Below are 72089 nucleotides of genomic sequence, written 5' to 3' on the forward strand. Positions count from 1 at the left end.
AATATGAGCAATCATTAGGGTATTGTAAAATGAGTCATTCCAACCTTGTCATTTTTTTTGTTTTGTTCAGTAAATTACCATACAGTGTGGATTTTACCCTCTCATAATAAAAGTGCCAATTTTAATCAGAGGTTGATACCAAAGAAAGAGGAGAACAATGTTTCTTGATTAGGTGTCATGACCATTCATTAAAAAAATATTTTTTGTGTGTTTCTTAGTTTTTTAGTTGTGATACTTAGGTCTCATATCGAATACATGTAGCCTTTTTTGTCAATAGTGTCATTAAAGACTCTCTAATTAATGATTCTGCCTGTCCATTCATCCATCCATCCAGCCAGACAGCTTGTGTCCAACCCAATAGGCAACAGAAAGACAAATGACTGCGTCCCAAGGGGATTTGAACCATCCACGCTGATATCCTAGTTTCCCAAGCAGGCCTCAAACTGCTTCCTGGTGCTAGAATGATGCCTCTGCCCAGACAGAGTTGACCCCAGACAGCCATTAAACCCCTGGCCGTCCCATTGACCTGGTGGGTGGTCAAAATGCTATGTGGATAGCTGTTAGCATTAACAGACAGCTCCTTCCTATATAGAACTCATAGAAAACAATGATCTATGATGACTGAGCGAGTACGTGAGTTGTTGACTACAGTACGTAAGTAAATACATGAGTAAGTACCTGAGGGAAGGACACAACGAGAGGTAGCAGTAGCAGTTAGGTGACTTCCTCTGAAGCTAATCTTCCCTCCTCTGGCTGGACTAAAGACACACAGTGTTAGTGAGGAGTTGTAGTGTGGCGAGTGTCTGACTGGCTGAGCTTTCTTCCTCTTTTCCAACCCAACTCCCCCCTCTCCCTTGTCTCCCTGGAACCCGATGGCCTTCAAATGATTAGGTGACGGTAAAAATAAAAGTGAATTTTGTTTTAACTCATTTCCCTCCTAAATGGGTTTTCCGGCAGCTGGTGGGCACGGCGGTGGAGGTAGTGGTGGTGGTAGCAGGCGGGCTGGTCATGATAACGGTTATCAGCTGGTCTGTGATTGCGCTCCGGCCTCGCTCTCTCTCTCTCCCCCATCTCCAGCAGGACACTTAATGGGCGGCGAAATGGAAGTGCAGCCTCCCTCACCGACTGTGTCTGAGGGTCATCTGTGACACATTCACTTTATTAGCCTCTTTTCTCTCCCCTCCTCCACCTCTTCTTAAATTAGCTTGTGTGTGTGTGTGTGTGTGGACGTGTTTAACTATTCTTGTGTGGACCAGAAGTCCCCACCAGAAGTCCCCACAAGAATAGTAAACAAACAAACATTTGACCTACTGGGGACATTTTGTTAGTCCCCACAAGGTCAAATGCTATTTCTAGGTGGTTTAGGGTTAAGGTTAGAATTAGTGTTAGAACTAGGTTTAGGGTTAGGAGCTAGTGTTAGTTTTAGGTTTAGGAGCTAGGGTTAGTTTTAGGGATATGGTTAAGGGTCACTTTTTTGGGTTAAGGTTAAGGTTAGGGTTAGGTTTAGGGGTTATGGAAAAGAGGATTTTGAATGGGACTGAATTGTGGGTCCTCACAAGGTTACTTGTACAAGACTGTGTGTGTGTGTGTGTGTGTGTGTGTGTGTGTGTGTGTGTGTGTGTGTGTGTGTGTGTGTGTGTGTGTGTGTGTGTGTGTGTGTGTGTGTGTGTGTAAAGAACAGAGGGAGTACAAACAATTCAATAAAAGAAAGAAGAGACCGATATGGAAATGTGGAGAAAAGACTCAAGGTTGTTGATCGGTAATGAACCTATACCTGCGTCTTCGTGGCCATTGTTGGCTGTAATTGCAGCATTGTTAATCTGTGGGTGAGAAACGCCAGAGACACACGCTCAGACAAAACACCTGCCTCGCTGTTATTTTACCACAATATTTCCTTCCTGACAGCCCCGCCGCTCACTCTCACCCGTTTCCTTGTGAACGAACGCAGTAGAACGATAGACCCTTATACACTCAAGAGAGAGAGAGAGAGAGAGAGAGAAGAGAGAGAGAGAGAGAGAGAGAGAGCGAGAGAGATAGAGAGAGAGAGAGCGAGAGAGAGAGAGAGAGAGAGAGAGAGAGAGAGGAGAGAGAGGAGAGAGAGCACTCTTGGGAGACAAGGGGAGAAACGGTGACGTTACAGTGAGAAGATGATGATCAGTAACATGGAAGAAAGGGTCTATTCAGTTGTGATTCAGTAACCAATAATACTGGCCCTGTCACACCGCTGACAACAGGCCGAACCTTTTGTCTGTGTGACATGTTCATGTCGCTTTTCTTTTACATCTCTATCGTGTGTTTTCCCCTACAGTCCTTTCTGTTAATGCTATTTACCTCGTAGATATACACAATAATGTTTTTTCTACGATTTCAGGTAATCTCCCATATATTCAATATAAGGACTAGTGCTGTCTACTATGTACCATCCGTAGGTGTTAATGTAACTATGTGTGTATACTACCTCGTTATTATGACCGTACATGATGGTCCTCATAAAGCCTGTGTTGCAGTTGATTTGACGTCTCTATTGCAGCGTGCTCAGAGGATCCCTTCACTTGCTGTGGGAACAACAGTGACAGACTAGAGTGACACTAATGCAGAGTCTAAAGATCATTCTCTTACTGCAGAGCCTTGCCTGATCAGCCTCACGGACACTACACTGTAGAAGACCATGCAATGCGGACATAAAGGTTTTGAATTCAGACATCACTTTGAAGTCAGCACACCGTAGCTGTAAGAGTACTGTGAGTGGAGAGAGACTCCATGAGAGGTTTCTGGGCTGCTGGGCACCACTTGTTGTTTTTCCATTAGTACTCTGTGTGATTCTGGACCAAAGCAAGCAGACGTGGTGTAGTCAAGTTAAGTGCTCTGGCTAGCAGGACACAAGACGCTGCTGGGGGTACTGAGATGATGGAGCCACGGACCGTGAGCGGTGGCCAGGTCGTACTAGCAGTGGTGCATTCTGGGAGAGCGGCAGGGGGAGCTGGTCGGTCATGCTCTCTCTCTCCCTCCCTCCCTGTGCTTCTCTCTGGGTCTCATCACTTCATATAAAAGGTAGAGCTAGAACAGAGACACACGCTAAACGTTGTTATTCCATGTCAGAATAAAACAATGACCTTTCTTTACCCTTACTATTGTGACCTTAGTTTGGCCCTGAGCCAGAGTAGAAAGGCTTATAGGTAAAGACAATACCTAATGTTTATTTGTCTGGTGTGGTGCCCCCGGAGTTGTTTGTCAGCAATAGTGTACTACTACTACTACGTCTGAGTTCACTGGCGGCTCTCTGCCTCTCTGCTCTCCCTCTCTCCCTCTCTCTCTCTCTCTCTCCCTCTCTCTCTCTCTCTCCCTCCTCTCTCTCTCTCTCTCCCTCTCTCTCTCTCTCTCTCTCTCCCTCTCTCCCTCCTCTCTCTCTCTCTCCCTCTCTCCCTCTCTCTCTCTCTCTCTCCCTCTCTCTCATCCCAGGCAGTCTTGGGAGAAAGCAATGGTCGGTACCATAGTCAGTCTGTTTCTTCTCCACATGCACCTGCTTGTAATTACCACGGAGAAAGAGAAGTGTGTATAAAGTGTAACCCAGCACTAAAGGCCCTTCTCTCTCCCTTCTCCTCTCTCTTTCCTCCTCCTCTCTCTCCTTCCTCACACCCCGAGGCTGCCCAATTAAAGCTCAGAAAGCAGAGGATCTGTCAGAGTGAATCAGGAGCGGCAAGGAAACACAACGTGGGGAGGCATTTGTTTGCGATGCAAACACTGGCTGGGCACTTAGCTGGTGCTGCAGCGGAGCGAGTTTGAGTCTCATTTATTAATGTATGTGTGCAGGTCAGACCACTGTGCTTAATTGCAGCGATTCTGTTTAGCGTTTGGAACTAATACAAAAGCTGTGAGGGAATAATTTAGGTAAACCACCTTGTTTGTTCTTTGGCTTAAATTAGCTTATTTATTCTCTCAACAACATTGTATGGGAATAATGCAGCTTTGTGTATTTTAACTAAAGTGGTTGCGCCTCTAATAAACAGGACAATGAAGCAGCTAAAAGTGAAGGTCAAGAAAAGTTGTCACTCCAAGTTCTACCATCTTTCTTCCTCTTCTATCTATCCATCCCCAGGACTGGCTTCAGAGGATGAGGCGTCCCCCACTCCCCAGGCGTACGCCCTGCCAGCACCAAGCCGCTTCCAGAATCACTTTGTCACTCTCCTCCTTCTAGAGTCGCTAGACTTGTAAAGCGATGTGGCGAGATGCAAAGCACTCTGGGAAGGTGTCCCGGCCCCAGACAGTGATTAATACGCTAGGCTAGTCAGTAATCTCCTTGAACAGTACTAGTGACATCATTCCAGGATGCAACGACAGAGAAATACTTTGGGTTTGGAGGGAGGGGGGGGAGAGTTTGGCAAAAATGTAGAACAGCACAATCCTTATTTGGCTTGCTGTTGTATATGTAATAGGGATAGTTGTAATTCAAATGATTATCAAAAACACGTTATTCATAACCTTGAATTGGATGGGCGAAACATGGTACTTATCCCTTTTGAGAGTGAGTGTGGGACTATGTCATAGTTTATAGAGAAAGGCTACCATCTATTTTCTATGTCTCCATGCAGACAGAAGCTCCCATATCTGTTTTGTAATGTCATGTCTCCAAGGTTGAGTGACTGGGTGGATGGAGGGAGGGAGAAAATGATTCATGATAAGAATAGCTTTTGCACACTTGCTTAATTTCCAGCTAAAAATATCAGAGTCCTAAAAAGAACAAAAAAAGGAAACAAATGAGTTGGGAAGGGATTTAGGAAGGAGGATTTAAATGTTTCAAAGGTTTTAGGAGCCTTGGCTGGAAGTAGAAGAGTCTGTCTGTGCATTCATTTCATCCAGGGCAGTGTCTGAAATGGCACTCTATACCCTATACCCTATGGGCTACTGTCTAAAGTAGTGCACTATAGAGTGAATAGGGGGCCATTTCAGACGCGTCCCAGGTTCACCTTCCAGTGGCTGTGAAGTCCTGGTTAGTCTTTAACAGAAAGCCTGGTCACCTTGAGCAGGGCCAGAGATCATGTGTTTTCAATGGTTGGTTAGTATGAGGGAGCGCGCTGAGTCGTCCTGCCTAATAACAGGCTAATTAACACTAATAGGAGGGAATAATATACCTGCTCTGGGCACCCTGCAAGTAACACCTTCTGTCTATTGTTGGGGTTGTGTGTGTGGGGTAGTGGTGAGGGGGAGGGGTGTGTGTGTGTGTGTGTGTGTGTGTGTGTGTGTGTGTGTGTGTGTGTGTGTGTGTGTGTGTGTGTGTGTGTGTGTGTGTGTGTGTGTGTGTGTGTGTGTGTGTGCGCGTGTGTGGGGTTGTAGTGTTGGGAAGAGGGGTGTGTGCGGTGAGGAAGTGGGGCCTCCATGGTGTAAACAGTAGCAGAAATCAGAGGTGCTTCTCTGTTATATTGCTCTCCCTCCCTCCCTCTCTCCCTCCCTCCCTCTCTCCCTCCCTCCCTCCCTCGCTCCCTCTGGCTTTATTGGTATGGGAAAGACATGTTTACGTTGCCAAAGCAAGTGACATAGATAAACAAAAGGGGAATATCTCTCTCTCAATAAACACAACACTCACACACCAGTTCATTTAGACTGAGGATGCATTCGTTAAAATGACAGAAATCAAGCCTGTTAAGATCTGCATAACAGTCCCATGAAAATCCCAGCAACGTACGCTACTGCCTTACACATATCATTATCAACCTCAACCCAGCCATCAAAACCCCCGCTACCAACAATCAATCAAACCATGTAGAAATAAAATGCAAAGCATTGAATGGACAAGCGGGCGTGACAGGACGATTATTGATTTGATGTCAGTGGCTGGCTTGGGCATCCTGTATGTCTCAGTGGTGTACCGTTAATGTCCTCAGTAGGGTTCTAACATTACACACCTTCCTCTACCGCTGTGTGCAGTTAACGACCATGTTATAGGAGGGAGAGAAGAGAGGCTGGGGAAGAGATCCGCTGAGTCAGAGGAGAGGCCTAACACTAATGATGGCATGATGTCTGGAGAACAGAGAAGAGAGGAGAGAAGAGGCGACAGGAAGGAGGGAGGAGAGAGGAGAGGGGAGGTGACAGGAAGGAGGGAGGAGAGAGGACAGAGGAAAGGGGAGAGGACAGGGAGGAGGGAGAAGAGAGGAGAGAAGAGAACATTCTGAAGGGTCAAGAAGACAAACAAGGAAGATGTTGATTTTAGGTTACACTCTACATTTCCTTTGATCAAGAGCATTTACTGTACTGTCATAAACTCAGTGTACTGTCAGGTTTCCTATCTAAACGGTATGAATGGTGCACGGTGTAGGCCAGCCTACTGCTGCAGAGTACAGAGCTGCTGTTTCATTACAGATCCCCTAGTGGGACCCGGGAGATGGGAAAGATGAGGGGAGAGGGGGAGAGAGGAGGGGTGGCCAGGTGCCAGGTGTGTGCACTGCCTGTGATGGGACTCCCCATTGCCATGGTGACAGGGGTCAGGGGGCGTGGGGAGGTCAAAGGGAGGGCACACGTCCTGAGCAGCAGGGTGGCCCATCTTTAAGGCATGAATTGCCCGCCTGCAGAGTCCTAGAGTCCCCCATCGTGCTGGGACATTAAAGGAGAGGTCACTACCCAGTGGCCCTCACACACACAGACTCTCAGTTCTATAGAAAACACTGCAGCTCGTGTGGCTCCTAGCTCCTTCTCTTCAACACATCCATTCTGCAGAACGCTTTCAAGGATGGACTTGGAAAGAGAGGGGAAATTAGATCATCTTTGGTGGTCGAACAGAGTTGAGGTATACCACAAACGATACACAATGAGTTTGAAAACATTGATGAAACCATGAGACCGTTAGAACAGGAGCTGTGTACTACTGCTGTAGTCAAGAGTTATCCAGCATTAGTAGAGGAGAGGAAGAGGGAGAGGGAGAGGAAGAGGGAGAGGAAGAGGAAGAGGGAGAGGAAGAGGGAGAGGGCTGTGGTGTCACTAACAGCCAGCCTGAAGTCACATCCCTGCCAGAGCCTGTGGTTGTGTTTGGTGGGATCATCATTTGAGAACCTGACTCAGCAGCATCCTACCTGTGTGTGTTAATCAGAGCAGCATCCTACCTGTGTGTGTTAATCAGAGCAGCATCCTACCTGTGTGTGTTAATCAGAGCAGCATCCTACCTGTGTGTGTTAATCAGACCAGCATCCTACCTGTGTGTGTTAATCAGAGCAGTCCTACCTGTGTGTGTTAAATCAGAGCAGCATCCTACCTGTGTGTGTTAATCAGACCAGCATCCTACCTGTGTGTGTTAAATCAGAGCAGCATCCTACCTGTGTGTGTGAATCAGAGCAGCATCCTACCTGTGTGTGTTAATCAGAGCAGCATCCTACCTGTGTGTGTTAATCAGAGCAGCATCCTACCTGTGTGTGTTAATCAGAGCAGCATCCTACCTGTGTGTGTTAATCAGAGCAGCATCCTACCTGTGTGTTTTAATCAGTGCAGCATCCTACCTGTGTGTGTGAATCAGAGCAGCATCCTACCTGTGTGTGTTAATCAGAGCAGCATCCTACCTGTGTGTGTGTTAAATCAGAGCAGCATCCTACCTGTGTGTGTTAATCAGAGCAGCATACTACCTGTGTGTGTTAATCAGAGCAGTCCTACCTGTGTGTGTTAAATCAGAGCAGCATCCTACCTGTGTGTGTTAATCAGAGCAGCATCCTACCTGTGTGTGTTAATCAGAGCAGTCCTACCTGTGTGTGTTAATCAGAGCAGCATACTACCTGTGTGTGTTAATCAGAGCAGTCCTACCTGTGTGTGTTAAATCAGAGCAGCATACTACCTGTGTGTGTTAATCAGAGCAGCATCTTACCTGTGTGTGTTAAATCAGAGCAGCATCCTACCTGTGTGTGTTAATCAGAGCAGTCCTACCTGTGTGTGTTAATCAGAGCAGTGTCCTACCTGTGTGTGTTAATCAGAGCAGCATCCTACCTGTGTGTGTTAATCAGACCAGCATCCTACCTGTGTGTGTTAATCAGAGCAGCATGCTACCTGTGTGTGTGTTAATCAGAGCAGCATCCTACCTGTGTGTGTTAATCAGACCAGCATCCTACCTGTGTGTGTGTTAATCAGAGCAGCATTCTACCTGTGTGTGTTGATGAGGGGCTGACAATAGGAACATTTGGGGGCTTTAATCACGGTGAGAATAAATCATGATGTGTGATTACACACCAGACCATCATCAACATCCCGCCACCTCCTAATCACACTAAGTAAACACGGATTTAATACCCTCACTACTCGTCTGGATGAATAGATGACATGACTCAAACACACGTATGTACAGGTATACATGCATGCATCTCTCTCAATTTCAATTCAAGGGCTTTATTGGCATGGGAAACATGTGTTAACATTGCCAAAGCAAGTCAAGTAGATAAAAAACAAAAGTGAAATAAACAATACAAATTAACAGTAAACATTACACTCTCTCTCACACACTCTCTGTCTCTACTCGGTATGCCAATATAGCTTTGTGCTTAAAACGTAGCTACCTGGCTTTATGACCTTGCGTTCCATCATATCGATTAAGTTTTGTTGAGAGTTTAAAAGTCTGCTCTCTTTGTCTTCCTGTAATTGTGATCACCTTGATTGGTGTTTGTGTTCAACAGTAAAGTTAGAAGGAAGCTCTCGTCTGCGTTGAAGGAGACGTTAAAGTCCAACGAGGACCACACTCTGCCACTCTATATCAATTATAATATATCAAATATATAACATCCGCTCATTACGCCAAGACTCATTTTGTCTTTTGAAATCCCAGCCCACTCTAGGAATCCATTAAGTTGAGGTTGTAGCTGAAACCGCCAGTAAGAAAGACATCCATCACAGTAGAAGACAGATAAACAATGACATGCCCCTTTCCCTTGCCGGTAATAATCTAAACTTTTTTAATCTACTTTCATGTTGGTCCTTTCTATCTTATTTACTTGGACTTCTTTCATTCCGTCTTCCATCTCTTCGGGGCGAGTCTTTCTTTCTGTCCTCCTTCTCTTTGTAGGGCTCATTACCGTAGGGCCGGAGACTCGCGGTGTTTTCCACACAGGGAAATTAGAACATGACCGGCGACAGCGCTCGTTAGCGCGCTTGTCAATCATGGGCGGGCGTGGGGAGAAGCAATCGAGACGACGGCGCGGAGGGGTCACCGATGAAGATGTTCATTTTCCATTCATCCATCACATCTCCCCGGAAATCAATTTACAGCACATCAACTGTATATCGCCTTGACAACACTGACTGGTGGTGGGAAGGCTTCAGTAGCTAGGAAAGGAGGGGGAAACAGAGGAGAGAGAGGTACAGTCATTTTCATCAAATCTCATTTGTTTCTCCTTATTCAAAAAACATACTTCCAGTCCCTTGAAACTTTGAGCGTTAATGATGTTTTGATGACTAATAAATATACTTGTGATAAATTGTTGGTAAGTGCAATTAAGAATTAGAGAAGATGAATAAAGACTATGTAAATAGCTGAAGCACACACACACTACCGTCCCGCATGCCTGCCTGTAGTGGTTGGGTATTTTCTTTGAGATGCTGTGTGTGACTGACAGTGGGAAGGCTGAGATGGGATGTTGCTTCTTGAATTCATTTAGTTGTTGGTTTCCTGCAGATGTCAGCGCACTGCTTCATTAATGGTGTTTGTTTTAAGAAAACCTGAAAAGAGGAGGATAAAAGAGGAGAGTTCAGCTCAAAATAGAGGGAACGAGACGCTGTGAGAATAATTGGCGACGTAAATGAAAAAAGAAAAATTCTGTCCGAAGACACATGCCACAAAATAACTACTTTGAACATCCCATGAAGAATTACACGTGGACATCCTCGCTTCAGACACCAGTAGAGAAGAACAGGATCGGAGACAGAGATACCATAGAGAGACAGAGAGAGAGGGAGAGCGATAGCGACAGTGTGTGTGAGAGAGAGGAAGAGTGTGTGGGAGAGAGAGAGGAGGAGTGAAGGGGAGAGAGAGAGCTTTCATTCCAGAAGATGTCATGCTGTTCCGGCAAACGGTTCTCTGTTAGGCCATCCACAGCCTGCTGTTGGTGCCGCCACCCCCGCTGTACCCACCGTGCCTTGTGCCAGAGCCCGCGCCGCCACCGTTGCCAAGAGCAGCCAGTCCGTCCCTCTCCCTCTCTCCGGAGCAGATGTCACTCAATCGGCCCCTAACAGACAGACAGCCGCCGTCGTGCCAACACACACCCGACGTGTGAAGAGAGGGTGACGGGGTACAGGGATAGAGGGCACAAGAACACAGAGTGGCCAAATATAGACTGTTCTCACCCCCCACCCCGCACCCCCCTCCCTGCTAAACAGACACTTTCCTCTCTCAAGAAGACACCCCCTGCAGTCCCATGGAATATTCTAATTCTGTATCCTGACTCCTATTATCTGCTGAGTGTGTGACATCTGAATTGTAATTAGTAGCTCAGGGGTGAACAGAGAGCGAGACCCCCGAAAACAACCAATTCTGCCAGACACAGACACACACAAACCTTTCCTTAGTTCCTTTGTTTCAACCCCACTCCAGAACCAAACCAGGAAGGATTGGCCATGCAGGCCGGAAGTGATCCCAGCCCCCCCATTGGTCCATTAGAAGTCTGTGGTGGATCTCTTTCTTCTCTAGTTCCCCAGTCCAGGATCCCCTATCGATAACCCTAAAGCCCCCCCCCTCCCACAAAGGCCTGGGTGACGGAGGCTGGCTTCAGGGACAGGAGATAATGGGATTGAGGTGGTACTTAAATCTCAGTGAACCACAGCAGCTCAAGTCATTAGTGAATAGGATCCATACTGAGGGTGCTAATCATGGCTAATAAAACCCTGGGCTCTGCTGGAGCAGCCGACGGGGATGGGAATCTCTAGCTCTGACTCTCTCTCCATCTCTCCTTTCCATCTCTCTTCTCTCAGGCCTTCTCTCAAACTCTCTCTTTTTTCTAACTCCTAAAGAGGAAGAGAAACGCCTGAGAGGAGACTCGTTTCTCTCTCTGAACTCAGTCAGCTAGCCCTAAGAAACAGAAAACTTATGACCGGAGAAAACGAGGGGGGAGAAAAGCGAAGGGGGGGTGAAAAAAAAGAGAGGATGGAATTCTAATTTAGCGTTGGTGTCAGAGGACACAAACGAGGCCCTGTCCTTCCATTGAGGGATCATTAGAAGAACAATGGTGTCTCTGCCATCTAATTAGGAAAGGTTAATAAGCAGGAGAGGGCCAACCCGTTACCCAGGATGCACTCTGTTTGGGCCAGGAGGTGACTAAAGGTCTAGCTACCCACGGATGCTCATCTTACCGGGAAGTAAGAAATTACATGGGCAAATGTTTGTAGAACCTTTAGATGCCAATACTTCCTGTAATTCTCTATAATCCTGCTTCATGCAATTATCACAATAGCCTATTATGCATATGCCTTCAAGTGGACTCCAAAGATTGGACTTGTTTTAACATTAGTCACCACTGTTCCAACTCTGTACCCTCCACCTCCTTCAACCCCATGTAGCTATGACAAGTCATGGGTCTAAAGCCAAGCTCACCTAAAGCATTATTTTGCTGATGGGAAAATTTGATCTGGAATGAGTCAAAATAACATTGTTTTAGAAGTGGCGTGGATCACTCTGGAATTCAGTTCTGGAGCACTACCTGCCTCTGTCATACAAATAGCTAAGTAGGGTTGGTCCTGGTCGGTCTCTGGTCTGGTCCCCAAAAAAATATCCCAATGCCCCAGGGCAGTGATTGGGGACATTGCCTTGTGTAGGGTGCCATCTTTCTGATGGAATGTTAAATGGGTGTCCTGACTCTCTGTGGTCCACTAAAGATCCCATGGCACTTATCATAAGAGTAGGGGTGTTAACACCTGGCTAAATGGCTAAATCTGTCCCTCATACCATCATGGCCACCTAATCATCCCCAGCTTCCAATTGGCTCATTCATCCCCCTCCTCTCCTCTGTAACTATTCCCCAGGTCATTGTTGTAAATGAGAACGTGTTCACACACGAAAACACACGAAAACACAAGGTTAAGGATACAGTAATGAATACAGGAGGTGTGTGTGTGTGTGTGTGTGTGTGTGAATTCCCCCTAAAAACACATGCCAGATTAGGGAGCAGCTCTGCTGAGGTAAAAACAATGATAATGGTTACAAGCTCGCCTCAGAGAAACAGAGGGTGCATTTCTTTAACACCAAAAGCTGTGTTTACAGAGAGATGAAAACATCTAGTGTTCTGTTAAAGGAGTGAGAGGCGAAGGATAGGAGAGGCACAGAGACGCTGTCGCAGCAACACACACTGGAGTCTCTGAAGGAACAAGATTGCATTATCATACTATACATTGCATACATACAGGAAGGAAACTAGCATCGGAATATGGATTTGCATTCCTCTGGAAAACATCCTACCTTTATTGTTTTTTTCCTTTAAAGCAATACTGTAGGTAGTGGTACTATATTAACACTCAATGAAGTCATCCAATGCTCTAAATATTTCAGCAAATACATGCATGAACCATTAAACTATAACCTTTAAACAAGTCAGACATCACCATGACAAAGATGATTTTACAAACAAAAAGAACACACAAAACCTTCTTTAACCTTGACATTCATTTACTCAGAAAATGGATTCCCATACTGGCCAAATATGTAATGGTGTGCTATTATAGTACATTATGCTATTTACCGCAGCACAGTCACATAGACTTTCAAATGGCTTATTGTGTGGGTATGTTATGTGATTTTTATACAGTTGTGAACGGAGATGTAATTTTGTTATTTCAGAACAACAGAGTCGCTGAGCATTAGTATAACCCCAGTGGAAAAGGTTATTGCTGTCCCTGCAGCTTCACTCGTGAGCACACACACACACACACACACACACACACACACACACACACACACACACGCACGCACGGGCACACACACACTCCACTCAGCCTGTGATAATGTGCCAGTGATGGTCAGACAGTGGTAATGACAGTAATGGCCAGTGTGATTATGGTAGCAATGTGTTCTGTATGCTTATCTATGCTACTGGCAGCTGTTCACCATCCATTCTTCTGTTCATTCTACTCCTCAAAGAGAAGTAGATAGAGACACAGGCAGACAGACAGACAGACAGACAGACAGACAGACAGACAGACAGACAGACAGACAGACAGACAGACAGACAGACAGACAGACAGACAGACAGACAGACAGACAGACAGACAGACAGACAGACAGACAGACACAGTGCCTTTAGAAAGTATTAATACCCCTTGACTTATTCCACATGTTGTTATGTTACAGCCTGAATTCAATATGGATTAAATATGTTTTTTTTTTTACCCACAATGACAAAGTGAACACGTTTCAGACATTTTTGCTCATTTATTGAAAATTAAATAGAGAAATATATAATTTTGATAAGTATTCACAACCCTGAGTCAATACATGCTAGAATCACCTTTGGCAGTGATTACAGCTGTGAGTCTTTCTGGGTAAGTCTCTAAGAGCTTTGCACACCTGGATTGCACAATATTTGCCCATTATGCCTGTTGACCCATAACATGATGTAGCTACCACTGTGCTTAAAAATATGAAGTGTGGTACTCAGTGATGTGTTGTGTTGGATTTGCCCCAAACATAACGCTTTGTATTCAGGACATAAAGTAAATTTCTTTGCCACATTTTTTGCAGTTTTACTTTAGAGCCTTATTGCAAACAGGATTCATGATTTGGAATATTTGTATTCTGTACAAGCGTCCTTCTTTTCACTCTGTCATTTAGGTTAGTATTGTAGAGTAACTACAATGTTGTTGATCCATCCTCAGTTTTCTCCTATCACAGCCATTAAACTCTGTAACTGTTTTAAAGTCACCATTAGCCTCATGGTGAAATCCCTGAGCGGTTTCCTTCCTCTCCGGCAACTGTGTTAGGAAGGATGCCTGTATCTTTGTAGTGGCTGGGTGTATTGATACACCATCCAAAGTGTAATTAATAACTTCACAATGCTCAAATGGATATTCAATGTCTGCTTTTTTTTTAATCAATCTACCAATAGGTGCCCTTCTTTGCGAGGCGTTGGAAAACCTCCCTGGTCTTACAGATAATTGTATGTGAGGGGTACAGAGATGAGGTAGTCATTTAAAAATCATGTTAAACACCATTATTGCACACAGAGTGAGTCTATGAAACTTATTATGTTACTTAAGTGCATGTTTACTCCTGAACTTATTTAGACTTGCCATAACAAAAATAGGTTGAATAGTTATTGACTGAAGACATTTCAGATTTTCATTTTTTATTAATTTGTAATCATTTCTAACAACACAATTCCACTTTGACATATGGGTTATTGTGTAGGACAGTGACACAAAATCTAAATTGAATCCATTTTAAATTGAGGCTGTAACACAACAAACTGTGGAAATGGTCAAGGGGTGTGAAAACTTTCTGAAGGCACGATCGATTAGATAGAGAGATAGATAGATAGATATAGGAGTTTCAAATGCATCCCTTTCTGTTGCTTGTCTAGGATGAATAGTTGCAAATGTTCTTGTCAACTCACCGTCTGACAAAGAAAAGAAACAGCAATTACATTTGTTGACTGTTTCTCCTGTGCTACAATTTACATAACCTTACTCTCGCTTCCCCGAGTTTCACCTTAAAATGACGGCACCAAGAACCAAACTGACATCCCTGAGAGGGTGTTAATCAAACAAAACCATTTCTTCTATCCAACTTTCCCCCATTCAAGTCAAAATGACAACACAAAACAAAACAAAACAGCAGCAAAGGCTGTCTGCCTTTATTCCGAGGACGTCAGCGTGCTATTCTGTTGAAATATCAACTTCACAAGTTGGTGGGGAGGAAAGACGTTAGCGTTTTGTCTGCCTTTGTTGGTTCGGGTTTGATATGCTGTATGTGCCTTTCAAGACATTTGTTAGACTCAATTTCCCTCCGTGTTACATCAGCAGATTACATTTCAAGCAAACAAGCAGCAGCATAAAGCCCCAGAACATTTCTTATGGCGAGAGAATGACAAGACATACAGGTAGAAAGAGAAGGGAAATAGAGGAAAAGGAAGAGGGTGGAAAAGAAAAGGAGAGGAGAAGAAGAGAGAAGAGAAAAGAGGAGTGAGAAGAGCAGTGAGAAGACACTTGTATTCTCCAGTGTGTGTGCCCTTTGTGTCCGTGCATAAGGGCCAGGAAGGCAGGCAAGGACAGACAGCGATTCATGTGCCCTAAGCAGCTCGCTCCCTCCCTCCCTCCCCCCTCCCTAGGACTCTTGAGCCTCTCAAAGCCATGCACAGAAGACAGACAGACAGACAGACAGACAGACAGACAGACAGACAGACAGACAGACAGACAGACAGACAGACAGACAGACAGACAGACAGACAGACAGACAGACAGACAGACAGACAGACAGACAGACAGACAGACAGACAGACAGAAAGAGAGAGAGAGGTGCTTTGTGTCCTAGAAACACTGCAGGAGAGGACAGCTTTACCCAGCCTCATAAGCTCTCCTCCCCTTGTTTCTCCTCTCCTCTCTTCTATGTGTACAACTACATAAAGAAAAGAAAAAAGAAAACAGGAAGTTACACAATAATTCCTAAACACTCACATGTATTTGCTCAGAAATGTGCCACCATCTCACACCCTATCTCACACCAGATCTCACACCAGATCTCCTAGCTTAGCTGTAGCCTATAATTCTCCTAGCTTTATAATTCATTTTTCTTCATGGTAGGATTCTGCATGTAGCCTGTTGTGCAATAACGAGGAAGGGTGATGTTTGAGTCATTTCCTCTCGTGATAATCCAGTGATCTGATGTGCTGTACCTACTGGGCCAGGGTTAGGCCCCAGTGTGTACGTAGACTAGGGTTCACTAACTACACACTGCATTAACCTACATCGCCATCTAGTGGCTCCCAGCGGTAAGACGTGTCCTGACCTCTGCTTTGCCATAGCTCTGTTCTAAACAGTGTTGTTACTGTAGAACTGTCATGCAATTACAGTAACCAGCATCTGATCTGAATAAAGCACATTGCATATGTGGTGACAGAGAAATAGCATGAATACTAGTGTGAAAGGGCTATAATCATACAGCTTTGTGGCAGAGAGAGTTATGGAAATCCATGTGTAACGTCTGTTAGAATAACAGTAAATACTGCATGTTTTTGACGTTGGATGTGTTAGCTAGCATCAGTGTACAATGTCCACATGGTGAATGTCTATGGTAGTAGGTGTGAGTATGTTTGCTCATGTGTGTGTTGGTGTGTGTGTGCGTGTATGTGTGTGTGTCTGTGTTCACCTTACACGTGTGTATTCGCGTATGTGTTCAAACATGTGCATGTTCATTCATGTGTGTTCGCACATGTGTTGGTGTGTGTTCATCTCTCTGTGTTTGTGTGTGAGTGTAGGTGCTAGCAGCAGACGTGCTGAATTCTGAGGCCATGCTCCTCACCTCTCTGTAATGAAATCATCCAGGTCAGTGAGGCCAGGCGAGCACGCGGTCCAGGCAGGTCACCCAACAGATCGGAACTAAGCTGCTTTGACCCAGCCTGGTACCGCATGCCAAACACACACACACACACACACACACACACACACACACACACACACACACACACACACACACGGGCACGCATGGGCACACACACCAGTACACACATACTGCTCGCAGCACAATGGGACCACTGTACAGGGGAGTGTGCTAGTAATTAAACACACACCGGGCACCAAAAGACGACACACACACACACACACACACACGCTGTCAATACACACACACAAACACACGCGGGCGAGCAAACACACACAGCACTTGGATCAACGGGGCCAATAAGAAAGGTATCTATCAAAGGTGTCTTTTAACACCTACAGTATCTGTCACTTTTCTGTCCCAGATGCTAAGATATCTCCTCATAAATTCACATGCTCTTTTCACTTATATACACGGTAAACATATCAAATGATATGCAGGGAAGGGAACAGCTAACTCAAGGTTAACTCCACTATTTGTATAGTGTTGTGAGTTGTTTAATCACTGCATAGCCAAACCAATGAGAGTATTATTGTGATTATGAGAGAGAGAGAAAGCTATTAACTAACCGCCTCATGTATTGCCCTGGGACTTCTATTAGAATGAAATCAAATAATGGACATTTTTATATTGACAACATGTGCATAATTGTTTATCATACAGGAAAACAATAATTCTATATTATGCCTCTGTGTGAATACATAACTACACATATTGGTCTATTATGGAAATCACAATGTTATTACTGGGAAAATAGTGTATATTATGATTATTATTGTGTATTATCATTGTGTTGATTGTTAATAATAGTATTTTTATCATTGACTGTTAATTCAAATTTGAATAATAATTACCATGTGTATTATCTTTCATTTATTAATTTAATATACAACTCCACTTATATAATTTTAAAAAAGTAGCATATTTGTATTAAATACACCGTTTCTAAGAGTTTCATTACAAACATAATAATGAAATACAGTGTAACACATTCAAATGACAATATGAGACATTTTTAAATGGTTAAACATGTATTATAAGGTTAACACTGGTAATGAATCGTTTGAACTACAGTACACATGATTAACCCCGTCTTGCCTGAGCTCCACTTCCATACATCTCAAAGAGCCTATAGTATTTATATATTCTCTAACTCTATATCCCTCTAAAAGGTCAAGAGTCAACAACAGTAACAGCGCTGTCTTCTGGAATCTGTTCCTGTTTACAAGAGGCTAATCAATTATCAAGTGGCTAATTTCATGGATATCCCTGTTCCCTGACGCTTCTTCACGTTACATTTCCATTTTAGTCATTTAGCAGACGCTCATATCCAGAGCGACTTACAGTAAGTAGTGAGTGTTTACATTTTCGTACTGGTCCCCCTGTGGGAATCTAACCCATAATCCTAGCATTGCAAGCCTCATGCTCTAACAACTGAGCCACACGGGACCACATCACATCGCTCCTCGGAGTCCTAGCTCTGGCCTGCGTAACTGTTAATGGTATACAAGTTCACAAGTACAGAGCTAAGCATCTAATTAGGTGAAGAGCTGGAGCAGCCTCAGTACTGCTCCTTCACTGTAAGACTTTGAGAAGGCATGGCGGGGCAGGGGTGAGAGAGGAGGACGCCATACATGCACATATTACAAATGCAATTGTCTTTCCGAATGCGGGCGGTTGTTTGGAAATTGACTTTTTGATTATTCAGTTAGTACAATAATTAAATATTCAATGCCCTGGGTTTCTGGAGTCACTGAACCACGGTGAGGATATTTAACAGGGCCTGACAGATGTTTTAAATAATGTTTATTTATCAATACTAATATAAAAGTGCCCTAAACTGACACTCCCCTGTGACCCTGGTGGCTCTCCTTTCTAGGTCTATAGTTTCACATCACAACAAGCGTTCACATTTTAGTCATTTAGTAGACGCTTTTATCCAGAGTGACTTACAATTAGTGCATTCATCTTAAGATAGCTAGTTGAGACAACCAGATATCACAGCCGTAGCAAGTACATTTTCCCTCAATAAAGTACTATAGAGTTCTACTTTTATTTCAGTTTTATTTTCCTGCATTTTTCTGGTGCTGAAAATACCAAAAGAGAATGCGATCAGAGACGTCAAGAGAGAGAGCGATGGGGTGGTGATGTCACCTCGTTTGATGAAGAACAAATCCAATTCAAATACCATTCATTCCAGTGTTTTCTGACACAGTCTAGACCCCTGATTTTGACAAGCTAGATAATTATTAGAATTGTGTGGCATCATAGAATCATCCTTTCACTGAAGTCTTGCTTGTCCAGATAAAATAACCATCCAAATGTATAAATTAATAAATAAATACATGAGCATTCACAAATAAATATCTAGTCAGATGTATGAATTAATACATGAATACATGACCATATTTATTCCCAATCTCCATAGCAACACACTCACTGGCCCCAGACGACGTGAGAAAGAAAATATCATTCTATTTTAATTAGACTGCCGTTTTCCATCGCCCATTTTGAAAATATGAAATATTCTATGCATTAACATTTAAGAATGTCAATCCCATTCAATATCATAGAACAATTTGCAAGTCATACAATGTAGGAAGCACATCAAGTGATGCAATATAAGACAAAAACCAAAGAGTTTTGCGGTCTTCGGAATCCTTAACCCAGCAAGGGAGTACTGTGTACATATTGTAGCAAAGCCAAAGTAGGAAAGTAGAGTGGAGAATAATTTCCTAAACTGCAGGATACTTTAGAGGACACGGACTATTGATTTCAACCCAACAGACTTGGCAAAGGCAGGAAGCAACAGGAGAGTTGCACTCTGAGGTTTTCTCTAGCATTCCTGGGTAAGTCTTTCTTCATCTCTCTCTCTGGGAGTTTGGTTTTAATATGTATCCAGATAATAATCAGTCGATCAGTATTCAACCTTACACACACATCTTTTTAACATATTGTACGTCCGGTTTGAAGTTTGATCTAACCCTCACCAGAGGAAGTTGTTCTGGGATAAATATTTGGCTGGCCATTTGAACTAGAAGAAAGACTAGTCTGTTTAAGAGTCTGCTCGGGGTCAAAAGAACAAAAGACGCATTGGAAATGTTTGACCAGTTCACATATTCAGATTTCAGTCATCATTGTTGTTTCACTAAACATGTTTCGTTTTGCTTCCCTGAAATAAAGAAGTGTGCTTTCCTTTCCAGTCTCAGATGTTTCCATCTTGATAGAAACTGTGAGCTGAAGCCAATCCATTTGTTATTTTTAACCAAATACTCTAAATAGCTTTACAGTGAGCTAGTTTGGGGTACATGGCTACGCTGGACATGCATATTAAAAGAAGATCTTTCAACCAAATGCAACAACATAAAAATATGCCTCCACTCAACGAACAAACACTAGCCAATGAGCCTTTAGGACCACAACTCAGAACAATAGTCTCCTTTAGACTTTTGAGATTGAATCCGTTTACATGGCAACAGGTAGTGCTTTTCAATAGAGGGCCAATGTGTCTGCATGGGAGTTCATCTGCTCCTCTAGATCAGAGAGTTTCAGTGGGGCTCAAGGAGAACTTTGGGATAAGAGAGGGAACGCTTTTGTTGATGCGCAGCAATAACTTATAGTGATCCTTCATCTGCCTGTGTGATGGACGTTCGAGGGCCACTTGTGAAAGTATGTGAGTGTGTGTGTGGGGGGAACAGAGTGAAGGGGGGAAGGGGGGGTGTCAAAACCATGACCGTTGGAGTGTGTTCTAAAGCACTGCATTAGAAAATAAACAAATCAAAAACAATTAAGAGTGATCTTCTGATCGAATATTCAACGGCGAGCGGAGCGGAGCAACCCTTCCGTGACAAGCCATCACGCCACCTCCCGTCTATTTTACCATGTCCCGAACACACGGAGATGTGACTGCCACTTACATCAAATTAGTCATTAGCAAATTGAATCAACAATTACAGCAAACGAGCTACATGGCATTATCGTCAGTTCAGTCATTTTTGTCATCCCGTCACTAAAACAACTCCAAGAGTACTTTTGTTTCCCCCAGTCCTCTCCGAACCGCTCAGCTGAATGTCAAGGCTGCTGCTCAGGGCATCAACCCCGTCGTACGCCTCGGTCATCTCCGACTACCAGCTGGGGTAAGCGTTGTTTTCGCCAAGCTAAATTTGTTTTGTTTACTCTGATGGCTCCGATGGTTGCCCCCCTCTCTCTCGCTCTACTTCATGTGTATTGACGGTTCTCACTCCATGCCTCTCAGTTGGGCATGTCAAAAACCATCGCTGGCGGAAACAGAAGTATTCCGAATTATGCAAATGTGGGTTCCACTGATAGGCATGTTCTGTTTTAGAAATTACATCCTCTTGTCAGGAGTCAAATTATATTTGGGTAACTTCAGAGGAATTGTCACCAAGATTTGAATTTGGGTGCCTTCAACGCCATTTTCGATTTAGTCACTGATGTAAAAATAGGCATATGTTTATTTCTCTAAAGAGGGAGCATGATTGTGTTGCCAGGAATGTTATTTAAATCAACTGTGTTGCAGAAGCATTTCTTGTGTGAATTGTTTTTAATAATACAATAATAAAATGTTTAGCATCTGAATAAATACATTTCAATTTCATGGTTTTTAATAAAAGATGATAAACAGCAGCAGTTAGTGTATATTCCTTAAGATTTTCCGCTTGCTAAGATATCAGTCACAAAGAAACATGTCAGGTCTTCCTCCAAGGAGATATTAATAATCATGTTCAATTACGTCACCACGAAACACAATGCACAATTAATAAGTAAACTTCATAAGAATAATTGCCTTAAGTATGTCTGAAGAAAATAGATAAGGTTTAGTCTTTTGAGGGAAATAATAACTAACAACCTATTGAAATATAGGAATAGTCAAATGTTACTTATTTGGTCTTGTACATCATTTCTGCACTGAGTAAAAAGTACCTTTTAAAAATAAATATAAATTCTGATTTTTGTGAGATGTTAAATTTTACTTACTTTTACTGACAAAATTGTCAAAGAATACAGATGGACGTTCACTATACAACGGGCCACACTGTTCTGACTCACAATGATTATGTGGTGTGATCAAATAATGGATCATGTGTTCATGTGTTCACCCTCTAAAATTCCTCCAAACCAAAAGAGTATTATCTCTATCCCACTTAACTGTCTTCAACAAGGTGGACCCTCGAAACAATCCAATGCTTACAATGGAAACACCCATAGATCAAAGTGTCAAGGAAAACTCCTTTCATTTCTGTCTGGATTGGTTACAAGTGCCTCCATAGCTCCATATCTTCCATCACTGTTACTGGAATAAAACCTGGAATAAAAACGTGGAGTGCCTCAAACCTCTGACAGTAACAAATACAAATGGAGCCAACAACCTCCCTATGAAAAAAAATGAGAGAAAACGAGAGATCTTTTTTTTTCAGGCTCATTTTAATATTCATGGATTTTTCTACAAGCTCAGTTCAGCAGTTTTGATTAAGCATTAATTAGCAGCCGGAGGGGAAACCAAACAAAAATAAAGGAGCTGAATCGCTAATTAAGGTGGTTGGTGGTTGGGATGTGGGGCAGACTGTGATGCCACTAACGGCTTGGTGTTGGGAGCAGGAGCCCGGCCAGGCCTGCAGAAGGTGTGGGTGGAGTGATCACCTAGTACCAACTCAAAACCCCCACTGATCGTAACATACCTCACACCCTCAACACCTCAGTCGTAATCAATCCAAAACCACACTGAACATCATAGCCACATCAGAACCCACCACAGGAACCTGAGCAATGGAGCAACTGCCCCCCACTTTCAAAATAAGGGTTTTGCACCCCCACTTTTTTTGCCAGAAAATGGTCATGATCTATTGGGTCATTTGTCATGTTCAGTGATAGGAATGTGTTGAGCTAGTCTTGCTTAAAATTGATGTCCATTTTTCTATATGATATAATAATGAACAGATTGTATTTTGCACCCCCTTCCCATCACCTCAAGATAAATGGATTTGACCACTGGAACGTTTTGCGTCCAGGTGCCACTGTTTTGGTTCAGTGCTGTTAGAAAACACTAGTTAAAATGAATAGGCACCTGCAAAAGACACTGTTTCATCCATTTTGTTGTGCTGTTGTTACATTTGTTTCATGTCCGATGCACTCAGGGTGTCGTTACATATCATTTTAGTGCCGTGCACCACGAGCAAATTCATTGTATCATTTCACTTCGCCTGTAAGAATCATGATGATCTTGGTAGCCTGGCATGTCTGGTTAAACATCGCTGTATCGCAGCCTCTGACTCCGACTAGCCTGCCCTTCCATCAGCCTAGCAAAAGTTGCACCTTAGCAGAAAACTGCACGTCCGGTGGCTCAATGCTGTCAATGTGTAGCACGCAAGTAGATACTGAGAAATAATTTGTAGATATTACATGTTTAAATCTGTGAAATAATTTTACAGGCATTTCACACCATTCTGTATTTTGGCCATCTACAGTATTTTTCCAGCATTAATCGGTTAAATCACATTGCTAAAATGTTTTCATTCAGTTACAAACGTTACAGTCCTCGCCTGGCCCCACATGCGAGTGCACTGTGGCCGCTTCGTGATTACAATGTAGCCAAGCTGGGTCACAAAATGCACAGGATATTTGAATCTCGATAAAACAGCTCTGCTCGGCAAGGTAATTAATATCGAGCAAATAAGCAATTTCTACCCTCGTCGCATCAAATATGTATGCTGCTGAGACAAGTACATTTTAAACATGTTCATGGTGACACTGATGTGACAGCGCTTCAGACAATGACGCCCAAAAAAGTCCATGTCAAACGGTCAAGTAATGTGCTTGCTGACTACACTTTTGTTATTCCTCATACTTTTTCATGGTTTATTCTGTTTCTTCACGATTTGTTGTGAAATATGTAGCCTACTCACTGTGGTTGTTGCTCAAAATGGCACTATAAAACAGAATGACAAATGACAAAGAACTGATAGTAGTCTAGTCCTGCAGACTACAGATTTGTTCAAATGTAAAACCCTTATATTTTCTCACATCTTAAAAAGGCAAGATTCTCAAAATAGGCAAGTGTCAACAAAACATTTTTTATTCAAAATGTGTGGTTTTAAGAACCAAAACACAAATGACATTATGTTCTTTGTTTCTATTAATCAAATTAGGCCTACACAATAACAAAATATGCAGGCTCTATATGAGTATAAAGTAGCTCTTATGAAAGAAAAGGTTGTAGACCCCTGCTCTAGCCCAAACCATTCAAATATTACCCATATTACCAAGCTACATTCTATTCTTTTTATTGCAGATTTGGGGCAGCAATTTATCTGCCCCCCCCAACACACACACACACAAAAAAATTGTAATTAAAAACACATTTTTCCAATATAATTTATTGTAATAAAACCTAAGTGTGTTCTGTTCACAAATATGGATTACCCCTGTTAAGAAACAGTGTAGAATTGTAGGAAAATTGCTTTAAAATTTCAAAAAAGTAATCTGGGGGAGGTCCCCCAGAACCCATGCTGTGCTACAGTATAGTGAGGAGTGTTTAGGTTGAGGACAGAGTGACGTGTGTGGTGGAAATAAACTGGGGGATAGAGCTACAGTCCCAGATAGACTCACTGTTTGGTGTAGGGGCACAAATACAGCTGTGGGGATGCAAGGATATCTGGGCACATCTTCTAGTCATTAACTATTGAAGCATTGACACACATTTTAATCCTGGGAGCTTGACTAGACATTTCAGTGTCAGGCGAACATGTGTTTTCACTAGGGCTGTCAAACGATAAACACATTTAATCGAGTTAAATCGCAGGATTTGCTGTGATTAATCGCAATTAATGGAAAATTCAGAATTTGCTCAAATTGAGCTGTAATTTAATATGGTTTTATACAAAAAGCATTACAAGAACATTGACGTCTTGATTTTGTCCAAAGCAACGACAACCCAAATCAGGTAAATTGATAAAGTTTTTATAAAAACATTTTATCACGAAAGCTGTGATGTAAACAGGAAGTTTTGGTACAATTTTATAAATGCTGACAGATATTTTGTCCGTTCGACATGGTGGGATCTTTTTGTGTCTGTTAAATGTGTTATGCGAGAAATGGCAGTGGAAATGGCTTTATGCGCAAATATTGATATAATAGCCATCATATCAAAGTAAACTTGAAGTCATGTGATGATAGGGTGTGTGGTCCTCCCACTAGGATTAGAGAAACCATGCAGTTTATTAGGTTACAGATGAAATAAGTTATGATGTGTGGTGAAAGTGCACGGTGATGAGCTTGATGTTTCAGTCCTTTCCAATACATATTGAGGGTCTTATTCTGGTGACAAGATGATAAATGTTTGACTGCCATTTGACAAATTAAAAAAATGCTCTCTCTTATCCAGAATAATGTCATCATGTAGACTAGCCTACCCACACTGACTCAGAGCTGTTAGCTAGAGCACACATGTCAAACATATCAAACATGTTAAACTATCAGTAGTTTAAAAAGTGATGGAAACATATTGAACTTTAGATTTTTATTCGGTACATGAAATCTAAAGCGAAAAAGTACATATTGTGTGCACTGCGTCATCACACACTGATTTTTATGCAATTAGAGAAAATAAATGTGTACCAATTTTTCTTAAGCTAACTTGAGTTAAGTGATTAACTCTGACAACACTAGTTTTCACCAGAGCAGGTTTTAAAAGAACCCCACTTATGGTCATGGATAGGTTTGCAAAGGGAGGGTATATTACTGGAAACTTTCTACCAGAAATTTGGTAATTTTCAAGCTAGTTTAGTAATTTTATCAGATGACATCTAGTGGCATTTTTGGGTACTTCAGATTCTCACAGGTGTCTGTCATTATCTCTGGCCCTCTGTGTGGCCTTATCACATGTACAATATATAAATAATCAAACATTATTTTTCAAATAAAACATGTCATGACAAAGCTGTAAAACATCCTAAATATAAACTATCAATTTAGTGAATACCATTAGTGTTAAATATGAGGTGTTCAGCTGAAATATCATTTATATATGTTTTACAAAATGGAATTTATTTAACTATGTCAATATGTCTTTGTTGTAAATGTGTTGTCGCCAAACTTGTGGTTGTTGTGAAAAAAATACAATAGTTGGAAGAGTTGCAGAGTTAATTGAAAATAATGCCATTGTTGATTAATTCAATTAATTAGGCTATTTTCTCTTGAACCATATGGTCTATCCATTACATGGAAAAAAATAATAACAATTCAAACTATATGTGAACATATATTGAAGTTATTCAAGTATAAATTACCAAAGTTACCATTGACTGCCATAGATTACCTGTTAATTACCAAAATGGTAACTTTAGTAAATTACCGGTAGCTTTGCAACCCTAGTCATGGGAAAAAGTATTGGTCTGTAATTTAGTCTGTTAATCTCTACATCTGATTCAACTGAGCTGAGATCACTACATATTGTGACTTAATAAATGATTGCTTAAAATACTCCCTTTTCACCCTACTTGAGAGAAAGAGCCACCCATGATTTACATTTGTCAATATAAAAAAGTTTGTATCGCTATTGTATTCAACAACAAGTCAGAGACTCAAAACATATTACAGAATTATGTATAATTTATTCAAATAGATATTGTATTTATACTGTACTTCTGTGTTCATAATGGTAATGTCATTTAAAAGACATTTGCCTAAAGGATTACACTAATATAGGTCATCATTAATAGGAATCAAGAGCACAACATTGTATATGTATGACTTTGTGCTAAAAATGAATATATTTGTCAAATCTAAATAAACTGCATGCATATGAATCTAGCATCCCATTTTAATTCATCACTGTCATTCCACAACATATCAGAAGTAGAAGTTAAACCATACGTATTGCTCCTTCCATTATTCATTCACTTATTTCCTAAAACAATGACATGTAGCAAAACAAAACGACAACAGACCAATTCCCAAAAATTAGATACATAATAAAAATCTCATTTTTCGCTTCACAAAAATAACTTTACACATTCCTAAAGAAAAGCTAGAAGTGGACAGATAAACCAGCTGGCAAACAGAGAAAACAACCAACCAGCTTCTATTTGTTTGATCTGTTTGGTGAAGGCTTTGTGGTCTCCTCTCCCAGTAAGACATGGATAAAGAGTACATGGAGAAAATAAATGATATTGTTACAGAGGCGTTATCCCTAAGCCCCGGTATCATATTTGAATTGTATTGGTGAATTGTAATCAGGTATTTTAGCTCAGCAAAGCTGGGGCCCCACTGTTGAATGCCTGCCATCTGTTTGGAGCTGAGTCTGACAGACATTGGGGGCTTCCAGTGGGGCAGGAGGGGGGAGAACAGCCGCCATTCTCTTTCTAGAAAGCCCCATGACTTGTTTCAGAATCACTAAATCTACACATTGTAATGTAAGTCCACAGACTGTAAAGCCAGAGCAAACAGTGTGTGTCCAGCTATAGGGGTCCAGCCTCTCCAACGATAACAGTGGATGGATGGCCCTATATTGGGTCGGGATCCTCCAAACGTTTACGGTCATCTATAGTGAATAAGAATTTTAAGCATAATCATTATCACACTCTAAGTACTAGTGCCCACTTACAATAAACAATGATATTATACAATACTCCACAATAATGAACACCACCACTTTTAGTTGGTAACATTTTTATTGTTGTTCTGTCCACTGTTTTCTCTCTGTAACAGACATTTATGTGCAGAGAGGAGGCAGCGAGGGGCCACGGACTCATCAGAACCAGAGCTGACCCCTGACCTGCCCTGTCTGATGACACTCTCGTTTCCAATGACGACCCTCCACAGCAGCGAGTTCTGTCCTCGTTCCCGTCCCTCTCGGCTGAACTGAAGCACTTCAGTCTCTCTCTGTTGGAGCCGCAGCTCGAGTGCCCTCCACCTACTTCACTGACCGACCAACCGCTTTTCCAGTGACCAACTGCCACCGCTGTACGACCATTGCCTCCACAGAAGACTACAGTGGCCTATCAGGCCAAACGGTTTGTTGTTTTGCTGTTCTGTTGTCTGCCGTGTTCCCAGGAAAGAGAAGGAGGGATGAATCATAGTGTTGTTGTCCTATACTGATCTGGGGTTTTCACTGGCTCAGAATTCTCTGGAAAAGTTTAGCTGCAAATCGATTATAAGTGTGTACAGAGATTTCACAATGAGCCAGTTCTCTACAATTGGTTGTCGGTTCACCCTGTTTCTTATTAAATTTCCCTCTCTTTTGTTCTATGGGAGAATTATACACACAAATGGAGTCTTTGGTCAGTCTGGGTCTTGTGGGTCAAACCGGGAGGCACAAAAGTCTAACAACAACAAGAATCTGACAATGGGTGTCGTGACAATTAACAAGGAGGAAGAATCTATTTCTTTTTCCCTTATCTACCTATCACAATCCATTAGCACAAGTTAGGGTTAAATGAAACTGCTATTCAGAGATAATTAGGAGCTGGTTTTGTGTTGGCGAGGGTCGCGTGGGGAGAGGGGGGCGGGGGTGGGGGTCAGGCCGACACCAAGGGTCTGCAGCTGGGGCAAGTGAAGTGTGACACGGGGCACCCGAGACGCCCGCTACCAAGCCCCCTCATCCCAACCACAACCCCCCCCAAAACCCTCCTCAACCCCCATAATCACCTGCTGCGAGGGGAGCTGCTCCAAATTAAACAAATTATTTCAACCCTCTCTCTGCTCTATTCTCTCTTTCAGAGGGGCCTGTGCCACAGCAAACCTCTGCTCAATGATTCCACCTAAGGCTGAGGACTAACAAGGCTAGGAGGGAAGGAGGGAAGGAGGGAAGGAGGGAGGGAGGAGGAAAATGTGCACTAAATTGGCGAAGGTTTGTCTTTCATTAATCAACACGTTCCTGCTAGCTCAAGCTTCCTATCTTCACATTCAGAAAGGAGTGAAATATTTGCCACGGTGACAGGATTTGCCTCTAAGCATTCATATTTAATTGAGAACAAACTTTTAGTTTCCTGCTATTCATTCTGTACTATTACCTCAATTTGACTGGCCTTGGCCTTTAACATTGGGTCTCAGGTCTTCAATTTGGACATTTCAGAGGACAATTTGGTTGGACATTTCAGAGGACAATTTGGACATTTCAGAGGACAATTTGGACATTTCAGAGGACAATTTGGACCATAAACGTTTTGAAACGGCTCAAATTTGCTGGAACAATAAAAATCTGTTACGGTATCGATTTGTATAAATGACCTTCATATTGTTGTTAACTTAATCTGAATTGTTAATTTCATAATTAAAGAAGACAGAAATCAAGCAAAATATGATTTGTGACTAAACAAAAGAATAAATATTATAATATCCAACTAGAGTAAATATTAACATTGTACTTACGTAATAAGAACAAGATAAAAGGTTCATGCTAAATATAATAATAAAAACTAAAGGGTGCGAATGTTCTTCACTTCATTAACAGATATCATTTCCAGTCACATATGATCCCTACTCGTTTAGTGGTGTTAAACACTACGCATAACTATAACTCTGTTGTCATTTCAAATAGCTATTCTATATAGGCTTGTATCTCTCTCTCTCTCTCTCGCTTGCATTTCATTCTGTGATTCTGATGACGAGCTTTTTTGCAGCTCTCTGCTGTTGTCTTTGTGGAGACTTATCTCCCTTTGCCCTGTCTCTCTCCTTTTCTGTTTTATGTATCCTTTATTTAACCAGAGGTCACATTGAGACGACATTCCTTTTTCAAGTGAGCCCTGGCCAAGACTGAGGGCAGCGTACATATAGTTCCACATGAGACACGGCACAACATGAAACAGAACAATGAATAGAAGTTAAAACAGTGCAAAGTGACTGACCGAACTTAAAAAGAGCAGGTTTAAAAACGTGCAATCTGTGGACAGCAGCCCTCCAATCCGGGATTTAAAACCATCACTCAGAATAAAATGATCGAGTCTTAAAATCCTTCTGCAAAGTGTTCCGATATGATGGGGCAGCCAAGCTAAAAGCACTCTTACCAAAATCAGTTCTTGTGTTGGGAACATTCTATAAAATAGAGTTGTGTGATCTCAGACAGTAATGTCCATGACTTAAATATGTTGGCAGCTGCCTGAAAATGGCCTTCTAGACAAACATGTACCAGTAAGTCTGTCGCCTTCCAGTTAAGGATGTCCATCCTGTGTCCCCTCCTGTCCCCTGTTCTCTCAGGCCTGCCTGCCTGAGTCTGGCTCCAGCACAGCTCTACTGGAGGGCAGCTTGTGTGAAACGGTCACTTTGGTCACTCTGCATCAGTGTCCGAGTGGAATGCTGGCCCTGGCCGCACACAGACACCACTCTGGGGGATGGGGGGGGGGGGGGTAGCTGGGCAGGTGCACTGTCTGGAGGGGGGGTGGAGGGCGATGCAGGGCGATGCTGGATGCCCCTCATTGTGACTGGGGGACAGGGACACCAAGGCCCCCTGGGTAGCCCCTCTCAGAGGTCAGTGTGGCAGGCAGATAGGGATCCCACTGTGTAGTGGGGGCCTTTAGTTATTAACTGGATCTATGTCAGCTCTGCCGGTTAGAGCCACAATGCTACAACCCAACCTGTTCTCCACACAAAGGCCCTGGTAAAGAGACACCACTGCTCCCATTGACTGAACCACTCCGCTGTGTGTCTTCCACTGCTTGCAACCAGCAACCAGCCGCTGTGAACAAATATAGAAAAATGATACCTGAGGTGTAGCGTTCCTTCCTTCTCCCCTCCCACCATCCTCCACTCTGAGAAAGAAGGCCGTTACACACCAAACAGCCTCTCTGATCAGCAATTATACACTTTAGAGGTATTTAATACAGCTGAAGGGGGCGAGGCGGCCCCTGGAGACCACCGGCAGTCCATGAATACACCACTGCTCTCTGCAAATGGAAGGAGAGACGTGCCACTTGTACACATTATTCATACATTAAACGCCAGCTCAAGTAAAACAATTACGACTCATGCATTACTGCGGTACTTCCACACGGCTGTGTCTTGTCTGCAGTGTTGTTTATGCTTTTGTACAAAGGATGACAACCCTCGTAAGTTATTCAGCCGCGTGCGTGTGCATGTGTGTGTTAAAACTCTCTCTACACATCTTTTCCCCCTGTAACTATATTTACCACTAAAACAGGTCAGAGTTGGCTCATTTCAGAATCATGATCTGGCAAAGGAGATTACCATCAATTAATATTCCATATTACTGGTCCTCGTTCATATTCACAATATGCAGATCTCCATTTGTCTTTTAAAGTAATGTAGTTTGGCAATCCACCGCTCGTTTCTAATGTATGCTAATGTGGGTAAAAACACTTTAGAATGTCTCAGAGGAATAAAAGCCATATCACAATTCAACACAGGCCACACAAGCCATTTTGGGGTGTCAAGAAAAGTTCAAAAGGCAGCACCTGTCAGAAACACTTTTTTTCTCTCAATAAGTTCTCCCAATGAGCTGAACAAAGTGTGTGGGTAGCCAGAGAATCTGTTAGTTGGACTCTGTCATCAGTTCATTGCAGCACTATGTTTATTCAATTCCACTGAGCCATTTACTTCACGTTGACATTCTTATCTTTTATCCTTGTTGCATTGTCCAGAAGGAACCTGCAAGTAAGCGTTTTGTTAGACGGTATATACCATGTGTATCCTGTACATACGACTAATAAAACTTGAAAATGACTAATAAAACTTTAATAAAACTTAAAACTAAAACTAAAGAAAACGACTAATAAAACTTCAAACTAAATCAGGTCAAAAGAGTTGTACCTCAGCCCCTATGCCAGGTCAGGACTGTATAGAAGGCAGGGCCTGTACTCTACCCCAATCAATAGTCCAGCCAGATCTGCCAGACCACCCCTCTGACCCAGTGGACCACTTAACTAGGACCAGCTAATATATTATATATATATATATATATATATATTAGCCTACTGGAAAACAGACACATTTCCTGTTTTGGCATAGTTCTATTTAATGAGAATATAGGATGGATACTAGCCGTGTAACAATGTGTTCAGGGTGTCATGAAGAAAAACAATTGGTGAAAATGAACTGACACCGCAGGCCATTTCCTTTCACATATATAATCACTTAAAAAAGGATATATTTTCAACACTAGAGCGAATTCAAACATTTCACTGCTTTAGGTAGAGTTAGCCGTACCGTGTAGGAAGCCACAGCCAAAACCCCTAGCAGAATAAAATAGAAAACTTTAAAGTCCATACAGGATGGACATTTTTCTTTGGCATCACCTTACATTAAAATACATTCTCACATCATACACATGTAAACAAGTCAGTCCATCATACAGTAGTGTGTCTCTGAATGTCCCCACTCTATGCTGATTCTGAACCTCATCCAAACCCATGTTAGCAGCATGCGGTCTTTCCACCTCCTAACAGTAAAGGATAACGGTGTGTCAGATCCAGAAACATGTTGTACACTGACAGTAGATGGCAGTGGGTGCAGCCTGCCTTCCTGCCTCTCCACCACAGACGGCTGGTGACACCTTCATTGGGTAGGTCGGGCTCATAGTAATGGCTGGAATGGAATGAAAATGGTATTGCCACATCAAACACTTGGTTTCCTTGTGTTATATACACTATTCCATTCACTTAATTCCAGCTATTATTATGAGCTGTCCTCCCCTCAGCAGCCTCCTGTGCCTGTTCATGCTAGTGCCACTGTACCCCTTCAGAGAGGCCCTCTCTCTCACCCAGGAGACCTTGAAGGACAGGCCTCATGATTCCCTCCGCATTGGAAGAGGCAGCGAGAGGAGTTAAGTGACAGGAGACAGTGTCCCCGCATTGCGTCAGCCAATAGTGTCACACCTGTCACCCATCAATCTGCTGCCACAGCGCGGAACCAAACACCTCGCTCACTCATATCAATAGCTAACTGCCAAACATGCCCTTAGTGGTGTCACCCCAGCCAAGAGCCTCCGTGTTACACCCCACCCGGCTCCTGTCATGGGGAACGAGAGAGAGGCATCGCCGGTGTATTTACATACTGAAAGGTCACAAATAGCCTCCAGGCGCTGTGCTAATTAGACTGTGCTACAAAAAAAAAAAAACTCCAAAGATAAATTAAAAAGACAAAAATTGAGTAACATCTAAGCATGTTTAGGTGTTGAAGGTGGAGGAAAAGACTGAAAGTGAATGAAAGTAGTACGGGACAGAGAGGATGCTTCTGGTGTTTTGCTTGAGACGTGGGCGATCAAATGCAGGATTGCAGAGTGGGAGTTTGGACGGTGAGACAAGCTTCAGCTGGCCGAGTGAACATCCCGTGACTTTCAGAAGGGTCGCTGTCCGTTTGGCTGAGGTTGGCCTAACTTCAGAGGAGCTTCCACTGTAACTCTGGTTAGCCCAGTTAGCCTAGCTCTTTCACTGGAGACGTTGACCATATGATGATATTCAGATGACCGGGCGTGTGTGATCGCACTTAGCCAGATAAGCGAATCAACCTTTATAATTCAAAGTGACAAGCTGACAAGGAAAATGAGTGTAAAATGATATACTTATATGAATTTGTGTGTCACATCGCCGTCTGTGCACTTGTTTATCTCCGTGGCCATAGCCGAAGGCTCCTTTCTCCACGGTGCGAGAGCACTTTGTTCCCCGGCCTTCAGACTGATCCCCCTTCGCCCTGGTGAATTTGCTGATTAATTTTGGATGCTCTCCTTAATTAACACCCCAAAGGAAGAAGTGTAGATTCCCTAGCCGCGCGTAGCAACCACCCAAAACAAATGAGTCTGAGGGAAGGATGGGAGGGCCCTTAGGGAGACAGACGTGCTGATGTCCGAAATGACATTACAGGAGCCATCTAGAGTTCCCCTACCCGATGTGATGTAGGAGACCTGGACGCAGGCGATGCCTCAGGAGCTCCATAGACCTTTTAATCAGCGGCTGCCTGGAAACTAGCTTCCTATTAGTCTCATTTCATTTGCTTTACCGTTGATGAAGAGCCGGCCTCACAAGATGCCACCCGACGCTTGAAACATGCTGCACCAGTGCCAGGGAGGGCAGGGCTGGTGGTGCGTGGTGCCGCCGCCGGACCCCGGTCATTAATTGGTGCACTCTTACTTCCAGTGAAATTGGCAGATGATGGACGCGGGCGAAATAAAAATGCGATTTGTTTTAGAAAATCTGAGAGGATTTGGCTAATTGGGGTGAATTGCACCCATCTCGTCAGTTGACAGCCAAGTTGAAATGCGTGAGGAGCTGCGGGCATGCAGCTTGTTGTGCTCTCACCCCTCTCATGACAACTTTTAAGACACTGACAGGAGGGGGCTGAAATAACAAAAGGCCAACAGAAATAGCCAAAAGCACACAGAGACATGGCATAGAAGTCTATGAAGCCACACGACCTTGAAAGGCCAAACCAGCACTGCCTCACAGAGGCCAACTGGGTAGAAACTTGATTGGTCAAACATTATGCACCAAGAAAGTAGACCAAACTTAAACCCTAAGAGACAGGTCTCAGCCTCGGCCCCAGTACGGTCACACCACAGAGATGATATGGTCTAGATCGCCATATCAGGAACTGAACAAAGTCAAGCCATGTGAAATGGACTAAACCTTATGACAGGACGCAATCTTGAAAAACGTTGTGCCAAACACAATCATTTAGCAACTGCAAAGGACAAAGGTTGCCAAACAGTAGCAGTAATGTCAGCATAAACAAGATCCGGGCAGCTAAAGAATCCATGATGCCCAGATCAATAACATTGTACATGACCCACAGCAGCTGTAAAATGTCAGTTTACAGAACAGTGGCCTGATACAGTGTTCAATTGAGGCCATTAAAAGCACATACGATCCTCTAACTTCCTGTCAAACAGACATGCCTGCTTGAGCACATCGTCTGAGCTACTCCACTGGACAACTGTGGACTTTGTGCTCTCGGGGGTACAGAAAAAAAAACAGAGAGAATTCCTGTTACAAAAGGACAAGAAGTGCTAGTGTAATTGGGATATTTGGGAGCATCTCGTTTCAGGGCCAGGTGAACTAACGCTGGTGAAATTAAGCCGGTAAGGGTAGAGCCTGGTCCTGGTCTCACTGACTGGCTGGCTGGGAAGCTTGGCCTCCCTCTACCCTCTTTCCCCTTAGTCTCCCCCACCTCTCTACCCTCTCTCTCTCTCGTTCTCCGCTCTGACTGTGACACAGTAGCAGAGCCCAGCCGGGTCTACGACTCTCTTTGGGACAGCCCAGCAATGATAGCAGCTTGATCGGAGAGGTATAAGTAACAAATTAGATCAATTAAAGTGTCCGAGAGGGGCACCTGCCCCAGAGTCCTGTTACACTAAACAATCCCCTCATCTTTGTTTCCTCCTGCAGGATTCCATTTGCAACCTCATCACTTCCAAAGGCTCCACAATGGTCCTGTTTGTTCGCTAATGGAGACGGCCCAGGAAACGACTGACCCTTTTCCCCTCGTTACTATCAGACCTCCACACTCGGGAACTCGGGACAGAGGCAAGTTTGCAGAAACCAATCCCACCCGCTCCCTCAGCCCCCCTCCACCCCTTTGCCCCACCCCCTCCCCTGTCTCAATTTTAGCAGGATCTCAACAAGCTTGATTTGTAACAAATTTGTAACTCCAACTATCTTTAATTGCCTGAAAGTGGCTCAAACAAGGAGCTGATTGAGATAAATAATGGTAGCGCTGAGGATATCAGAGCAGGGAGTTAGAGAGCGCTCTGGTCTGGTCTGTCCTCAGCTCTTATTCACGACATAGTACTGCAGTCTGTTTATCACTACCTCCCAAATGACTGGACAGCAGACCAGAGGAGTTCAGAAGGAGCAGGACCCAGACTGTCAGGATTGTTTGTGAGACCAGAGGAGTTCAGAAGGAGCAGGACACAGACTGTCAGGATTGTTTCTCAGACCAGAGGAGTTCAGAAAGAGCAGGACACAGACTGTCAGGATTGTTTGTGAGACCAGAGGAGTTCAGAAGGAGCAGGACACAGACTGTCAGGATTGTTTCTCAGACCAGAGGAGTTCAGAAGGAGCAGGACACAGACTGTCAGGATTGTTTGTGAGACCAGAGGAGTTCAGAAGGAGCAGGACATAGACTGTCAGGATTGTTTGTGAGACCAGAGGAGTTCAGAAGGAGCAGGACATAGACTGTCAGGATTGTTTGTGAGACCAGAGGAGTTCAGAAAGGAGCAGGACATAGACTGTCAGGATTGTTTGTGAGACCAGAGGAGTTCAGAAGGAGTAGGACATAGACTGTCAGGATTGTTTGTGAGATCAGAGGAGTTCAGAAGGAGCAGGACATAGACTGTCAGGATTGTTTCTCAGACCAGAGGAGTTCAGAAGGAGCAGGACATAGACTGTCAGGATTGTTTGTGAGACCAGAGGAGTTCAGAAGGAGCAGGACACAGACTGTCAGGATTGTTTGTGAGACCAGAGGAGTTCAGAAGGAGCAGGACACAGACTGTCAGGATTGTTTCTCAGACCAGAGGAGTTCAGAAGTAGCAGGACACAGACTGTCAGGATTGTTTCTCAGACCAGAGGAGTTCAGAAGGAGCAGGACAGACTGTCAGGATTGTTTGTGAGACCAGAGGAGTTCAGAAGGAGCAGGACACAGACTGTCAGGATTGTTTGTGAGACCAGAGGAGTTCAGAAGGAGCAGGACACAGACTGTCAGGATTGTTTGTGAGACCAGAGGAGTTCAGAAGGAGCAGGACACAGACTGTCAGGATTGTTTCTCAGACCAGAGGAGTTCAGAAGGAGCAGGACAGACTGTCAGGATTGTTTGTGAGACCAGAGGGGTTCAGAAGGAGCAGGACACAGACTGTCAGGATTGTTTCTCAGACCAGAGGAGTTCAGAAGGAGCAGGACACAGACTGTCAGGATTGTTTGTGAGACCAGAGGAGTTCAGAAGGAGCAGGACACAGACTGTCAGGATTGTTTGTGAGACCAGAGGAGTTCAGAAGGAGCAGGACAGACTGTCAGGATTGTTTGTGAGACCAGAGGGGTTCAGAAGGAGCAGGACACAGACTGTCAGGATTGTTTCTCAGACCAGAGGAGTTCAGAAGGAGCAGGACACAGACTGTCAGGATTGTTTGTGAGACCAGAGGAGTTCAGAAGGAGCAGGACACAGACTGTCAGGATTGTTTGTGAGACCAGAGGAGTTCAGAAGGAGCAGGACAGACTGTCAGGATTGTTTGTGAGACCAGAGGGGTTCAGAAGGAGCAGGACACAGACTGTCAGGATTGTTTGTGAGACCAGAGGAGTTCAGAAAGGAGCAGGACATAGACTGTCAGGATTGTTTGTGAGACCAGAGGAGTTCAGAAGGAGTAGGACATAGACTGTCAGGATTGTTTGTGAGATCAGAGGAGTTCAGAAGGAGCAGGACATAGACTGTCAGGATTGTTTCTCAGACCAGAGGAGTTCAGAAGGAGCAGGACATAGACTGTCAGGATTGTTTGTGAGACCAGAGGAGTTCAGAAGGAGCAGGACACAGACTGTCAGGATTGTTTGTGAGACCAGAGGAGTTCAGAAGGAGCAGGACACAGACTGTCAGGATTGTTTCTCAGACCAGAGGAGTTCAGAAGTAGCAGGACACAGACTGTCAGGATTGTTTCTCAGACCAGAGGAGTTCAGAAGGAGCAGGACAGACTGTCAGGATTGTTTGTGAGACCAGAGGAGTTCAGAAGGAGCAGGACACAGACTGTCAGGATTGTTTGTGAGACCAGAGGAGTTCAGAAGGAGCAGGACACAGACTGTCAGGATTGTTTGTGAGACCAGAGGAGTTCAGAAGGAGCAGGACACAGACTGTCAGGATTGTTTCTCAGACCAGAGGAGTTCAGAAGGAGCAGGACAGACTGTCAGGATTGTTTGTGAGACCAGAGGGGTTCAGAAGGAGCAGGACACAGACTGTCAGGATTGTTTCTCAGACCAGAGGAGTTCAGAAGGAGCAGGACACAGACTGTCAGGATTGTTTGTGAGACCAGAGGAGTTCAGAAGGAGCAGGACACAGACTGTCAGGATTGTTTGTGAGACCAGAGGAGTTCAGAAGGAGCAGGACAGACTGTCAGGATTGTTTGTGAGACCAGAGGGGTTCAGAAGGAGCAGGACACAGACTGTCAGGATTGTTTCTCAGACCAGAGGAGTTCAGAAGGAGCAGGACACAGACTGTCAGGATTGTTTGTGAGACCAGAGGAGTTCAGAAGGAGCAGGACACAGACTGTCAGGATTGTTTGTGAGACCAGAGGAGTTCAGAAGGAGCAGGACAGACTGTCAGGATTGTTTGTGAGACCAGAGGGGTTCAGAAGGAGCAGGACACAGACTGTCAGGATTGTTTGTGAGACCAGAGGAGTTCAGAAGGAGCAGGACACAGACTGTCAGGATTGTTTGTGATAACCTCTGATTTTCAACTCTTTGCTAGCAGAACAGGCTCTAAGGAATCAATTCAATACAACCAGCAGTGCAACGTTCATACGGTTGCATTTAATATACCTTTCCCCTGTGGTCAAATACAATTGATGAATGGTAAAAATAGCAGGTTGATCCCGTCCCGTTATCAGAATAAGACAAGTGTCAGTAGGCAGTAGTGTAAACAAAGACAGTGAAGCAGAAGCATTAGTAATGTAATGGGCACAGCAAGACCATACAGTGCAGAATAATCCCATGCCACCATGGTAAACCTGTTTGTGCAAACCAGTTTCCATGCATTTTCAATACACCATAAGTCTGCACAGAGTGTTATAGGCATCAAATGAATGAACCAAGGTGCACCTCAACATCATGATGAATGAGTTGCTTCATATTGTTAATTGGTTATTAGGCCAAAATCCTCACAGGTTGTGTCTATAACCTGGCTATTTATTTGTATTAGTCTTACAACAGTTCTCAAAATCAGCTTTCTCAAAAACCGCCGGACCATTTGTCAGTCACTCTTCAAGCAGCTATTAAAGTGCTTTCTCCAGCTTGATGGTTAGAAGCATGATAACTAGGTAAAGGTCTGCAAAAATCACACCAGAGTAGAATGGCCAATTATCAGGAGAGTTAGAGAAGCGGTGGAGGCTGCGACGGTGGCCCCAGCCAGGCAGACAGGCAGCGAGTCTGTTTGAATCTGCTTGATGAATGTGATGTGTGCTCCTCTTCCTCTCTCCCCCCGCTCCAATTCATCGGGAGTGAGCGGTTAGAGCCGATTGTTTACTATAACCTTGTAATCAACCTGGCTGACAGCACACTATTACCCATGATAACAGGCCTAGCTGCAATTTGGGGACTGAAAGAAAAGCCCACCTCCTAGACGGAGCCCTTCTGATGCTGTACTGATAGAGCGCTGCCCTGTTATCTTTCGCCCTAATTTGTTTTCAAGAACTGTGATTTACATTTCAGTTGGATTACACCTTTTAATGTTGCAGCACAGAGACGAGAAGTGGGCCGGCGCGTCGCCGGGGCTGAATATTATTCCACATCTCCGGTTGCAGTGTTTCAAATGACGGCAGCGGCGTTTCCACCATCCTCAAGTGGAGAGGATTACAATTAAAAATCAAAAGGCGGCGTGTCCATCAAACGATGGCCCATAACCCTTTGTGTACCACTACATATAATGTGGGCTCAGCCAGTGAAGGGGCTGGCAGATGCTAAACGGTTTCCAGCTAATCATAATGTACTAGTGACTGAGGCCCGTTCTCATTTGAATATTACGCAATGAGTGTTATTTCAGAGAAAAGCGCAGATTGCTAAAGAGCATGCAAATGTAAGTCATTTGGCAGCAGGTAAAAGAAAATCCATGCCCACCACTATTAAAACAATAGAGGGGAGGCTTATTGCTAAGTTAAATTATCCAATGCGGCGGTCCCTTGAAGTAGGGCGGCAGGTTATAGGAGCATCTCCCTTCCATTGGATGCACCCCTTCATGTTGTTACCAGAGATTTCAGTTGGTGAACAGGTTTTCTAGACAGGTGTGTGCTGAAGCATAATGGTCTGTTTTATTCAGAATTCTAGTTTGGAATCCCAAAAACATGACTGTTGAACAAGTGAGGGAAACTTGCATGGAGAAGAGATATTGTTTCACTGCCTACAGTAATAGGCCATAGTACACAAATAACACACAGTCACCACAACTACTTATTTACATTGAGACATCAAGAGAGAGTGCGCGAGAGAGTGTGTGTGTGTGTATGTGTTCTAAATATGTTGTAAATAAATAATTTATTTAATGTGTTTCTAAGGTATCAGATAACATATCATTGATGTGCAGCACATTTATCTTGAATGCCAAGTTAAGTGGATTTTTGTCATACATAATTGATTTATTTTAATTCAATAGCATTTGAACATACACAATGTAGGCTATATAAAGTAGTGTAACCTTTCACAGTATTGACATGATAGCCGCCTTCATAGATCCTTAACATGTGTCTTAATCATGTGCTCTTCTTGCTATGCAATTTAGATTGTGGCATTTTACATAAACCATTGTTTATTCATTTTTTTCAATCGTCAATGAAATTATGTAAAACAACCTCTCAAAGCATGCTCAGAGTGTAGTAAAATGCAGACTTCGTGTTATTCAAATACCTTCAGTTACTCGAAGGCAAAGGATTCACATTTAAATAAGAATTGCACTTAAATGTCACATGGGTTTATCTAAAATTATGAGATATGTATTTATTGCAATTAACTGGATTCTAATGCATGTTTGGGGAAAGTAAAATGAGGAAATGTGCTCCTAGCAAAATTCACAGACTAATGAACATTTTAATTGTAAACGTTTTTTATTTTATTATTATTCTCCCTTAGACCTGAAGATTTGGTACTTGAATAGAAACTGCCAATGAGACCGCAAGTAACAATTTACTTTTATTCAAGTGATTATATCAAACTATTAGCCGCAGTCAAAAACCTGAGGGTCCTTCAACGGTCTCCCAGATAATACAATCTCTACAATACCTCTTGATAACAAGTCATCATTATATTCCCTAGTGAATTAGCTTGTAAGAAGATAATACAACAACCGCTATTCAGGACGGAGGAGTCGAGAAATCACGCCTCGTGTGCCGTGATGGGAGCGGGAAAGAGGAGAAGAGCCTCTTGTAGGTTGTTTTATTCCGGGGCAAACCGTGAAGATTGCAAGGAGAGGGGAGAACAATTCGCCTACCTCATCAGTCGCCTTTGTGGGAAGACAGCATTCGTGGTGCAAGTCAGCATTGCAAGGAGGTGCGTGAAGAAGTTGTTCAAACTCAATCAATGTGATAGGTCTACCTGTCGAGACAGTCGAGTGTTCAGTTAGTTCAGCTTCTCTCACACACATTGGGCAGAAAAGTGAATATGGCTGTTAACTCACTTGACCATCTTTTAATAACATTGCAAATATTTATATTGAACACGATCTGACACAACAGAAGAACTGTCTGTCACTTCCTGTATCAATAACGTGTGTACATCAATAATGCAACGGCCAATCACAAAACAGATAATTAGTTCCCAGGTAAATAGTAGTCTACAAAACACCTGTTTCCATACATTCATAGAGCCCAGTAATAATGCACATGAAATAATCTTACTGCAACATAAAGCATAGCATGTTTAAAATGCTTTGTAAAAAGAAAAGCATACGCTGAGTCAAATAAAACGGGCAAGGATAGATTCCGTTTTATTTTATATAGCCCTACGTTACAATCTAATTAGATTGGTTATCGTTCCAGATGCTAACCTCCCCATCTCCAGCAGTTTGGTCCATATGTGTCTGCATTATGGCGATAAACAGAAGCATGTGCGTGTTGATGCTAATCAAGCATATGGGCACTTTACAAAAGGTTACCCCGAATAAATTGGATTGAATGACAATCTGTTTGGGAGATGTGATCTAGGACCTACTATGGGAACTCACTGTAAGGAATAGTTAGGTGTTGCAACTTTTTGATCACACAGGCTTGGATCCGTATCACAAGGGGCACCGCCAACAGAGTTTTTGAGTAGAGAAGGAGAAGTTATTTCCTGCAGTCAGCCGCTCACTAAAACAAATTGTATGGTTGCACTCTCAAACAACATAAACAAGTAGCAATTATAATCTAGAGAGAGAGCGAGACTTTGGTATGCAATTTGTCTTCCATCTTTCCTTTGTGATGACCGGGAGAGATGTAAAGCTTATCAGCGACTCATTTCAATAGACTTTATCATTTCTCTGAACTCCAGGGGTTTCTTATCAGTAGAACTAGGATAGAATGATGTATGCTGCTACAGCCCTCCCTCCCTCACTCCCCTCCTCTTCATCTCCACAATGTGCTATACAATCAGCGCTGTCTATTTATCTAAGTAGCTCGTTCTGAATGTTCTTTTTTGGGGGGCAAGTCAGATCATTGGCTATAGTTCAGTCTTTCTGATTGATCCTTTGAAACTCTAACTTTTGTAAAGATTATGTTTACGTTTTTTAGAACGCATGTAGGATTCTCAGCATGTCTCCAAAGGATATTATTACGTGGCTTTTGTATGAGTCTCAGATAGAAGGAATGGGATTCTTAACTACGAGAGAGCAAGTGTTTTGATGAGTAGCTATTTGCTTCGCTTCATAAATATATTAGAACGCCAAAAGAGTAGATGTGAACGCTACAATATTGGTAGACATGATATACCTCTGTTGTATAAGCCTTTGCTTTGTCACTTGCACTCAGATAACGTGGATTTGTATTTTTCACCATGTCTTATAGTGACATCTAGCGGCCAAATAGTGAACGTCCTTCAAAATGTCCAATCAGACATTGCACCTCTACTCTGTATATTTTATAATTAATAGACATTATGACAAAGTGATGAAATGGCCAACATCATTATTATTATTGTTATTATTTATTTCCTCCACAAGAGGAATATGGCACTTTTGACCCATTCATCACCCTCATATTATCTTCTGGGATCATGTGGACATATGGATGGACGTACTGTATGGATCTGTACATGGTTCTGGTGTCCCTAACCCTAGCCTCTGCCCCTCTTCGTCATCTTTAACCACCATCTCACAGATAACACTCCCTCTCTGATCCGCCTGTGTTTGCTCTCATCCAGAAGTTACCTTGATCGCGATGCCCAGGGTTTTCAATTGATTAGAAGCAACAGCAGCAGACGATGCTGTAATAATTCACCCAAACAAAGCTGCAGCCTGATTCAAGAGGGTCTGTGGTAGTGGGGGGTGGGGGCGGACAAGGGATAGGACGTGGCTGATGTCGCCGCTGCGTGGAGTTCTGAAGTGGGGCTAATTGAGCCTTTGTGGGCCAGATCGGGAAGAGGAGGAGGTTCAAAGACAACGTTGGTGCAACAACATTGTGTTTCATTAGGAGGACGTGGGGGAGCTTTGATGTGAAGCCACTCGTGCAGCACCTGTAGCTTTCATAGTGAAGGTTACAGAGAAGGGTCGAGAGGACTCTACGGACCACGGCACAGTACAGCCTGATGGGATAGCAGGGAGGGACACTGATTAGGCCCAAGAACAGGTCACTGGACAGGCCTCAAGTGGGAAAATCCATATTCATCTCTCCCTTCTTCATCTCTAATGAACATTCGTTTTTGATGCCGGTTAATTCTGTGCCAATTTAATTGTTTCATTGGTCGTTGGTCAATCCTAGCAGTTGTGGCAAATGCGCTCTCCAATTTGGTGGTGGTTCTTGAGGACATGATAACTCTTTCCTCGTGGTATTACAGCTGACGTGGTCAGTGATGAACTGAGGTTGAGGGATCCGTAAGGTCCTTTTAACTGGAGATTAAGCACTGCTTAGATAAATGTCTTCACCTTAACAAGGTTCTCTTTTCTCTAAGACTGACACTTCTTCTTAGTGTAAATAACCAGTGACATTTAGTCAAACCAGCCCTTTGGTTTTGTTTTTACCATCGATGGTCCCTAACTCACCCTGTCTCTGGCCTTTCACTGGTTACGCTTTTGTTCTGCAACATAAAAGGAGAGAGGAAGGGAGAGGAGCTACGTGGGGGGAGGAGGGACATTTTGAATGAACCGCTGATCAATATTATGCCCCATCTAGCAGTGAGATAGTGGGGAAGACGGATGCTTCATGGATCTGGAGAGAGAGAGCAGGTCATTGTGGTGTCAGTAACATACAACCCTGGACTACATGGACAGTTCATAGGCTCTTTCTTTTAGTTGACCCTGGAGCTCAGTTCTGTCCAGTTTCCCTTCCAATTGTTACAGTCTGAATCTACTGTCTAATGACAACTACCTCATGCTGTTCTATCTGGGCTGAGGCCGGTTCTACCTCATGCTGTTCTATCTGGGCTGGGGCCGGTTCTACCTCATGCTGTTCTATCTGGGCTGGGGCCGGTTCTACCTCATGCTGTTCTATCTGGGCTGGGGCCGGTTCTACCGCATGCTGTTCTATCTGGGCTGGGGCCGGTTCTACCTCATGCTGTTCTATCTGGGCTGGGGCCGGTTCTACCGCATGCTGTTCTATCTGGGCTAGGGCCGGTTCTACCTCATGCTGTTGTATCTGGGATGGGGCTGGTTCTACCTCATACTGTTCTGTTAGTCTGGGCTGGGGCTGGTTCTACCTCATACTGTTCTGTTAGTCTGTGCTGGGGTTGGTACTACCACAAACTGTTCTGTTAGTCTGGGCTGGTTCTATCTCATGCTGTTCTGTTTGTCTGCGCTGGGGCTGGTTCTACCTCATGCTGGTCTGTTAGTCTGGGCTGGTTCTACCTCATGCTGTTCTGTTTGTCTGCACTGGGGATGGTTCTACCTCATACTGTTCTGTTAGTCTGGGCTGGGGCTGGTTCTACCTCATGCTGTTCTGTTAGTCTGGGCTGGTTCTACCTCATACTGTTATGTTAGTCTGGGCTGGGGCTGGTTCTACCTCATGCTGTTCTGTTAGTCTGGGCCGGGGATGGTTCTACCTCATGCTGTTCTGTTAGTCTGGGCTGGAGCTGGTTCTAAATCATACTTTTCTGTTAATCTGGGCTGGGGATGGTTCTACCTCATACTGTTCTGTTAGTCTGGGCTGGGGCTGGTTCTACCTCATACTAGTCTGTTAGTCTGGGCTGGTTCTACATCATACTGTTCTGTTAGTCTGGGCTGGGACTGGTTCTACCTCATACTGTTCTGTTAGTCTGGGCTGGGGCTGGTTCTACCTCATACTGTTCTGTTAGTCTGGGCTGGGGCTGGTTCTACCTCATACTGTTCTGTTAGTCTGGGCTGGTTCTACGTCATACTATTCTGTTAGTCTGGGCTGGGGCTGGTTCTACCTCATGCTGTTCTGTTAGTCTGGGCTGGTTCTACATCATACTGTTCTGTTAGTCTGGGCTGGGACTGGTTCTACCTCATACTGTTCTGTTAGTCTGGGCTGGGGCTGGTTCTACCTCATGCTGTTCTGTTAGTCTGGGCTGGGGCTGGCTGCTGTTGAGATGGCCAAACACAGAGGTCATTAACAAATAAGCATTGAACTCATGTTTAGATCCTTCCATCTTCAGTAAGAGTGTTAGTCTTTCCAAACCTGACCAGCAAGGAACAGCTAACATGCTGCCCTGATTCCTCTATTACAACACTGTATTGTCTGGTAGCGTGACTGGAGTGAAGGTGTGTGTGGTGTGTGTGTATGTGTGTGTGTGTGGCACCATTAGCAAAATATCAGTTTTATCGCCTGCTCCTTTCACTCCGTCTCTCCTGATGGCAGAGCAGTGTGTTGCCTGCTGCAGAGTCTGTTGTTGGCTAAATCCTCCCAACAGCAGTCTGTGTAATCACACACCCCAATTAGCCCAACCCCTGCTCTCCCTTTCTCCTTTTCTTTCCCCTATTTCCTCTCCTCCGCCAACACAGCGGCCTCTTCTCCTCTCCTCCTCACTACACAGCGCAATTAGCTTTCATCAGGCGAAGTGTAGGACAGGAGAAGGAAAAAGAGCACCTCAGCGATTGTGCAAGCCACTCTCCTCCCTTCTCTCCCTCTATCTCTCTCATAATCAGACGCAATTTCAATCAGATGGATTTTTATCGCTAACACTAAGGAGAATTGGACTTTGTCCTAGGCAACCCCCTCTCACCCCCTCACCCCCCTCCTCTGAGTGGTTGCCTGGTGAAGCCGTCACTTAGGGGGACTCTTCTATGCCTGAAGGACAACATGTCTTCGGAATGAAATGTATATTTTGTCACAGTGACTCACGGACCAACCAAGGTGTACAGTAAGAAATCAAGAATCTTCTCTGACAGATAATTAGTCACTTTTGGAGATAATTGGTGGACACATTTTATTGAAGCCCCATTTTTCTCTCATGGTGGCTCAATGTCATTAGTAGATCCGAATGTATGTGTTTCGAAATCCAGTCCGGTACTGCTCTGTTCTGTGGCTTACTGATGCTCTCTCTCATCCCACCATATGGGGCAGAACAGAGGTGGCCTTATTCCTCAGAGATATCTAAGACATGTCATCTGCTTCCCTAGATGTTGGATCAGGGAAGAGCTGTACTGTGCTGTACACATGAACCTCCTCAACTGTGTTTCTCAGGTGCTTAGTAAGACAGCAGATGCTACGGCAAATCAACCATGTGTTTAGCAGAGAAGATGTTTTCTGGTGAGCAGTGGAGGCTCCTAGAGGAGGAAGGGGTGGATCATCCTTCTCAGTGAATTTCATTCAAATAGTGAAACATTGAAAAAGTTATCCTTTTTAGATTCAACTATAGTATATGTATGTCACCAAAATTGATTAAAACACACTGCTTTGCAATGAAGGTCTACAGTAGCCTCAACAGCACTCTGTAGGTAGCACCATGGTATAGCCGGAGGACAGCTAGCTTCCGTCCTACTCTAGGTACATTGACTTCAGTACATAACCTAGGAGATTCAGGGTTCTCACCCCCTTCCATAGACTTAACACAGTAATTATGACGACTTCTGGAGGACATCTTCCAATCTTTCAGAGCTCTTGCATCATGAACTGACATGTTGTCCATCCAATCAAAGGATCAGAGAATGAATCTAGTACTGAAAGCAAAAGGTGCAGCTTCTGTAGCTTCCACTGCAGTGCATAAAATGTGGTAAGTTGTTGACTCAGAGAGAGAAAGACAATGGTTAAACAGTTTTGAGCAAATTCATTTCTTCACAAATTAAGGAGAAGCAGCAGAGAGAGAGAGCTATATATTTTTTTAAATGCACTTTCACTTACTTAGCTACCTAATGCAGCTAGCTAATTTACCCTACTCAGCAACCTGACTCAAAAAGAGAGGAATGCTATTTATGTTAGCAAGCTGGCTAAGGCTATCCAACACAGGAACTCTTCCAAGTCAAGGTAAGTGTTCGGTTTAATTTATTTATTGCCACCAGGACCCGCCGGTGTAACTGCTAAACTTCTTGCTGTACACTGCACTGCGTGATTGTAGCAAGTTTACTAACGCGTTAGTTCTAGTAGCTATGTTGACTATAATGTTAGCTAATATGGTGACAATGATGTAGCGGTTAGCGTTTATGGTATGAATGTTTGGCTTGGAGAGTTTTTTTCCGCCTGGCCACAGACAGCTGTTGTGTTTTGCGCTGAAGTCTACAAGCGAAGGGAAAAGGTGAGACGAGGAGAGCGTGTAGATGTGAGAAGGAATTATACAACGAGCAAAGTGATTATGCTGTTTGTATGTGGCTACTATGAAAGTGAACTGTGGGTGTATTCCTTCCGCCGATTCTATTGCAAAACGTTTCTTAAATGGAAGCAAACGGAACAAAATGGGGCTGGACCTACCAGAATTTGTCCAATAGAAACTCTCATTTGCAAGAGTATGCAAGGCGGTATTGAATATGTCACTATGTGTCACCTTGATTACTCCAATTTTCTCTCGACCTGTGCACCTACATTATAAATGTTAACTTGTAGGCTAGGTTGATGCAACCTCATGATGGGTACAGGGCAAATTAGAGTATCATGTAGTAGCCTAAACCTATCAATGTTACAGTGAACTGGGTGAATGGAATATGAATGACAGTCATCCAATATGCTGTATTAGAAATAAGGCAATGCCCATTAAAAAAAATTGTCCTCCTTAATCTTAAACGGCACCGACTGCCACTGCTGGTGAGGTACTGTTCAATAGTGTGACTGTTCACACAGGTAATGTTAAATTAGCACCATACTGTAAGTTGGTGTTACACAGTGTAGAGCTCCAGGAGGATAAGGTAGCAGCTAATCATTGTTCACCCATGCATGTGGACTGATTCTTAATAGTACCACACTCTGTATTTGGCCATGGTTGACATTTACTTGATAATGCGTGTTTAATCCTGTTCTGTTTCTGAGGCGATTTGCAGGTGGAACGAACGGAGACCTTCAGTATATAACCATGGAGGAGAGGAGAGAAGAGAGAAGAGAGAGGAGAGAAGACTAAATCTGGATCTCTCTCTCTTCTCTCTCTCTCTCTCTCTGATTCTCTCGCTCTCTCTCTTCATCTCTCCTCCTTCTCTCTCTCTCTTCTCTCTCTCAATTCAATTCAAGGGGCTTTGTTTGCATGGGAAACATACTGTATGTTTACATTGCCAAAGCAAGTTAAATGACTGGGGTGACTTGAGTCTCTGACAAGTTTATGGGCATTCCTCTGACACTGCCTTTTGTATAAGTCCTGGATGGCAGGAAGCTTGGCCCCAGTGATGTACTGGGCCGTTCGCACTACCCTCTGTAGCGCCTTACGGTCAGATGCCGAGCAGTTGCCATACCAGGCGGTGATGCAACCGGTCAGGATGCTCTCGATGGTGCAGCTGTAGAATCTTTTGAGGATCTGGGGACCCATGCCAAATCTTTTCAGTCTCCTGAGGAGGAAAAGGTTTTGTCATGCCCACTTCACGACTGTCTTGGTATGTTTGGACCATGATAGTTTGTTGGTGATGTGGACACCAAGGAACTTGAAACTCCTGACCCGCTCCACTTTAGCCCCGTTGATGTTAATGGGGGCCTGTTCGGCCCGCCTTTTCCTGTAGTCCACGATCAGCTCCTTTGTCTTGCTCACATTGAGGGAGAGGTTGTTGCCAGTTCTCTGACCTCCTCCCTATAGGCCGTTTCATTGTTGTCGGTGATCAGGCCTACCACTTTTGTGTCGTCAGCAAACTTAATGATGGTGTTGTAGTCGTGTTTGGCCACGCAGTCGTGGGTGAACAGGGAATACAGGAGGGGACTAAGTGCACACCCCTGAGGGGCCCCAGTGTTAAGGATCAGTGCGGCAGACGTGTTGTTGCCTACTCTTACCACCTGGGGGCGGTCCGTCAGGAAGTCCAGGATCCAGTTGCAGAGGGAGGAGTTTAGTCCCAGAGTCCTTAGTGATGAGCTTCGTGGGCACTATGGTGTTGAACTCTGAGCTGTAGTCAATGAACAGCATTCTCACATAGGTGTTCCTTTTGTCTTGGTGAGAAAGGGCAGTGTGGAGTGCGATTGTGATTGCGTCAACTGTGGATCTGTTGGGGCGGTATGCGAATTGGAGTGGGTCTAGGGTGTCCGGGAGGATGCTGTTGATGTGAGTCATGACCAGCCTTTCAATTCAATGTAGTCAGAAAATCCAGTGGGTTTTGGTGGTCTTTAATAGCTGATTCTACGTATTGGAATTGATCATGTATATGTTTTTGCTGTTTGTTCTTTGTTATAGAGCAACAAAGATTAGAGAAGTTGTTTATCCACACATCTCCGTTTTGGATAGATAACTCTTTGTGTTGTTGTTTGTTTAGTGTTTTCCAAAGTGGTTCGATTCAATGGATTCTTCCATTACATTGAGCTGATTTCTGACGTGCTGTTCCTTCTTTTTCCGTAGTGTATTTCTGTATTGTTTTAGTGATTCACCATAGTGAAGGCGTAGACTCAGGTTTTCTGGGTCTCTATATATTTGGTTGGATAGGTTTCTCAATTTCTTTCTTAGAAATGTGTTTGTCATTGTCATTTGTCATTGTTGTTCATTTTTTTTAGGTTGTCTGCTTGAATTTTTTTATTTGACAAGGAAGCTAAAGGTTAAATACTGTTTAGGCTTTCTACTGCCAAGTTTACACCTTCACTATTACAGTGAATTTTTTTGTCCAGAATGTTGTCTAAAAGGGATTGAATTTGTTGTTGCCTATTTGTTTTTTGTAGGTTTCTACACTACTTTCCTTCCATCTATAGCATTTCTTAATATTGTGCAGTTCCTTTGGCTTTGATGCCTCATGATTGAGTATTGCTCTGTTCAGGTAGACTGTGATTTTGCTGTGATCTGATAGAGGTGGATAGTGGGCTGACTGTGAACGTTCTGAGAGACTCGAGGTCAGTGATAAAGCCATCTACAGTACTACTGCCAAGGGATGAGCTGTAGGTGTACCTACCTGTAAAGACTGCCACTGGAGACGAGAAGCAAGTACAGGAAGTGAACATTTAATGGAAAACGGACATCAAACCAAACAAGAACAGCGTCTGGACGGGGGGAACAAAATGACATTAGGACAATAATGCTGACACGAGGAACAAAACTGAGGAACAGACAGATATAGAGAGGGCAATCAACAACGTGAAGGAGTCCAGGTGAGTCCAATGAGCGCAGATGGACGTAATGATGGTGACAGGTGTGTGTAATGACGGGCAGCCTCGAGTACCAGCAAGGGGAAGCAGGATCAGGGGTGACACTACCATAGGAGTCTCCTCGAAGTCTACCATTGACTATGTACAGACCCAGCATGTGACAGAGCTGCAGGAGTTGTGATCCATTTTTGTTGGTTCTTTGTCATAGTTGTGTCTAAGGGGGGCATATTTGGTAGGGAATACTGTCACTTCCAGGTAGGTGTTTGTCCCCCTGTGTGATGAGAGTGTCAGGTTCTTGTCCAGTTCTGGCATTTAGGTCGCCACAGACTAGTACATGTCTCTGGGCCAGGAAACATGCCACTGGGCCCCTCTAGGATGGAGAAGCTGTCATCGTTAAAGAATGGGGATTCTATTGGGGGGATGTAGGTAGCACACATGAGGACATTTTTCTCTGTTGAGATCATTTCCTTATTCATTTATAGCCAGATGTAAAATGTTCCTGTTTTGACTAATTTGATAGAGTGGGTTAGGTCTGCTCTATACCAAATTAGCATACCCCCTGAGTCTCTTCCCTGTTTCACACCTGGTTGTTTGGTGGATGGGACTACCAGCTCTCTGTAACCTAGAGGGCAACCAGTGGGGCTGACTCCTATATACCATACTTCTTGTAGGATGACAATGTCTGTATTTCCAATTTCTTTGATGAAGTCTGGGTTCCTGCTCTTAAGGCCAAAGGCAGAGGACCTCAGACCTTGTTTATTTCAGGATTAGATAGTAAAAGCTTTGTGTTCCATAGTGTCTAGTGTTGTTTTTGTGTGGTTTAGGCCCAGACCATTACAGTAGGTGTGAGCAGAGCATGTTGAGCATCTGATACATACTTCTTAGGTCGCATGATGGGGCTTGGGCGGGTGTAATAGTGGGGGTCGGACCTGTTGATCTGCTCATGGCCTGGTCATATGTCCTGCTGTCATGTTGAGGTCCTTTCCGCAGGGGCGGGGGGCATGGGGAGGGGCAGAAGGGGAATAGGTCTGATCTGGGGGTAGGGTGTGGCCAGGGTTTGTTTGGGGGTGGTCTCAGCTTGTTGGGTTGTGGCTGGTGATGCTGTGGTCTGGGTGTAGGTCCTCTTGGTGTGGGTTCTCTCAGTGCAGGTCCTTCGGGAGGGGTCTTGCAGGTCTGGGATAGTGTTTTGCTGGTCAAGGCGGGGTGTCCGTTGCCCTGTTGCTCCGGTGTGAGGTGCAGGGGCTACGGTTGAGGGTGACGTCCTTCAGCGTCCTGGCAAAAGTTGGGATTGCTGCCTTGTAGAGGTGGACCTGGTCCTAAAGGCTGTTCATGTCCAGGGTGGAGTGGTGGGCCAGGTAGACGTTAGGTTTTGAGGCACAGTCTCGCAATATGCTTGCATTCACCCGCTGTATGTAGGGGCGGCAGGTAGCCTAGTGGTTAGAGTGTTGGGCCAGTAACTGAAAGGTTTCTGGATCAAATCCCCAAGCTGACGAGGTAAAAATCTATCGTTCTGCCCCTGAACAAGGTAGTTTACCCACTGTTCCCTGGTAGGCTGTCATTGTAAATAATAATTAGTTATTTTTTAAATTTATTTTTATTTCACCTTTATTTAACCAGGTAGCCAGTTGAGAACAAGTTCTCATTTACAACTGCAACCTGGCCAAGATAAAGCAAAACAGTGCGACACAAACAACAACACAGAGTTACACATGGAATAAACAAACGTACAGTCAATAACACAATAGAAAAGTTTATATACAGTGTGTGCAAATGTAATAAGATTAGGGAGGTAAGGCAATAAATAGGCCATAGTGGCAAAATAATTACAATTTAGCAATTAAACACTGGAGTGATAGTTATCTATCTGACTTGCCTAGTTAAATAAAGGTTAAATAAAAAATGCTAAAATAAATATGGTGGCAAGGTGAATGTCTTTTCGTGGTAGCAGAGGGAAGCTTTTTCTTAATAGTCCTTGGTAGAAAGAATCCATTCAAGTTAAGCATTTAGGTATGGAATTTTGAATCCAAGTTTATCTACATTTATCCAACTTGAATTCAATATTTTGCAGAAGAACTCAAAGCCCATCTTTCTTTCTCTCTTTCTCCTCTCTCTTTCTCTCTCTCTCCTCTCTCTCCCTTTCTCCTCTCTCCTCTTTCTCTCTCCTCTCTCTCCTCTTTCTCTCTCTCTCTCTCCATCTTTCTCTCACCTCATGTTTGTTCTCTTATCTCTCCTTGTACTGAATGAATCAATGAAGCACTCGTTAGCCCTGGGACACTCTTCAGTGGCTGCCTGCTCAGCACTGAGGGGATGGTGAGGACAGGGGGGACAGAGGGAAAGGAGGGATGGGGAGGACAGGAGGAAGGGAGGGATGGTGAGGACAGAGGGGACAGAGGGAAAGGAGGGATGGGGAGGACAGGAGGAAGGAAGGGATGGTGAGGACAGGGGGGACAGAGGGAAAGGAGGACAGGAGGAAGGGAGGGATGGTAAGGACAGAGGGGACAGAGGGAAAGGAGTGATGGAGAGGACAGAGGGAAGGGAGGGATGGGGAGGACAGGGGGGACAGAGGGAAAGGAGGGATGGGGAGGACAGGAGGAAGGAAGGGATGGTGAGGACAGAGGGGACAGAGGGAAAGGAGGGATGGGGAGGACAGGAGGAAGGAAGGGATGGTGAGGACAGAGGGGACAGAGGGAAAGGAGGGATGGGGAGGACAGAGGGAAGGGAGGGATGGGGAGGACAGGAGGAAGGGAGGGATGGTGAGGACGGGGGACAGAGGGAAAGGAGGGATGGAGAGGACAGAGGGAAGGGAGGGATGGGGAGGACAGGAGGAAGGGAGGGATGGTGAGGACGGGGGACAGAGGGAAGGGAGGGATGGGGAGGACAGGAGGAAGGGAGGGATGGTGAGGACAGGGGACAGAGGGAAAGGAGGGATGGGGAGGACAGGAGGAAGGGAGGGATGGTGAGGACAGGGGGGACAGAGGGAAAGGAGGGATGGGGAGGACAGGAGGAAGGAAGGGATGGTGAGGACAGGGGGGGCAGAGGGAAAGGAGGGATGGGGAGGACAGGAGGAAGGAAGGGATGGTGAGGACAGGAGGAAGGGAGGGATGGTGAGGACAGGGGGACAGAGGGAAAGGAGTGATGGAGAGGACAGAGGGAAGGGAGGGATGGGGAGGACAGGAGGAAGGGAGGGATGGTGAGGACAGGAGGAAGGGAGGGAAAGGAGGGATGGAGAGGACAGAGGGAAGGGAGGGATGGGGAGGACAGGAGGAAGGGAGGGATGGTGAGGACGGGGGACAGAGGGAAGGGAGGGATGGGGAGGACAGGAGGAAGGGAGGGATGGTGAGGACAGGGGACAGAGGGAAAGGAGGGATGGGGAGGACAGGAGGAAGGGAGGGATGGTGAGGACAGGGGGGACAGAGGGAAAGGAGGGATGGGGAGGACAGGAGGAAGGAAGGGATGGTGAGGACAGGGGGGGCAGAGGGAAAGGAGGGATGGGGAGGACAGGAGGAAGGAAGGGATGGTGAGGACAGGAGGAAGGGAGGGATGGTGAGGACAGGGGGACAGAGGGAAAGGAGTGATGGAGAGGACAGAGGGAAGGGAGGGATGGGGAGGACAGGAGGAAGGGAGGGATGGTGAGGACAGGGGGGACAGAGGGAAAGGAGGGATGTGGAGGACAGGAGGAAGGGAGGGATGGGGAGGACAGGAGGAAGGAAGGGATGGTGAGGACAGGAGGAAGGGAGGGATGGTGAGGACAGGAGGAAGGGAGGGATGGTGAGGACAGGAGGAAGGGAGGGATGGTGAGGACAGGAGGAAGGAAGGGATGGTGAGGACAGGAGGAAGGGAGGGATGGTGAGGACAGGAGGAAGGAAGGGATGGTGAGGACAGGAGGAAGGGAGGGATGGTAAGGACAGAGGGGACAGAGGGAAAGGAGTGATGGAGAGGACAGAGGGAAAGGAGGGATGGGGAGGACAGGGGGGACAGGGGAGGGGACAGGGGGACAATGACAAAAAATGAAAATGCGGCTCTTCCCATACCTGCATGTCCCATGTCGACCTTGCAAGATGAAACCAATAAGCTTGGAGGGCCACAATGCAGCCGTATCTTAGTTCTGTAAGATACAGAACAGTCAAAACATAACACAAGTCAAAACGGAAAAACGAAATTAATTACGACTAAAGAAGAATCAAACTTGTCATACAACATTAAGAATAATGTTATTACACTACTATGCAAATGAGCATTGCTTCAGGCTGGTGATCATGGCTGCTTATGCATGAGCAAATCTAAGGTGCTTCTCTCTGTGTCTACAGAAGGAAATGATGCAGGATGCATTTGGGCTTGTTTCACACCATGAATATGTATTTGAAATCAAGGAAAATATTACTGTTTTCAGAATGATTCGTTATTTACACACAATTTCTATGAAATGATTAACCTATTTTGAATAAGAAAGAGAAACATCTTGGAAAAGTTTGTCAAAGTAAGGCAAAACATTTTTTTTTAAATAATGATTTCCTGCTGATGGTAATGGTGAAGAACAGACATGGATAGATAGACTGTTCAAGTGTTCATGTCTTTGGATGGCATCGCCTTATAGCGGAACAGTGTTGGTAAAGAAACCCTTAATGGATGGCATCGCCTTATAGCGGAACAGTGTTGGTAAAGAAACGCTTAATGGGTTCAGAGACACATGAATAATGAAACCTATTTGATGCGTTTTAAATGATGATAGAACACATCTTGTGCTATTGGCATCCATCATCTGTGTGGCGATTCAAAAGTGGGTATCTGGTATCTGTGAAACATCTTCCGGATTTTCCGGGTCAACTCTTTTAAAGGGGGTACAGAAAGCAGGTAGGTTTTATCAGTGGCCCTCCAGTGTACCCACCTCACATTAACCACACACCTGGCCCCTGCTCAGCCTGGGCCGGAAGCCAATGGCAGGACAGTACGAGAGCTCTGAGAGTGTTGACCCCTTGCATGTGGGAACGGCTTCCGCCCTGCTTCAGACCCCTTTCTGGGCTGTCTACATAGAGCAGCTAATCCTCTTAATAAATAAACCTGGAACAGGGAATCGGAAAACACAGAGATCAGTGGTTGCATCCAGCTGGCATGCAGCTAGCGCTCCTCTGTGGAACGAGGGAGGGATTATCCCTTTCACTTAGCGCCGCCGTTAATTTCTCCTGCCAGGTTGAACTCCCAGAATGCACCAGGGGGATTGGCTGGCTGTCGACTCGCTCCCTCTCTCCCGACTTTCTTAGAGGCAGCGAGAACAGAGCAGGAGATATAGAGTTTGCCGCCCTCTTTGATGCTGTTTTATACATTCCCCCCACCAAGCCTTGGAGAGAGCGTTCTGAGACCGAGTGTTCTCCAGTCTCAGCCCAACAACGTACTGTATGTCTCTGTTTTAAGTCATCGTAAAAACAACATCAATAGGGTTAGATCCCTGTTTTAACACATATGGCATCTGTTGTTTTGTTCCCTCGAAGCCGAGATGTTTGTAATCTGTTTTAAACCTGTCGTTAACAGCATAACGACTTGTGTTATGTCTCTAACAACATACTGTAGCGTGGAGAAACTGTTGGAACCAGAGATGGCTTGGATGCCAAGATACTCTCAATGAACTAATAAAAACATCCATCTTGGATCCCATGCTAGAGTTTGTCTTCCAGCCCAGGATTGTATTCAGTCAGGAAAATTGTTCAAAACGTTGCAGGTTGAGAATCAGATGTGTTCTATACCATACAATACAGTTCTGTTTGAACACACTGTAACGTTGCACCATGCTGAACGGGGCCTCTTTTCTCTTCTTGTTTTGTTGACGTGCCATCTTGGGCTCTACAAAGGGCACAACCCGGCCTCAGGGCAATTCGTACGATTCAGGATGTACATTTCTATCCCTCCATTTAGTATATTGTCGTGTCTTTGGCATCATTAAAACTGAAGACGTATTTATCAAATAACTCTCTGTAATTATTATTACGCGATTAACCTGATTAATCATGTAACTGTAATTAACTAGGAAGTCGGGGCACCAAGGAAAATATTCAGATTACAAAGTTATAATTTTCCTAATATAACTTTCAGATATTTTAATATCTGATCAATTAGTCTTCGAATTAATGAATTATTATTTTCCTCACGTTAGTCTCATTCCAAACGTCGTAAATTGTTGGTTATCTGCACGAACCCAGTCTTCACTATGAGTCATCCATACATCAATTGTCTTAAAATCATTTATTTACTAACTAGGTAATTCACAGAAATGCATAACAAACAGTAGATATGTTTACAAGGAAATGATAGGGGAATGTGCCCTAGTGTGCTAAACCGGCATGGCGGCTTGTTAGACAAAAGGGGAGTGGGGGGGTCAACTGAGGAGACACTACAGAGTTGAATATTATAACAATTGAAATGCTAATCCTTTGCACATGAACGCTCACTCATTCGGGAACAATTGCAATCAATATATATATATATTTACGCTCAGTGTGTCGTCGGGATCTCTGTTGAAAAGTTTGTTTCTGTTGGAGAGTCTGTGCGCCCTCTCTCTCTCTCTCTCTCTCTCTCTCTCTCTGTCGTGGTTAGAATGGATAGTTCAGAGTAACATTCATTCATGTCGGTATAGAATAGCTGTTTCGGCAGTTGTCGGTCTTCGCGTTCAATGATACCGAATTCCTAGCTGCAGACTAGTAATTAATATCAAAGACTTGTTCTTATTCTGTCGGTATCGATAGTCTAAGAGTTTAACCACGTGGTATGGTTAAAAGTTCAGCAAGAGAAATGCATGGTCTGCAACCTTTAGCCATCTCGTAATTGAGGTAAGCTTGGTCTCCTCTCAAACCTTGGCCCTCTTGTTATCGAGGTAAGCTGGTCTCCTCTCAAACCTTGGCCCTCTCGTTATCGAGGTAAGCTGGTCTTCTCTCAAACCTTGACCCTCTCGTTATCGAGGTAAGCTGGTCTTTTCTCAAACCTTGGCCCTCTCGTTATCGAGGTAAGCTGGTCTCCTCTCAAACCTTGGCCCTCTCGTTATCGAGGTAAGCTGGTCTTCTCTCAAACCTTGACCCTCTCATTATCGAGGTAAGCTGGTCTGGTGATAGAAAACCTTGGTGGGGGTTTTATTCGGGACATAGTGTCACGTGTCGTAGTGGAGAGAAGACCAAGGCGCAGCGGGTATGTGGATACTCATATTCTTTTAATGAAAACACGCAAAGCATCCACAGGGAAAACAATAAACAGTACTCACGACAACAGGAACAGTTTTGCAGGCTCACAAAACGCAGTGCAAAAACAACTACCCACAACCCCAAAGAAAAACACACACTACTATATAGGACTCCCAATCAAAGGCAACTCAACACACCTGCCTTCAATTGGGAGTCCAATCACCAACACAACACTTAACACACAAAAACCCTGCCACGTCCTGACCAAAACGAATACAATTGCTCCCTCTGCTGGTCAGGACGTGACAGTATCCCCCCCCCCCCCCAAGGTGCAGACCCCGGAATGCACCTTACAAAAGAAAACACACACAAAAAAAAATCCCCAATACCCCAACAAAACCCATAAACAATAACCCCTAAACAATAAGGGAGGGAAGGGAGGGTGGCTGCCGTCAATGACGGCACTGTGCTACACCCTCCCTCCCCAACCCACCTATCCTGGAGGTGGCTCAGGTGCTGGACGTGGACCTCGCTCCACCTTCGGCGTCGCCCACTTCGGTGGCGCCGATAGCTGCACCGGGAAGACAGGCCACTCGGGCTGACCCTGGCAGACGGACCACTCGGGCTGGGCCGGAGGACAGGCGGGCCACTCGGGCTGGGCCGGAGGACAGGCGGGCCACTCGGGCTGGGCCGGAGGACAGGCGGGCCACTCGGGCTGGGCCGGAGGACAGGCGGGCCACTCTGGCAGCTCTGGAGGGCAGTCGGGCAGCTCTGGCAGCTCCGGGCAGACGGGCCACTCTGGCGACTCCTGACTGGCGGGCCACTCTGGCGACTCCTGACTGGCGGGCAGCTCTGGCGACTCCTGACTGGCGGGCAGCTCTGGCGACTCCTGACTGGCGGGCAGCTCTGGCGACTCCTGACTGGCGGGCAGCTCTGGCGACTCCTGACTGGCGGGCAGCTCTGGCGACTCTTGACTGGCGGGCAGCTCTGGCGACTCTTGACTGGCGGGCAGCTCTGGCGACTCTTGACTGGCGGGCAGCTCTGGCGACTCTTGACTGGCGGCCAGCTCTGGCGACTCTTGACTGGCGGGCAGCTCTGGCGACTCTTGACTGGCGGGCAGCTCTGGCGACTCTTGACTGGCGAGGCTGGGCTGACGCACTAGACGCCTGATGCGTGGGGCTGGTACCGGACGTGCCAGCCTGGAGACACGCACCTCCATGCTAGTGCGTGTAGCGGGAAACACCGGACCGTAGAGGCGCACTGGTGGTCTTGAGCGCAGGGTTGGCATCACCCCTTCAGGCTTGATGCTTACTTCACCCTGGCACATGCGGGGCGCTGGTACTGTGCCTACCGGCCTGAAAATCCCAGGCCTCACCAGAGCCCCAACCCCAAAGCACGGGACCTGTCCAGTCTGTCTCTGCCCTACAAGGGTACGGGGAGCTGGCCTGGGGCTCCAATCTCGCCCCGCCAAACAGCCCTTGTGCCCCCCCCCCCCAAAAAAATGATTGGGGCTGCCTCTCGGGTTCCCTTAACTCCCTTAACTTGTCCTCCCAGAATCTTCGCTCCTCCTGCCAAGTCCATCCATCCACGCTGTTCTGCTGTGGCTCCCTCCTCTTCCGCTGCTTGGTCCTTTTGTGGTGGGTAGTTCTGTCACATGTGTCGTAGTGGAGAGAAGACCAAGGCGCAGCGGGTATGTGGATACTCATATTATTTTAATGAAAACACGCAAAGCATCCACAGGGAAAACAATAAACAGTACTCACGACAACAGGAACAGTTTTGCAGGCTCACAAAACGCAGTGCAAAAACAACTACCCACAACCCCAAAGAAAAACACACACTACTATATAGGACTCCCAATCAAAGGCAACTCAACACACCTGCCTTCAATTGGGAGTCCAATCACCAACACAACACTTAACACACAAAAACCCTGCCACGTCCTGACCAAAACTAATACAATTGCTCCCTCTGCTGGTCAGGACGTGACACATAGAAAAAGGCTGTCTCATGACGCCAGGTCCTGTCTGTGCCCCTGGGGGCATGCCAATGACTTAGTGAAACTTTAAACAAAAATACAATTCTCTCACATTAACATCATTACATAGCATCCCATCATCTTACAAATAGCTTCATCCTTATTCATTCATTTTATACAACCATTAGATGTAAGTCTCATAACTGAGACTCTTCTATAAACATGGTTATGGTAATGTGGCGGTATTGTCTCTCATGAGTTTCACAAAATTGTACCAAACGGACCAGTTCGTAGCTGGATTCTTCACCGATCTTTTATACCTTCTCCAGAACATAAATGTCGTTTGGTTCTCCAGTTCTGTGAGGTGGAAGAAATTCCTTTGTTCTCTCTATGAAAACTCACTCTCTCTCTATACTGTGGCCACGAGGAGATAGTCTCCTCCAGGAATTTACGACCTCTTCTGACCACAGCAGCCTGGGTGTAGGAGACAGAGGGAGATGGTGCAGAGGTAGGGGGATGGTGCTTGCAGTGTCCAAAGAGGGCAACGTAATGACAATATGTTACGTTACGTTACGTTACGAACAGAATAGCGGTCGCACAATTTCATACGAATTGGATGATGTAACATATCATACATCTTGCAGGATGTCTAGTATTATGCGTCTTTCTTTGAGACCAGGATGCTTGTTGCATCATAACAACAAAGGTTAGGAGAGATTACATTGCAGGTTAGGTGAACTAATGACAAAGCAGTGGAGGCTCAGAAGAGGAAGGGAAGGACCATCCTTCTCAATGAATTTCATACAAATGAAAGTAGGGAAACATTTATAAAGTTATAATTTTTTAGATAAGACTATACTAAATATATTCACGTCACCAAATAACTGATTATAATTAAGGTTTAAAGTAGCCTCAAAATCAAATCAAATTGTATTAGTCACATACGTGTGTTTCTAGCTCCAACAGTGCAGTAATATCTAACAAGTAATATCTATGTAATGGTTTCTTATGAGAAGTAGCGGAGTCAGGCGTAGGACACAGTGATGAGTGTAAACAAAACGTGTTTACTCAACTTTCCAATAAACTTCTCACAGAAAAAGAACATGGTTGGGAGAAACACCTCCAACAACCACAAGACAGGAAACAATCACGGACGAGACAAACAGGAAACAATCACGGACAAGACAATCAGGAAACAATCATGGACAAGACAAACAAGAAACAATCACGGACAAGACAAACAGGAAACAATCACGGACGAGACAAACAGGAAACAATCACGGACGAGACAAACAGGAAACAATCACGGACAAGACAAACAGGAAACAATCACGGACAAGACAAACAGGAAACAATCACGGACAAGACAAACAGGAAAGGCAGAGGGTTAAATAATGAACATAATCAGGGAATATGAAACAGGTGTACACAATAAAGACAAAACCAAACGAACAGGGAAACATCGATCGGTGGTAACTAGTAAGCCGGTGACGTCGACCGCTGCCCGAACAAGGAGAGGGGCCAACTCGTGACAATATAACAATTTCACCACAATACACATAAATCTAAAGTAAATGAATAGAATTAAGAATATATAAATATTTGGATGAGCAATGTCAGAGCAGCATAGACTAAGATACAGTAGAACAGAATAGAAAACAGTATATACATAAGAGATGAGTAGTGCAAGATGTGTTAGCATTATTAACTGAATGAGATACCGTAGAATAGTATAGAAAACAGTATATACATAAGAGATGAGTAATGCAAGATATGTAAACATTATTCAAGTGACTAGTGTTCCATTATTAAAGTGGCCAGTGATTTCTAGTCTATGAATATAGGCAGCAGCCTCTAAGGCAGTGGTTCTTAACCTGGGTTCGATCGAACCCCAGGGGTTCGGTGAGTCAGTCTCAGGGGTTCGGCGGAGGTCAAGACACACACCCGACTCATATGATTCGTGATGACACGCCCCGCTTGGCCATCATTGGCTGCAGGTGATCACGCAACATCGCTTGGCCTATCTGTGCTGCAGGGAATTTGGCGCGCTCAGTAGTCGAATTGTGACTGTCGTGATGGTACGTCGTGTGATTTCTTTATTAATATTTTAATCCCTTCATACTAACTATGTCGAGCAAAAAAAGAAAGTGGTCAGACGAATATGTACAATATGGATTCACATGTATAACGGAATGTGATGAGAGTCAGCGTCCTAACTGCATGATTTGCAATGCCAAGTTGAGCAATTCTAGTCTAGCACCGGCAAAACTAAGAGAACACTTCCTTAAGCTGCATGGGGATGGACAATACAAGAATACAACGCTCGCTGAATTCAAGGTGAAGAGAGCCAGATTCGATGAAAAGGCTACTCTGCCTGTTCTCGGCTTTGTACCCATCAACAAACCGATCCTCACAGCATCGTACGAAGTTGCTTACCTGATCGCAAAGTAGGGCAAATCACACACCATTGGTGAAACACTCATAAAACCAGCTGTGTTGAAGATGGCGAATATAATGCTGGGAAAAGCGGCTGAAGTTAAGTTATCCCAAATTCCTCTTTCAAATGACACCATTAGCGACAGAATAGAGGACATGAGCAAAGACATCTTGGCTCAAGTAGTTGCAGATCTGATTTCAAGCCCGGCAAAATTCAGCCTTCAACTCGACGAGACCACAGACGTTTCCAATCTAAGCCAGCTTGCTGTATTTGTGCGCTATGTGAAAGACGACGTGATAAAGGAAGATTTTTTATTTTGTAAGCCTCTTACGACAACAACTAAGGCAGCCGATGTGAAGAAACTTGTGGATGACTTCTTCAAAGACAACAATCTTTCGTGGGATATGGTTTCTGCAGTTTGTTCGGACGGAGCTCCAGTCATGCTGGGAAGAAAGTCTGGTTTTGGTGCGCTAGTGAAAGCCGATGCACCACACATCATTGTTACGCATTGTATTCTGCACAGGCATGCGTTGGCAACAAAAACCTTGCCTCCAAAACTGGCAGAAGTATTAAAAATTGTATTGGAATGCGTGAACTATGTGCGAAATAGTGCTCTGAGGCACCGCATCTTCAGTGAGCTGTGTAAAGAAATGGGCTCTGAATTCGAGGTACTTCTGTACCATTCTAACGTTCGGTGGTTATCCCGGGGACAGGTGCTGAATCGTGTTTTTGCCGTGCGTGTGGAATTAGCTCTGTTTTTGCAAGAGCACCAACATCGTCATGCAGATTGCTTAAAAAATTCTGAGTTCATTCTCATTTTAGCGTACATGGCTGATATCTTCGCAGCTCTCAATCATCTCAATCAACAGATGCAGGGCGGTGGAGTCAACATCATCGAAGCGGAAGAAAACCTGAAGGCTTTTCAAAAAAAGCTACCGTTATGGAAACGACGAACAGAGAACGATAACTTCGCAAACTTTCCCCTGCTGGACGACTGTGTAAGTAAGATCGAAGATGTATCTGGAATCAGAGACATTTCTGTACCCGCGGAACTGAAGCAAGCAATTGCCACGCACTTAGATGAGCTTGCAAAGTCTCTCGACGGATACTTCCCTACAAGAGAGTCATATCCAGCATGGGTGAGACAGCCGTTCACGTTTAGTGTTGAGACAACAGATGTCAATGATGAATACCTCGATGAAATCATTGAAATTCAGCAGAGCCAGGTTCAACAGCAACTCTTCAGAACAACAACGCTCTCAACGTTTTGGTGTCAACAAATGGTAACGTACCCTGTTATTGCTAAGAAAGCTCTGGAGATTTTCATACCGTTTGTTACAACATATCTTTGCGAGCAATCCTTTTCGAGGATGCTGGACATAAAAACGAAGAAAAGGAACCGACTTTGTTGCAAAAATGACATGAGAGTGGCACTTGCCAAGGTGAAGCCGCGCATTTCTGAACTGGTCTCTGAAAGGCAACAGCAGAAGTCACACTGATTTGCAGTAAATATTCATTATTATGTTTTTGTTTTTGTGTGAAAATCATGTTTTAATGGTTTTGTTCTTTGAACACTGATGTTGATGCACGGTTCATTTTGTGCACCAGTAAAATATATACCTATGTTTTGAATTTTATTTTTCCAATTAAGAAGGGTTCGGTGAATGCGCATATGAAACTGGTGGGGGTCAGTACCTCCAACAAGGTTAAGAACCACTGCTCTAATGTGTTAGTGATGGCTATTTAACAGTCTGATGGCCTTGAGATAGAAGCTGTTTTTCAGTCTCTCGGTCCCTGCTTTGATGCATCTGTACTGACCTCACCTTCTGGATGATAGCGGGGTGAACAGGCTGTGGCTCGGGTGGTTGATGTCCTTGATGATCTTTTTGGCCTTCCTGTGACATCGGGTGCTATAGGTGTCCTGGAGGGCAGGTAGTTTGCCCCCGGTGATGCATTGGGCAGACCGCACCACCCTCTGGAGAGCCCTGCTGTTGCAGGGCTAATATTCTGGGCTAATAATGTAAGAAATAATACATAAAAAACAAAATACTACAAAATTGCTTAGGAGATAGAAGCACGGCTGGCCTATCTGTCGGATCCATTCCATTCAACAGCACTCTGTAGGGTATCACCATGGTGTAACCAGAGGGCAGCTATTTCCCGTCCTCCTTTGGGTGCATCGACTTCAATACAAAACCTAGAAGGCTCATGGTTCTTAATCTAGAACTGAAAGAATAAGCTACAGCTAGCGAGCACTGCAGTGGAAATGAATTTCTGCCAAAATGAAGGAGAAGCAGCAGAAAGTGTGAGAGATATTTAGTTGTATTTTAATTTTTTTCACTTTCAGTTCCGCTAGCTAATTTAGCCTACTCAACAATCTGACTCAAACAGACGCGCAAGGGCCATGTTGTTTCTCTGTGAATAGATGAGACTAACTAGGGCAAACCAGGTGATAGGGGTGTGAGAGGGGAGAGGGAGATAGGGGGAATGGGATGGAGGATGTGTTTCCCATCAACCCTAGGGCACGACAGGAAATTACATTACTGTTCAGAAAGGCAGAAACGTACTACATATATAATATATAGCTATACTATAAGAGCTATATGTATGATGAAAACCAGATTGTTCGTAGCTTTTGCCCATGCTCATCAATAATATAGTCATACTACTGTAATAATCTGCAAAAAATAATATGTTGTCAGTGATGATCCCGTTTTTTTGATTTTACCTTGATACTTTGTTTCCTGTCTTCGTTTACTCGGCAGACTGGGGTAGTCTCTCAGTTCCCAGTGATTTTTCTCACCTTCCAGATGAAGCTAATGAGACTCAGTGCTTTGTACCAGGAAATGGATAAGCCAAATAATGAAAGTATCATGTTTATAATCCTATTCAGCAACTTTCAGAGCTATTCACCACTGTCATGTGGTCTTATTTTTGACAAGTGTAAGTTGGAACCATAGAAAAAGAGTTTGGACATCTCAGTGGGACAGCCTGGTTTGGACATCTCAGTGGGACAGCCTGGTTTGGACATCTCAGTGGGACAGCCTGGTTTGGACATCTCAGTGGGACAGCCTGGTTTGGACATCTCAGTGGGACAGCCTGGTTTGAATAAAGGCTAAATATATAAAACCAAGAGTCACAAAAATATCTCGCTGCCAAGAATGTACAGTACAAAATGCCTCAACAAATGCAAAAACATTTTCTTTGATTTCTGGTACTCTTAGTCCTTTTCTCTCCCTGTCTGACCCTGCATGCTGCCCAGTACTTCTAGAAACCTCTGGAAGTGTCTTCTCCTCTCTGTAAACCTTGGCACCTGAACGCAGCCAGCATCACAAGTGGCACGCTCCTTCTGACTCCTGTCTCCCCCCTGCTCGCCACCGCTCCCTCGCTAGCTCGCTGCTGACTGTTTGTTTAGGAATCTGGGCTTGAAAATTTTATTCCATCGACCATGCTCGCTATCAACACACAATTATCTGGGTTAATCATGTGGAACAGTGGCAAATTCACCTGGGGCTTAGGAACTAATGACATTCTCGTCTGGCCTGCTTTAGTGAAATGGCCTAGCACCTGCAGCAGAAACAGGGAGATTGCCAAAGAAAATGTGGTCTCATTTCGTCCTCCTTCCCCTCCACTCCTCACCACCAACCTCCCCCTCCACATGCCCCGGCCCCCACCTTCCCATTCTCTTTCTCCTACTCTCTCTCTCTCGCTCTCTCTCTTGCTCTATCTTTCTCTATCTCTCTCACTCTCTCTCTCTCGCTCTCTCTCTCTCTCCACACCTATACTATCTGTCTCTCTCTTCCTCTCTCCTGTACATATTCATCTCTTTCAGGTTTCCCTCTATTGTTTTGTTTCTCTTGTCTCGCTTTTCATTCCACATCTACAGACACTGCACTGTTCATCTTCAAAGGCCAAATTAATAGAGCCAGTCATATCAAATCAAATGTTATTTGTCACATGCTTCGTAAACATCAGGTGTAGACTAGCAGCCCTTCCCAGCAATGCAGAGAGAAAAAATAGAAATAATAGAAAAATAATAACACAAGGAATAAATACACAATGAGTAAAAATAACGGCTAAATACACAGGGTACCAGTACTGAGTCGATGTGCAGGGGTACGATGTAATTGAGGTACATATGTACATATAGGCAGGGATAAAGTGACTAGGCAACAGGATAGATAATAGACAGTAAGCAGCAGCTTATCTGATGAGTCGAGAGAGAGTGCAAAAAGAGTCAATGCAGATATTAAGAGTAGCTATTAGGTAACTATTTAACTAACCTTTTAGTGTCTTATGGCTTGGGGGTAGAAGGTGTTCAGGGTCCTGTTGGTTCCAGACTTGGTGCATCGGTACCGCTAGCAGAGAGAACAGTATATAGTGTGGCTGGAGTCTTTGACAATTTTTAGGGCCTTCCTCTGACACCGCCTGGTATAGAGGTCCTGGATGGCAGGGAGCTCGGCCCTGCCATCCATGTACTGGTCCGTACGTACTAGCCTCTGTAGTGCCTTGCAGTCTGATGCCAATTGCAGTTGCCATACTAAGCGGTGATGCAGCCAGTCAAAATGCCCTCAATGGTGCAGCTGTAGAACCTTTTGAGGATCTGAGGGCCCATGCCGAATCTTTTCAGCCTCCTGAGGGGGAAGAGGTGTTGTCGTGTTAGTATATGTGGACCATGATAATTCCTTAGTGATGTGGACACTGACGAACTTGAAGCTCTCGACCTGCTCCACTACAGGCCCGTCGATGTGGATGTGGGCGTGCTCGGCCCTCCGTTTCCTGTTGTCCACGATCAGCTCCTTTGTCTTTCTGACGTTGAAGGAGAGGTCGTTGTCCTGGCACCGCACTGCTGTCTCATCGTCGTCAGTGATCAGGCCAACCACCATTGTGTCGTCAACAGCTTTAATGATGGTGTTGGAGTCGTGCGCGGCCACGCAGTCGTGGGTGAACAGGGAGTACAGGAGGGATTTAGCATGCGCCCTTGAGAGGCCCCCGTGTTGAGGGTCAGCGTGGCGGATGTGTTGTTGCCTACCCTCACCACCTGGGGCAGCCCGTCAGGAAGTCCAGGATCCAGCTGTAGAGGGAGGTGTTCAGTCCCAGGGTCCTGAGCTTAGTGATGAGATTGGAGGTCACTATGGTGTTGAACGCTGAGCTGTAGTCAATGAACAGCACTCTCTTGTAGGTGTTCCTCTTGTCCATGTGGGAGAGGGCAGTGTGGAGTGTAATAGAGATTGTGTCATCTGTGGATCTGTTGGGGCAGTATGAGAATTGGAGTGGGGCCAGGGTATCCGGGATGATGGGGTTGATGTGAGCCACGACCAGCCTTTCAAAGCATTTCATGGCTACAGATGTGACTGCTTCGGGTGATACTCATTTAGACAGATTACCCTGGCGTTCTTGGGCACAGGGACTAGGGTGGTCTGCTTGAAACATGTAGGGATTACAGACTGGGTAAGGGAGAGGATGAAAATGTCAGTGAAGACACTTGCCAGCTGGTTGGTGCATGCTCTGAGAATGCATCCTGGTAATCCGTCTGCACCCACGGGCTTGTGAATGTTATGGAAAGTGAGATCACGCAGTCATCCGGAACAGCGGGTACTCTCATGTATGGTTCAGTGTTGCTTGCCTCGAAGCGAGCGTTGAAGGAATTTAACTTGTCTGGTAGGCTCGCGTCATTGAGCAGTTTTTCTGGGTTTCTCTTTGTAATCCGTGACCGTTTGCAAACCCTTCTACATCTGATGAGCATCAGAGCCGGCGTAGTAGTCCTGTATTGACATGTTGACTGTTTGATGGCTTGCCGGAGGTCATAGCGGGATTTCTTATAAGCATCCAAATTAGTGTCCCGCTCCTTGAAAGCGGCAGCTCTAACCTTTAGCTCAGTGTGAATGTAATCCATTACTCCTGGTTGGGATACTTCTGGTTGGGCTCCCAAGTGGTGCAGCGGTCTAAGGCACTGCATCTCACTGCTAGAGGTGCCACTACAGACACACTGGTTCAAATCCAGGCTGTATCACAACCGGCCGTGATTGGGAGTCCCGTGGGTGGCGCACAATTGACCCAGTGTCATCCGGGTTTGGCCGGTGTAGGCCGTCATTGTAAATAAGAATTTGTTCTTAACTGATTTGCCTAGTTAAATAAAATAAAAATGTAAAATATGACGTCGTCGACGCACTTATTAATGAAGCTCGGAAAATATTCCAGTCTGTGCTAGTGAAACAGTTCTGTAGCTTAGCTTCATCAGACCACTTCCATATTGAGCGCATCACTGGTACTTCCTGTTTTGCTTGTAAGCTGGAATCAGGAGGATAGAGTTATGGTCACATTTACCAAATAGAGAGTGAGGTAGAGCTTTGTTTGCGTTTTTGTGTGTGGTGTAAAAGCTGTTCTATAGTTTTTTCACCTCTAGTTGCACAGGTGACATGCTGGTAAAAATGAGGAGAGACGGATTTAAGTTTCCCTGCATTAAAATGAACGGCCACTAGGAGCACCGCCTCTAGATGTGCATTTTCTTGTTTGCTTATGGCCCTATACAGCTCGTCGAGTGCGGTCTTATTGCCAGCATCGGTTTGTGGTGGTAAATAGACAGCCCTGAAAAATATACAGTACCAGTCAAAAGTTTGGAGACAGCTACAGTACTCATTCAGTCATTCAAGGGTACTCATTCAAGGGTTTTTCTTTATTTTTACTATTTTCTAGATTGTAGAATAGTAGTGAAGACTTCAAAACTATGAAATAACACATATGTAACAATGTAGTAACCAAAAAAGTGTTAAACAAATATATAGCTCATGGGAGAATGCCAAGAGTGTGCAAAGCTGTCATCAAGGTAAAAGGTGGCTACTTTGAAGAATCTCAAATATAAAATGTATTTTGATTTGTTTAACACATTTTTGGTTACTACCTGATTCCATATGTGTTATTTCATAGTTTTGAAGTCTATCACTTTTATTCTACAATGTAGAAAATAGTCAAAATAAAGAAAAACCCTTGAATGAGTAGGTGTGTCCAAACTTTTGACTTGTACTGTATATGAAAACTCTTGGTAAATAGTATGGTCTGCAGCTGAGGTATTCTAGCTCAGACGAGCAAAACCTTGAGATTTACTGTACTTAACATTAGAGGTCGCGCACCAGCTGTTTTTAACAAAGAGTCACACACCTCCTTCCTTAACCTTACCCGAAGCTGCCGTTCGGCCTTGACGATGCATAGAAAAACCAGCTAGATGTATTTTATCCATGTCCTTGTTCAGCCACGACTCAGAGAAACATAGGATATTACAGTTCTTCAGGTCCCATTGATAGGATAGGATAGTCTCGATTGGAGCTCGTCCAGTTTGTTCTCCAGTGATTGTACGTTCACCAATAGAATGGAGTGTAGAGGCTGTTTATTAACTCGGCAGGTAGCCTAGTGGTTAGAGCGTTGGGCCAGTAACCAAAAGGTTGCTAGATTGAATCCCCGAGCTGACAAGGTAAAACTCTGTCGTTCTGCCCCTGAACAAGGCAGTTAACCCACTGTTCCTAGGCCGCCAATGTAAATAAGAATTTGTTCTTAACTGCCTTGCCTAATTAAATAAAGGTTAAATAAATGAATCAAATAAAAATGAACTTGCCGACGTGGTCTCGTCAGGGAGCCCGCTCGTCTGCCTCTTGTGCCGGGGATTAGGGGCTGGTCTGGAATCAGCACTACATCTACAGCTTCTGCCTTGTTGAAGTACAAATCCTCATCCACATCGAGGTTAGTGATCGCTGGTCTGATGTCCAGAAGCTGTCATAGGAAATGATGGCGGAAGAATTATGTAATGTCGTGGCCAAATGTTTTGAGAATGACACAAATATTAATTTTCACAAAGTCTGCTGCCTCAGTTTGTATGATGGCAATTTGCATATACTCCAGAATGTTATGAAGAGTGATCAGATAAATTGCAATTAATTGCAAATTCCCTCTTTGCCATGCAAATGAACTGAATCCCCCCAAAAAACATTTCCACTGCATTTCAGCCCTGCCACAAAAGGACCAGCTGACATCATGTCAGTGATTCTCTCATTAACACTTGTGTGAGTGTTGACAAGGATAAGGCTGGAGATCACTCTGTCATGCTGATTGAGTTCGAATAACAGACTGGAAACTTCAAAAGGAGGGTGGTGCTTGGAATCATTGTTCTTCCTCTGTCAACCATGGTTACCTACAAGGAAACACGTGCCGTCATCATTGCTTTGCTCAAAAAGGGCTTCACAGGCAAGGATATTGCTGCCAGTAAGATTGCACCTAAATCAACCATTTATCGGATCATCAAGAACTTCAACAAGAGCGGTTCAATTGTTGTGAAGAAGGCTTCAGGGTGCCCAAGAAAGTCCAGCAAGCGCCAGGACCGTCTCCTAAAGTTGATTCAGCTGCGGCATCGGGGCACCACCAGTACAGAGCTTGCTCAGGAATGGCAGCAGGCAGGTGTGAGTGCATCTGCACACACAGTGAGGCAAAGACTTTTGGAGGATGGCCTGGTGTCAAGAAGGGCAGCAAAGAAGCCACTTCTCTCCAGGAAAAACATCAGGGACAGACAGATATTCTGCAAAAGGTACAGGGATTGGACTGCTGAGGACTGGGGTAAAGTCATTTTCTCTGATGAATCCCCTTTCCGATTGTTTGGGGCCTCCAGAAAAAAGCTTGTCCGGAGAAGACAAGGTGAGCGCTACCATCAGTCCTTTGTCATGCCAACAGTAAAGCATCCTGAGACCATTCATGTGTGGGGTTGCTTATCAGCCAAGGGAGTGGGCTCACACACAATTTTGCCTAAAAACACAGCCATGAATAAAGAATGGTACCAACACATCCTCCGAGAGCAACTTCTCCCAACCATCCAGGAACAGTTTGGTGACAAACAATGCCTTTTCCAGCATGATGGAGCACCTTGCCATAAGGCAAAAGTGATAACTAAGTGGCTCAGGGAACAAAACATCGATATTTTGGGTCCATGGCCAGGAAATCCTCAAGAGGCGGTTGGACAAACAAAAACCCACAAATTCTGACAACTTCAAGCATTGATTATGCAAGAATGGGCGACCATCAGTCAGGATGTGGCCCAGAAGTTAATTGACAGCATGCCAGGGCAGATTGCAGAGGTCTTGAAAAAGAAGGGTCAACACTACAAATATTGACTCTTTGCATCAACTTCATGTAATTGTCAATAAAAGCCTTTGACACTTATGAAATGCTTGTAATTATACTTCAGTATTCCATAGTAACATCTGACAAGAATATCTAAAGACACTGAAGCAGCAAACTTTGTGGAAATTATATAATATAATATTTCTGTCATTCTCAAAACGTTTGGCCATGACAGTACAATGAAAGTCAGGTCAAAGTTAAAAAATAAAACTAATTGCAGACTTGGTAAGTCGGCAGCTATCCACTGCAGTGTCCTCTTGTAGATTCCTTAACCCAATACCTTACAGTACCTACTATGTTCATTATCATCACAGAACACATACGCCACAGCACTGTCAGTCTGGAAAAACAGAAAAAGCGAATGTGCAAGAGGAGAAGAAGAGGAAGAGGAGGATGTGTTTGTGAGGAGAGGAAGATGAAGAAAATGTCTGTTGATGACAACGTGTCTATCACACTAACACACACACACACACACACACACACGTTGCAGACGGACAATGAGTGAGCAGTGTGTTCTGTTCTCGCTGCATAATCAGGTGATGATTGAGTGCAGTCAGCAGATCTCTCTCTCTCTCTCCCTCTCTCCCTCTCTCCCTCTCTCCCTCTCTCCAACACCATCTTACAGCCTTCTATGATGCCATTTCATATGACTTACAGGATGTAGAACTCGATGCTCATAATTCTATATCAATACCAACATATGTTTCCCATCACCGCTGCCATCCATGTGTGAAATGGGTGTCTGACTGTTGGGGGGGCTCATTATACTGTGGAGGCATCTAGTGTAGCATAGTGGATGGTAGGATAGCAACATTGGTCACACTGACTAACACTGTTATTCTGATAGCTACACCTTTCTCTCTCCCTGGTCACTGACTAACACTGTTATTCTGATAGCTACACCATTCTCTCTCTCCCTGGTCACACTGACTAACACTGTTATTCTGATAGCTACACCTTTCTCTCTCTCCCTGGTCACTGACTAACACTGTTATTCTGATAGCTACACCTTTCTCTCTCTCCCTGGTCACACTGACTAACACTGTTATTCTGATAGCTACACCTTTCTCTCTCTCCCTGGTCACTGACTAACACTGTTATTCTGATAGCTACACCTTTCTCTCTCTCCCTGGTCACACTGACTAACACTGTTATTCTGATAGCTACACCTTTCTCTCTCTCCCTGGTTACACTGACTAACACTGTTATTCTGATAGCTACACCTTTCTCTCTCTCCCTGGTCACACTGACTAACACTGTTATTCTGATAGCTACACCTTTCTCTCTCTCCCTGGTCACTGACTAACACTGTTATTCTGATAGCTACACCTTTCTCT

At 44.5% G+C, this 72089-nt stretch overlaps 2 long non-coding RNA genes across 3 annotated transcripts; both read right to left on the reverse strand.

Annotated features, from left to right (window-relative positions):
- Window positions 1–8449: 8449 nt before the first annotated feature.
- Window positions 8450–10234, reverse strand: LOC115195231 (uncharacterized). Its single transcript, XR_003878622.1, has 3 exons — window positions 10090–10234; window positions 9506–9678; window positions 8450–9285 (listed from the first exon to the last, which is right to left on the reverse strand). It is a non-coding gene; the product is annotated as an uncharacterized LOC115195231 (long non-coding RNA).
- A 19691-nt stretch (window positions 10235–29925) lies between these two features.
- Window positions 29926–40944, reverse strand: LOC115196244 (uncharacterized). Of its 2 annotated transcripts, none has more exons than XR_003878823.1 (3): window positions 40859–40944; window positions 40673–40776; window positions 29926–30227 (listed from the first exon to the last, which is right to left on the reverse strand). It is a non-coding gene; the product is annotated as an uncharacterized LOC115196244 (long non-coding RNA). The 2 variants fall into 2 exon arrangements; XR_003878824.1 differs by lacking the exon at window positions 29926–30227 and adding an exon at window positions 30237–30435.
- Window positions 40945–72089: the final 31145 nt, after the last annotated feature.

Source organism: Salmo trutta, chromosome 6 (genome assembly GCF_901001165.1).
Source record: "Salmo trutta chromosome 6, fSalTru1.1, whole genome shotgun sequence".
Taxonomy (NCBI): Eukaryota; Metazoa; Chordata; class Actinopteri; order Salmoniformes; family Salmonidae; genus Salmo; species Salmo trutta.